The 72,089-nt window shown below is 43.8% G+C and overlaps 3 protein-coding genes and 1 long non-coding RNA gene across 4 annotated transcripts; 3 read left to right on the top strand and 1 right to left on the bottom strand.

The window, feature by feature from the left end:
- Nucleotides 1-8,927: 8,927 nt before the first annotated feature.
- LOC138675193 (E3 ubiquitin/ISG15 ligase TRIM25-like) lies at nt 8,928-12,037 on the top strand. The gene has a single exon (XM_069763224.1). It carries the CDS (start codon nt 8,995-8,997, stop codon nt 10,591-10,593), a length of 1,599 nt encoding a protein of 532 aa, XP_069619325.1. The 5' UTR covers nt 8,928-8,994; the 3' UTR covers nt 10,594-12,037.
- A 7,620-nt stretch (nt 12,038-19,657) lies between these two features.
- LOC138675195 (uncharacterized) lies at nt 19,658-23,382 on the bottom strand. Its single transcript, XR_011320645.1, has 5 exons — nt 23,131-23,382; nt 22,894-23,036; nt 22,447-22,725; nt 21,035-22,354; nt 19,658-20,830 (listed from the first exon to the last, which is right to left on the bottom strand). It is a non-coding gene; the product is annotated as an uncharacterized lncRNA (long non-coding RNA).
- Nucleotides 23,383-33,970: 10,588 nt separating this feature from the next.
- On the top strand, nt 33,971-45,314 carry LOC138675194 (E3 ubiquitin/ISG15 ligase TRIM25-like). The gene is made up of 2 exons (XM_069763225.1): nt 33,971-36,584; nt 44,138-45,314. Exon 1 carries the CDS (start codon nt 33,995-33,997, stop codon nt 35,579-35,581), a length of 1,587 nt encoding a protein of 528 aa, XP_069619326.1. The 5' UTR covers nt 33,971-33,994; the 3' UTR covers nt 35,582-36,584; nt 44,138-45,314.
- Nucleotides 45,315-61,055: 15,741 nt separating this feature from the next.
- LOC138675192 (E3 ubiquitin/ISG15 ligase TRIM25-like) lies at nt 61,056-62,846 on the top strand. The gene has a single exon (XM_069763223.1). The coding sequence runs from the start codon at nt 61,059-61,061 to the stop codon at nt 62,643-62,645; it is 1,587 nt and encodes a 528-aa protein (XP_069619324.1). The 5' UTR covers nt 61,056-61,058; the 3' UTR covers nt 62,646-62,846.
- Nucleotides 62,847-72,089: the final 9,243 nt, after the last annotated feature.

The following is a 72,089-nucleotide window of genomic DNA, read 5'->3' as shown; positions in this document are numbered from 1 at the left end:
CCTCACCTTCCTCACCGAGTACAAACTGGTCAAAGTGGGACGTTAGGGCGACTGAAATATTCCACCTAGAGTTCTGCAAGCATCTTCTCTAAGTCCATCGGAGCACATCAAACAGCGCCTGCCGAGCAGAGCAGATTCCCACTACACCTCGTAATCTAGAAGAAGGCGCTGTCATTCAAGGCTCATCTACAAAGTAGTAGTCCCAGCTCCTACCATCACAAAGCCTTCCTACACCAGGAAGCACCAGAAAGCCTCCCAACACAAAGTACCCAAAGCCAGTCTGACCAAGCCATCAACCTGCATGGCCTGACAAAAGGCGAAATCCAGAAGATGGTTCACAAAATCAAAGAGGAATACCTCAGCATCTGGAGGAACGACATAAACAAATCCCAGAAACTGATGATATACCAGAACCTACAAAGGGAGCACAAACTGGCCCCCTATCTAGAGAAACTAGAAAACCCCAAAGAGTGACAGATCTTGAGCCGGTACAGACTGAGTGCCCACAGCCTACTCATCGAATCCGACAGAACTACAAGCCCCGAGAGAACAGACTTTGCCAGCAGTGACCCCAGGAGGTCATGGAGGATGAGGCCCACTTCCTGCTGAGGTGCCCGAAATACTCCACAGTGAGGGACACTCACTTCAAGAGACTATCTGATCTCCTCCCAGACTTCACCTCCAGGGCTGGACTGGCTGTTATGAAAGGCAATTCAGTATCACAATGGACATGGAGGTCAGAGCACATACAGTGATCTGACAATAACCCAAAATAATAGAACGAGCTCTGAGACGTGGGAACTCTGCAGACCGCAATCCCTGATCCTCTCCAAACACAACTAGAGGCAGCCGTGGATTGCGCCTAACGCTACCTATGCAACTCGGCACAGCCTGAGAAACTAACTAGCCTGAAGATAGAAAAAATAAGCCTACCTTGCCTCAGAGAAATACCCCAAAGGAAAAGGCAGCCCCCCACATATAATGACTGTGAGTAAGATGAAAAGACAAACGTAGGGATGAAATAGATTCAGCAAAGTGAGGCCCGATATTCTAGACAGAACGAGGATAGGAAAGATAACTTTGCGGTCTACACAAAACCCTAAAGAAAACCACGCAAAGAGGCAAAAAGACCCTACGTACCGAACTAACGGCACGGAGGTACACCCTTTGCGTCCCAGAGCTTCCAGCAAAACAAATAGACAAGCTGGACAGAAAAAATAGCAACAAATAGCAAAGAAGCACTTAGCTATGCAGAGCAGCAGGCCACAGGAATGATCCAGAGAAACACAAGTCCAACACTGGAACATTGACAGGAAGCATGAATCAAAGCATTAGGTGGGGTTAAGTAGAGAAGCACCTAACGACCTCACCAGATCACCTGAGGGAGGAAACTCAGAAGCAGCAGTACCAGTTTCCTCCACAAACGGAAGCTCCCAGAGAGAATCAGCCGAAGTACCACTTGTGACCACAGGAGAGAGCTCTGCCACAGAATTCACAACAGTACCCCCCCCCCTTGAGGAGGGGTCACCGAACCCTCACCAGAGCCCCCAGGTCGACCAGGATGAGCCACATGAAAGGCACGAACAAGATCGGGAGCATGGACATCAGAGGCAAAAACCCAGGAATTATCCTCCTGAGCATAACCCTTCCATTTAACCAGATACTGGAGTTTCCGTCTTGAAACACGAGAATCCAAAATCTTCTCCACAATATACTCCAATTCCCCCTCCACCAAAACCGGGGCAGGAGGGTCAACAGATGGAACCATAGGTGCCACGTATCTCCGCAACAATGACCTATGGAAGACGTTATGTATGAAAAAAGAATCTGGGAGGGTCAGACGAAAAGACACAGGATTAATAACCTCAGAAATCCTATAAGGACCAATGAAACAAGGTTTAAACTTCGGAGAGGAAACCTTCATAGGAATATGACGAGAAGATAACCAAACCAGATCCCCAACACGAAGTCGGGGACCCACACGGCGTCTGCGATTAGCGAAACGTTGAGCCTTCTCCTGGGACAAGGTCAAATTGTCCACTACATGAGTCCAAATCTGCTGCAACCTGTCCACCACAGTATCCACACCAGGACAGTCCGAAGACTCAACCTGTCCTGGAGAGAAACGAGGATGGAACCCAGAATTGCAGAAAAATGGCGAAACCAAGGTAGCCGAGCTGGCCCGATTATTAAGGGCGAACTCAGCCAAAGGCAAAAAGGACACCCAGTCATCCTGATCGGCAGAAACAAAGCATCTCAGATAGGTTTCCAAGGTCTGATTGGTTCGTTCGGTCTGGCCATTAGTCTGAGGATGAAAAGCCGAGGAAAAAGACAAGTCAATGCCCATCCTACCACAAAAGGCTCGCCAAAACCTCGAAACAAACTGGGAATCTCTGTCAGAAACGATATTCTCTGGAATGCCATGCAAACGAACCACATGCTGGAAGAACAATGGCACCAAATCAGAGGAGGAAGGCAACTTGGACAAGGGTACCAGATGGACCATCTTAGAAAAGCGATCACAGACAACCCAAATGACTGACATCTTTTGAGAGACGGGAAGATCTGAAATAAAATCCATAGAGATATGTGTCCAAGGTCTCTTCGGGACCGGCAAGGGCAAAAGCAACCCACTGGCACGAGAACAGCAGGGCTTAGCCCGAGCACAAATCCCACAGGACTGCACAAAAGAACGCACATCCCGCGACAGAGACGGCCACCAAAAGGATCTAGCCACTAACTCTCTGGTACCAAAGATTCCAGGATGACCAGCCAACACCGAACAATGAACCTCAGAGATCACTTTATTTGTCCACCTATCCGGGACAAACAGTTTCTCCGCTGGACAACGATCAGGTTTATTAGCCTGAAATTTTTGCAGCACCCGCCGCAAATCAGGGGAGATGGCAGACACAATTACTCCTTCCTTGAGGATACCCGCCGGCTCAGATAAACCCGGAGAGTCGGGCACAAAACTCCTAGACAGAGCATCCGCCTTCACATTTTTAGAGCCCGGAAGGTACGAAATCACAAAGTCAAAACGGGCGAAAAACAGCGACCAACGAGCCTGTCTAGGATTCAAACGCTTAGCAGACTCGAGATAAGTCAGGTTCTTATGATCAGTCAATACCGCCACGCGATGCTTAGCTCCTTCAAGCCAATGACGCCACTCCTCGAATGCCCACTTCATGGCCAGCAACTCTCGGTTGCCCACATCATAATTCCGCTCAGCAGGCGAAAACTTCCTGGAAAAAAAAGCGCATGGTTTCATCACTGAACAATCAGAACCTCTCTGCGACAAAACAGCCCCTGCTCCAATCTCAGAAGCATCAACCTCGACCTGGAACGGAAGAGAAACATCAGGTTGACACAACACAGGGGCAGAAGAAAAACGACGCTTCAACTCTTGAAAAGCTTCCACAGCAGCAGAAGACCAATTGACCAAATCAGCACCCTTCTTGGTCAAATCGGTCAATGGTTTGGCAATACTAGAAAAATTGCAGATGAAGCGACGATAAAAATTAGCAAAGCCCAGGAACTTTTGCAGACTTTTCAGAGATGTCGGCTGAGTCCAATCATGGATGGCTTGGACCTTAACAGGATCCATCTCGATAGTAGAAGGGGAAAAGATGAACCCCAAAAATGAAACCTTCTGCACACCAAAGAGACACTTTGATCCCTTCACAAACAAAGAGTTAGCACGCAGGACCTGAAAAACCGTTCTGACCTGTTTCACATGAGACTCCCAATCATCCGAGAAGATCAAAATGTCATCCAAGTACACAATCAGGAATTTATCCAGGTACTCTCGGAAGATGTCATGCATAAAGGACTGAAACACTGATGGAGCATTGGCAAGTCTGAATGGCATCACTAGATACTCAAAATGACCCTCGGGCGTATTAAATGCAGTTTTCCATTCATCGCCTCGCCTGATTCGCACCAGATTATACGCACCACGAAGATCAATCTTGGTGAACCAACTAGCCCCCTTAATCCGTGCTAACAAATCAGATAACAAAGGCAAGGGGTACTGAAATTTAACAGTGATCTTATTAAGAAGGCGATAATCTATACAAGGTCTCAGCGAACCATCCTTTTTGGCTACAAAAAAGAACCCTGCTCCTAATGGCGACGATGACGGGCAAATATGCCCCTTTTCCAGGGATTCCTTCACATAACTGCGCATAGCGGTGTGCTCAGGCACGGATAAATTAAACAGTCGACCGTTTGGGAATTTACCACCAGGAATCAAATTGATAGCACAATCACAATCCCTATGCGGAGGTAGGGCATCGGACTTGGGCTCATCAAATACATCCCGGTAATCAGACAAGAACTCTGGAACCTCAGAAGGGGTGGATGACGAAATTGACAAAAATGGAACATCACCATGTACCCCCTGACAACCCCAGCTGGACACCGACATGGATTTCCAATCCAATACTGGATTATGGGCTTGTAGCCATGGCAACCCCAACACGACCACATCATGCAGATTATGCAACACCAGAAAGCGAATATCCTCCTGATGTGCAGGAGCCATGCACATGGTCAGCTGGGTCCAGTATTGAGGCTTATTCTTGGCCAAAGGCGTAGCATCAATACCTCTCAATGGAATAGGACACTGCAAGGGCTCCAAGAAAAACCCACAACGCTTAGCATATTCCAAGTCCATCAAATTCAGAGCAGCGCCTGAATCCACAAACGCCATGACAGAATATGATGACAAAGAGCAGATCAAGGTAACGGACAGAAGAAATTTTGACTGTACCGTACCAATGGTGGCAGACCTAGCGAACCGCTTAGTGCGCTTAGGACAATCAGAGATGGCATGAGTGGAATCACCACAGTAGAAACACAGACCCTTCAGACGTCTGTGTTCTTGCCGTTCAACTCTGGTCAAAGTCCTATCGCACTGCATAGGCTCAGGTTTAAGCTCAGGTAATACCGCCAAATGGTGCACAGATTTACGCTCACGCAAGCGTCGACCGATCTGAATAGCCAAAGACATAGACTCATTCAAACCAGCAGGCATAGGAAATCCCACCATGACATCCTTAAGGACTTCAGAGAGACCCTTTCTGAACATAGCTGCCAGCGCAGATTCATTCCATTGAGTGAGCACTGACCATTTTCTAAATTTCTGGCAATATACCTCTATCTCATCCTGACCCTGACAAAGAGCCAGCAAATTCTTTTCTGCCTGATCCACTGAATTAGGCTCATCGTACAGCAATCCGAGTGCCAGGAAAAACGCATTGATATTACTCAATGCAGGATCTCCTGGCGCAAGAGAAAATGCCCAGTCCTGAGGGTCGCCGCGCAAAAAAGAAATAATAATCAAAACCTGTTGAACTGGATCACCAGAGGAACGAGGTTTCAAGGCCAGAAATAACTTACAATTATTTTTGAAACTCAGAAACTTAGTTCTATCTCCAAAAAACAAATCAGGAATAGGAATTCTTGGTTCTGACATAGATTTCTGATCAATAGTGTCTTGAATCTTTTGTACTCTTGCCGAGAGCTGATCCACAAATGAAGACAGACTTCTAATGTCCATCGCTACACCTGTGTACTGAACCACCCAAATGTCTAGGGGAAAAAAAAGACAAAACACAAAGCCAAGAAAAAAAAATGGTCTCAGAACTTCTTTTTTCCCTCTATTGAGAATCATTAGTACTTTTGGCTTCCTGTACTGTTATGAAAGGCAATTCAGTATCACAATGGACATGGAGGTCAGAGCACATACAGTGATCTGACAATAACCCAAAATAATAGAACGAGCTCTGAGATGTGGGAACTCTGCAGACCGCAATCCCTGATCCTCTCCAAACACAACTAGAGGCAGCCGTGGATTGCGCCTAACGCTACCTATGCAACTCGGCACAGCCTGAGAAACTAACTAGCCTGAAGATAGAAAAAATAAGCCTACCTTGCCTCAGAGAAATACCCCAAAGGAAAAGGCAGCCCCCCACATATAATGACTGTGAGTAAGATGAAAAGACAAACGTAGGGATGAAACAGATTCAGCAAAGTGAGGCCCGATATTCTAGACAGAACGAGGATAGGAAAGATAACTTTGCGGTCTACACAAAACCCTAAAGAAAACCACGCAAAGGGGCAAAAAGACCCTTCGTACCGAACTAACGGCACGGAGGTACACCCTTTGCGTCCCAGAGCTTCCAGCAAAACAAATAGACAAGCTGGACAGAAAAAATAGCAACAAATAGCAAAGAAGCACTTAGCTATGCAGAGCAGCAGGCCACAGGAATGATCTAGAGAAACACAAGTCCAACACTGGAACATTGACAGGAAGTATGAATCAAAGCATTAGGTGGGGTTAAGTAGAGAAGCACCTAACGACCTCACCAGATCACCTGAGGGAGGAAACTCAGAAGCAGCAGTACCAGTTTCCTCCACAAACGGAAGCTCCCAGAGAGAATCAGCCGAAGTACCACTTGTGACCACAGGAGGGAGCTCTGCCACAGAATTCACAACAACTGGCAATCTGGCAAATACCAGAAAGGCCTGTCTGGTCGTGGGCCACCTTGTCTGCTACGTTGTTAACAGAATCGGTGTTTTCAAGAAACCAATACTGTTAAAGAGTTGTGACGGAGCACAAAGTCGCTGACTCCGTCACTTACCCCCGCAGGCCACGGGTCTCATTAGAAATATTGGTCTTGTAGTAAATCTTCCTTTCCTCCATCCAGGGTAATCTATATATATAATTGTCTAAGGGTTTTTCCGTCTGTCTGTCTGTCTTTCTGTCTGTCTGTCTGTCTTTCTGTCTGTCTGTCTGTCCTGGAAATCCCGGCTCTCTGATTGGTCGAGGCCGCCAGGCCTCGACCAATCAGCAACGGGCACAGCGACGATGATGTCATAAAGGACGTAGAAATCCCACGTTTCTGATTCAGCGATGGGTACAGTATCGACGTAGATGTCATAATGGTTGCCATGGCGACGATGATGTCATAAAGGTTGCCTCGACCAATCAGCGACGGGCACAGCGACGATGATGTCATAAAGGACGTAGATATCCCGCGTCTCTGATTGGTCGAGGCCGCCAGGCTTCGACCAATCTGCAACGGGCACAGCGACGATGATGTCATAAAGGACGTAGAAATCCCACGTTTCTGATTCAGCGATGGGTACAGTATCGACGTAGATGTCATAATGGTTGCCATGGCGACGATGATGTCATAAAGGTTGCCTCGACCAATCAGCGACGGGCACAGCGACGATGATGTCATAAAGGACGTAGACATCCCGCGTCTCTGATTGGTCGAGGCTGCCAGGCCTCGACCAATCAGCAACGGGCACAGCGACGATGATGTCATAATGGTTGCCATGGCGACGATGATGTCATAAAGGTTGCCTCGACCAATCAGCGACGGGCACAGTCTGCCGCGAATTCTGGAATCATCATTGTCCATATATTACAGGGACATGCATATTCTAGAATACCCGATGCGTTAGAATCGGGCCGCAATCTAGTATTAGTAATATATCCCTTCTTGTACTTGGGACGAGGACAGCATGGGCCTGTGTGATTTCAAATGCCAGGGCTGAATTTCAACCCCAGTCCGTACCTGTTCACCTCCATGGAGGAGGAAGAGAAACTACCAATAATACTGGGGGAAGTGGAAAGTTCAGCTGCCAAAGCAGCAGAATATGTCAGTGCCTGCCACAGGCTAAAGGTACCGTCACACTGAACGATATCGCTAGCGATCCGTGACGTTGCAGCGTCCTGGCTAGCGATATCGTTCAGTTTGACACACAGCAGCGATCAGAATCCTGCTGTGATGTCGTTGGTCGCTGCAGAAAGTCCAGCACTTTATTTCGTCGTTGGACTTCCTGCAGACCTCGCTGAATCGGCATGTGTGACGCCGATTCAGCGATGTCTTCGCTGGTAACCAGGGTAAACATCGGGTTACTAAGCACAGGGCCACGCTTAGTAACCCGATGTTTACCCTGGTTACCATCGTAAAAGTAAAAAAAAAAAACACTACATACTTACCTTCCGCTGTCTGTCCCTCGGCGCTCTGCTTCTCTGCCCTGTGTAAGCACAGCGGCCGGAAAACACAGCGGTGATGTGCTTAGTAACCCGATGTTTACCCTGGTGACCGGCATAGTTGGTCGCTGGAGAGCGGTCTGTGTGACAGCTCTCCAGCGACCAAACAGCGACGCTGCAGCGATCCGGATCGTTGTCGGTATCGCTGCAGCGTCGCTTAGTGTGACGGTACCTTAAGGCTATGTGCACACATTCAGGATCTCTTGCAGAAATTTCCTGAGCAAAACCAGACATTTTCTGCCAGAAATCCGCATGCGTTTTTTTTCGTGTTTTTGATGCGGTTTTTGTGCGTTTTTGACGCATTTTTTTCCTGAGCTTCCCAATGCATTAAATAGCGGGAAAAATGCTAAAAATTAATGAACATGCTGCGTTTTTTTCGCGGAAAAAAGCGCATCATGTGCACAAAAATTGCGGAATGCATTCTAAATGATGGGATGCATAATGTATGCATTTTTATGTGTTTTTACAGCAAAAAAACTTGAGAAAGCTGCAAAATGTGCACACAGCCTAAGTCCTGCCAATAAAGCTTATTTGAATTGAATAAAAGGCACCAACACCACAGGACACACAATGGCTCCTGCCTAACAGGTTTTATGACCCCCACACCACATGTTCTATCTCTTTGAAAATCTTTAGCTCTATCCAGTGTTTGTGGATCAAACTGTGAGTTCAGTCATTCATATTACACGTATTATCGATATTGTCCATGTCGGCTTTCAATACATTCACTCCTTATATGTGACCTCAATGTAGACATGAAATTTACAGCAGATATAAGATGTGATTTTCACAAGTGTCCATTAACAGGTTAATAGTAAGTGACCTCCTGCTCCTCAGCCCTCCCCTGTGTGCACAATATAAAGCCCACCCTATTGAGCTGGAGAGCATTGTAGTATCATTTCTCTGTTCCTCTGTCAGCCATGGCGTCTGCTGATCTGAGAGAAGAGCTGGACTGCTCCATCTGTCTGAGCCCTTATACAGATCCTGTAATGCTGAGATGTGGACACAACTTCTGCCGGGTCTGTATTGGTCGTGTGCTGGATACACAGGACGAGTCTGGAGTTTATTCCTGTCCTGAATGCAGAGAAGAGTTTCAGGAGCGGCCGGCACTGATGAGGGACTTATATCTTCATAATGTCGCTGAACGTTTCCTGATTTCTCAGCAAGAACAAAAGGAGATCACCGGGATCTGCTGCACTTACTGTGTGGACTCTCCGGTACCTGCTGTTAGATCCTGTCTACACTGTGAGGCTTCTCTGTGTGATAAACACCTGAGAGTTCACAGCAAATCACCAGAACACGTCTTATCTAATCCCAGCACTTCTCTGGAGAAAAGGAAATGTTCTGTCCATAAGAAGATCCTGGAATATTACTGTACTGAGGACTCGGCTTGTATCTGTGTGTCCTGCACTTTAGCAGGAGAACATCGGGGACATCGTGTGGAGACGCTGGATGAGTTCTCTGAGAAGAAAAAGAAAAAACTAAAGAATGTTCTCCAGAAATTTACCACAAAGAAAATGGAGACTGAGGAAAGAGTCCGGAGTCTGGAGGAGCGCAGGAGAAAAGCTCAAGAAAAAGCAGCTGGAGAAGCCGAGAGAGTCACTGCCCTGTGTACAGACATCAGGAGACGGGTGGACGACCTGGAGAAGAAGGTCCTGAGTGAGATCTCCAGGCAGGAGAAGGAAGAGTCACTGTCACTGTCTGCTCTGATCCATCAGCTGGAAATAAAGAAGGACGAGCTGTCCAGGAAGATGAGACACATTGAGGAGCTGTGTAACATGACGGATCCACTGACTGTCTTACAGGAACCAGACACCGGTGACTTGTGTGATCCTGAGGAGGAGGGAGGTGATGAGGACACAGGAGGACATGATAAACAGCCCCATGATGGAGATGACCTGGATGTGGCTGAGATCTCACACACATTACACACATTATGTGAGGTAATATCAGGTATAAGGAGCGGGATCTATGTGGAGGGTCCTGCAGACATATTACTGGATGTAACCACAGCTGATAATAATCTCCTTATATCAGACGACCTGAAAACTGCGACCTGGATAGGAGAGAATCAGAAATGTCCAGAAACAGCAGAGAGATTCCAGTATAACAATCAGGTGATGAGCAGGAGAGGATTTACCTCAGGACGACATTACTGGGACGTGGAGGGCAGTAGATCAGAATTGTGGATGGTGGGGATGTGTTATCCCAGTATCGTCAGGAGGGGGCGTCAGTCAATGATTGGAAATAATAACAAGTCCTGGAGTTTGTGGAAGAGATATCATAATAATCAGTATTCAGTGAGACATGATGGGGAAGAGATCCGGTTACCTTATAATATCTCCAGTGATAGAGTCAGGATATGTCTGGATTATGAGGCCGGGCAGTTGTCCTTTTATGAGCTGTGTGACCCCATCAGACACTTACACACCTTCACTGCCACCTTCTCCGAGCCCCTCCATGCTGTGTTATGTGTATATAATGGTTGTTTGTCAGTGACAGGTGATGATAATTACTGAGACTTTTGGCCACAAGTTTTTTTCAACCCTTTCCTGACATGGCCAATTTCCATTTTTTTCTCCCCCTTCTTCCAATAACCATAAAGTTTTCATTTTTTCTGTGCAGATAGATGTATGGGTGCTTGTTGTTTTTTTTGTGGTACGAGTTGCACTTTTGAATTCCACCATTCACTTTACCATATAGTGTAATGAAAAATAGAAAAAATTCCAAGTATGGTGAAATTGTGAAAAGAAACTGCAATTCTGGCATTGTTTTTTGGGAATTGTTTTTACGCTGTACATTTTATGGTAACAAATGACCTGCAGTACGATTCTCCTAATCAGTAGGATTACAGTGATACCAAACTTGTGCAGTTTTTTTATTTTAATACTGAAAAAATAATCATAAATATGTAAAAAAAAATCTGATTGTGTCGCCATTTTCTGAGACCCATTATGTTGTAGTTTTTAGGTTGATGGAGCTGTGTGAGGGCTAATTATTTTTTGCAGGGCAACACAGTGTTTATAGTGATACCTTTTTGGGATAGATATGACATTTTGATTGCTCCTTATTATTAGTGTTATTATTTTTTATTATTATAGCGCCATTTATTCCATGGCGCTTTACATGTGAGGAGGGGTGTACATAATAAAAACAAGTACCTCAATCTTGAACAATACACGTCACGACTGTTGCAGTAGGAGATGGGACCCTGCCCGCGAGGACTCACAATCTACAAGGACCTTACAGTATTATTTTGCAGTGTTGCAGCAACCAAACATTTGCAATTGTGGAATTTTTTATTTTTTTCTGTTTACTGCATTTTTCAATTGGTTTAATTATTTTATATTCTGATAGATTGGACTTTTATAAATGCAGCAATATAACATTTGTGTATTTTACCTTTTTGTAATCTTTGTTTTTAAATGGGAAAAGTGGGGTGATTGAATTTTTAAGATTTTCTTGTTTTATTTTTTCATATTTTGAAAACTTCTTTTTTTTACTTTTTTACTATTTTTTCTAGTTCTCATATGGGACTTGACCTTGTGATCGTCTGATCGCTTATGCTGTATACAGAAATACCACAGTATTGCTGCATATTGTAAAAATCATAGTGTCCTTTACAGCCCGGCCACAAGAAGGGTTTCACAGGACCTCTGTGATGACAGACAGGAGGTCTTCAGTCGACCCTTGGATCTCATAGTCAGCCATTGGCGCCCTGCGATGCGTCACAGGGGCTCCGATGGGTGAATACAATGACGAGCCCCCATGCCAACGCTGTGAAGAAGGTTCCATCCCTTTACCCCACAGATTGCTTCACTGTCAAGTTCTTTTCATATAGAACATTTTTGTTCTTGGTGTCACATTGATTGTACTTTTCCTCCTACATGTTGGAGGTCCGTTCCTTCTATTAACCCATTGTCTGTTGATTATAAATAAATCTCTATTAATAAATTGACTATAGATTTCTCAGCTGTCATTCTGATCCCTTAATTCATTTTACCATGAGCCCTTTACATTGTGTATGTGATGTATCATATACAGGGCCGGCATCAGCCCCCGGAGCACCAGAGCAAGTACCGGCCCTGGACAAATGGGGGCCTACTTGTGGCTGGGACACCAGGGGGCCCGGGACGCTCCCCCAGCAGCTGTGCAGGGTCACCTATTTCTTCGGCACTGCTTGAGCCGTCACTTAAACAAACATGGCCGCCCCCAGTGCACTGTGCGGCTGTGTCTGCTAGTAATCACGGGCCGGGCCGACACACAAGCAAAATTAAAGTCACAGTGCCGGCCTGGCCCCATCATTAGTAGCAGACACAGCCGCAGAGTGCACTGTGCGCGGCCATGTTTGTTTAAGTGATGGCCATCAAGCAGCGTGCCCTCCATAGCCACATGCCAGAGGAGCCTGATGGGCCACAAGCCTGGGGGAGGTGAGTGAGGCTTGTGTCTGTCTGTATGTCTGTGTATGCCTGTATGATGTGCAGATCTGTGTATATCTGTGTGTATGACTGTATATATTTATGTATTGTTGTGAATTTGTTTTCAAATATGTATATGTACATGTCTGTGTATTGTGTGTGAGAATAGATATTATAGCTCCTGTCTGCCTCACATATATTCTGCTTTTTGGACATGTGTCTCGCACGTTTCACCGGTATACCGGCTTTGTCTAAGGGCCCTTCCAGCGTGTGCTCAATCTTGCTGACAGCCTTATAATGTGCGCGGTCATGCACGGAGAGTCTTGCAGCGCTGGAGTCCTGGGTTCAAATCCCACCAAGGACAACTGTTGTGAATTCTGTGGCTGAATTCACTCCTGTGGTCACAAGTGGTACTGCAGCTTCTGAGCTTCCTCCCTCAGGTGTTCTGGTGAGCTCGTTAACTGCTTCATTACTTAACTCCGCCTGATGCTGCTATCCTTGCTCCTTGTCAATGTTTCAGTGTTGGATCTGAGCTTCTCCTGATTGTTCCTGTGACCTGCTGCTCTGTATAGCTAAGTGCTTTTTGCTTTTTTGTTGCTTTTTTTCTGTCCAGCTTGTCTTTTGTTTTGCTGGAAGCTCTGAGACGCAAAGGGTGTACCGCCGTGCCGTTAGTTCGGCACGGTGGGTTTTTTTTGCCCCCTTTGCGTGGTTTTGCTTTAGGGTTTTTTGTAGACTGCAAAGTTCGCTTTACTGTCCTCGCTCTGTCCTAGAATATCGGGCCCCACTTTGCTGAATCTATTTCATCCCTATGTTTTGTCTTTTCATCTTACTCACAGTCATTATATGTGGGGGGCTGCCTTTTCCTTTGGGGAATTTCTCTGGGGCAAGTCAGGCCTATTTTTCTATCTTCAGGCTAGCTACTTTCTTAGGCTGTGCCGAGTTGCCTAGGTAGTTGTTAGGCGCAATCCACAGCCGCTTTTAGTTGTGTTTAGGATAGGATCAGATGTGCAGTCTACAGAGTTTCCACGTCTCAGAGCTCGTTCTTGTATTTTTGGGTATTTGTCAGATCACTGTGTGCGCTCTGATCGCTAAGCACACTGTGTTTCTGGATTGCTTTCATAACACCTGTCATTAGCAAACATAACAGACAACATCTGCAAGGAGTTTGCATGTTCTCCCCGTGTTTGCGTGGGTTTCCTCTGGATTCTCCGGTTTCTTCCCACACTCCAAAGGCATACTGATAGGGAATTTAGATTGTGAGACTCATCGGGGACAGTGATGATAATGTGTGCAAACTGTAAAGCGATGCGGAATATGTTGGTGCTATATAAGTAAAGAGATTACTATTATTATTTATTGGGACAACACTAAAAATCCCTTTCATTACTGACATACTGCCCACATATATTTGCCTATTGGAACTAGTGGGTCACCTCACAAACTATTTGTGACCCAATATACATCCGCACTGGATCTATGTACATTAATTTTTTATATATACATTTTAAAAAAATATTGCAATAAAGGTTAAATTTTAGTTACATATATTTTTCTCTATACTGTTTTTATACTTCTATTTCTCTGCTGTATCTGTGCATCATGAATCGTGGACCTGGAGCCGGCCCTGATCATGTATAAGAACACTCCAGTGAGCAGTGACCGGTGGGGACACGTTACACCCAGGTGGCCCCAAGGCTACACAGAGATTATTAGGAGCCTCATTGTGGTTTAGAGTTTTACTGACTGGGATCCGATGTATTAGGATAAAGCCCCGAGTATACGGCCATATTATGTACATGAGCCCTATAGGGGGCGCTGTGAAAGAAAGTCATTTTAGAAAGAACCTTTCTTGATCTAATATGACGACATCCAACCCATCCATGGTTTTAGATATACAGCAATTTATATGGGATCCGGGTAACAGGGAATTCCCAAGTTTGGAAGTTATCCCTATACATTATTAGGAATTACATTTGCTGGGGGTCTAACCTCACCCCAACCCAAAGAACCAGAGCTCAGAAGGGCCCCTTGTAAATGGAGCAATGGTCAATCATGCGCGTATCCATTCATTCTAATGGGAGAATGGAAGATTGTCAGATTCATCGCTCGGCCATCTCTGGAGGTCCTATGATCCAATATTCCTTTATTTACATTTTTCCATTTATTCCATCTGACATTTTAATCAGCACACAAATAACATAAAACATAAACCTATATATGTAAAATTACACCCTTTTCCCATCCTCAGTTGGTAAACAAGGAGTATAGGACGACGGTTTTACATATTCTACTTCAAGTGTTCTCCTTGTGGAGCCATCATTAGCATAAAAAGATTCAATTTCCATCCATCTCTGGTCACCATTCTCCAGCCACCAATCCTGTGTTGAATCTACAATAGCCGCCTATGACAAACCAGAACATCACGGACTCCCATACCTCCCGATCCAAAGGGATAGGATATAATTTTTTTTTTAACTCTCATTTTTCCCTGCCCATATAAATTTCCCAATCATCTTATGTGGGATTCTTCAGGGAATACATCTAAATAAATCCAATAACTTGAAGAGGAAAGACATTTTAAAGGAATTTATCCTAGCAGCCACCATGATAAAGTCACCTGGGAATATCTCCCAAGCTCCAGATTAAGAGAACTATAGATACTATCCACATTTTTACCTATTTGGTGTGAAGTTGTTATGGTAATATCCAGATATGAAATACTATTTTCTGCCCACTCAAACGGAAAAAGGGGCTCAAGCCTACATTTAGTTTCATCTGAAATGTGAATAGTAAAAATGGAAGACATATCCCCACTGAGTTTATAATATGAAAAATTAGAAAAGACTGATAAATGTGTACTAATGTGCTGAAGGGATTTTTCCACATTTGTACATGTTAGAATAACGTCATCAGCATAAAGTACAATTACGTGATCAACATCTCCTACTTTTATACCGGAAATATCTATATTTGATCGGATGGACTCCACCAGGGGATCCATGGCTAACACAAATATAATAGGAAACAGTGGGCCCCCCTGACGGCCTCCATTAGTAACATCAAATCCCGATAACAAAAATCCAGAAACAGAAACTCCTGTCCTGGGGTTAGAATACAAGTTAGTTGCAGATCTAATAAACCCTACCACACCAAATTTTGTAAGAACCCCGTTCAGGTATCCCCAGTGTATCTTGTCAAAGGCCTTCTCGGCATCCAGAGACAAGAGCACAATGGAGGATCCTGGATAACTCAGCTATCCTAATCAGATTTATCATGTCTTGTTCCATCCTTCGCCGGCTGACCTGTCACAAACCCTACTTGGTTCGGGGACACCAAATGAGATACCAATTTGTGCAACCTAGAAGCTATCAACTTTAATCTAGATCTCTATCACCCATGGTGTACAATCTAGATTTAGCCTTACGGGGAGGAGCTATTATGAGGCGGTAAGATTTGAGTCAGTCTGAAAAGGATGGTGATGGCAGCAAGGACTGGTATGTGAGACTCTGACAGGTATCTATAGGGATCTGAGACCTGCCACAGGGAGATAGAAGGGAAGGCAGTGGACAGCCACCATTGTGAGAGGATTTTCACTGCATTTCTGGGAGGGCAAGTCGCCTCAGAGGGAAGAAAACAGCTCAGCCACTGAGGTGTAACTGAGTGAGGGTCTCCACAGAGAGAGAACATGAAAGCAGCCAATATCACACTGAGAAACTGCCTGTCTCCAAATGTTCATCTGCTAGGAACAGGCTGACCCGTTTACCTCACAACTGTATATAGTTATCTACCAGATTACCTCCAGTAAAATCAGTTCTAAATACAAGCTGCCTCCGTCATCTCTGGGGAAATATCTACATATTTCCCCACTATTGATGCGTATGCTGCATCAATAGTAAAAAGATAAAATGTTAAAAAAAATTAAAATGATATTCTCACCTTCCGGCGTCCACGCCAGACTTTCCCGCTCCTCGCTTGGATATGTGGCTTAAAAGAGAGGGCAGAGTTGAGGATCACCCCGAGGTACCGGGCGTGTGGGACTGGGGAAAGTGAGCAGCCATTGACATTGATGGATAGGTCTGGTGGAGGGGAAGAGAGAGCTGGGGGAAAGATGATGAATTCTGTTTTGTCCATGATCAGTTATAATTTTTTATAATCCAATACAGGCTCCTTAGCGCTCAGCACTTTTTACAGTAATTCTTATAGCACATTGCACTTTAATCAGAGCATATCCAATCACGCCAATATACAATTATAGTGACAGACAAGACTGGGATTTTATACCGTATTCTCTTCTTCCAGTACGGCATCTCTTTACACACTGCTGGAGCCAACATGGAAGGTTTATGTATTATAAGAGCAATGTACAGTCCTTGAACTCTACAAAACAGTTAAAACCTCCATCAAAAGAATTGATCATTAGCTGTAAATTGTGGGGGCACAAGTTCCTGAGGTTGTGAAGTCCTCTGTTTTGTTTTGTTTTGTTTTGTTTTTTAATAAAGAGATTAAACATTGTAGATGGACATTGTGTCTCCAACCTCTTGGAGGATACAGAACCCCTGTGGTGTTGGGAGAACAAGCTATTGCTCCTAAATTGAACATCTTATCTTTGACACACATTCCATGTAGAGGTGAATTACAAGCCATTGTTCTTCAGATGGACATCTAGTCTCAGGCCTTAAGGTACCGTCACATTTAGCGACGCTCCAGCGATATAGACAACGATCCGACCTAAATTAGATCGCTGGAGCGTCACTGTTAGGTCGCTGTAAGGCTACGTTCACATTTGCATTGCGTCGGGCGCAACCGCGGCGACGCATGCGTCATGCGCCCCTATATTTAACATGGGAGGGCGCATGGACATGCGTTGTGCTGCGTTTTGCGATGCATGCGTTTTTTTTTGCTGCAAGCGTAGGGCGCAGAGGACGCAGCAAGTTGCATTTTTTTTTCCTCCAAAATTCGGCAAAAAAGGACGCATGCGTCGCAAAACGCTGCGTTTTAGCGTGCATTTTGTTGCGTTTTCGTTGTGCGTTGCGTCTCCGACGCAACGTCGCACAACGCAAATGTGAATGTAGCCTAAAGATGTCAAACACAGCAACTCCAGAACGATGCAGGAGCGATCCAGAGAAGTACTTATCGTTCTCGCTGGTTGTTATCGATATCGTTATGTGTGACGGTACCTTAACGATATCGTTGCTTTTTGTGACGTAGCAACAATATCGTTAAGGAAATCGTTATGTGTGACAGCGACCAACGATCAGGCCCCTGCTGGGAGATCGTTGGTCGCTGAAGAAAGTCCAGAACTTTATTTCGTCGCTGGATATCCCGTGGACATCGCTGGATCGGCGTGTGTGACACCGATCCAGCGATGTCTTCACTGGTAACCAGGGTAAACATCGGGTTACTAAGCGCAGGGCCGCGCTTAGTAACCCGATGTTTACCCTGGTTACCAGCGTAAACGTAAAAAAAACAAACAGTGCATACTTACCTACCGCTGTCTGTCCCCGGAGCTCTGCTTCTCTGCACTCCTCCTGCACTGGCTGTGAGCACAGCGGCCGGAAAGCAGAGCGGTGACGTCACCGCTCTGCTTTCCGGCCGCTGTGCTCACAGTCCGTGCAGAGGAGTGCAGAGAAGCACAGCGCCGGGGACAGACAGCGGTAGGTAAGTATGTACTGTTTGTTTTTTTACGTTTACGCTGGTAACCAGGGTAAACATCGAGTTACTAAGCCGGCCCTGCGCTTAGTAACCCGATGTTTACCCTGGTTACCCGGGGACCTCGGGATCGTTGGTCGCTGGAGAGCTCTCTGTGTGACAGCTCTCCAGCGACGCTGCAGCGATCGGCATCGTTGTCGGTATCGCTGCAGCGTCGCTAAGTGTGACGGTACTCTTAGCTCCGTGAAAAAACATTGCAGGCATCGTTGCTTTTGCTGTCAAACATGACGAATCACGCCGACCTGACGACCAAATAAAGTTCTGGACTTTCAGCTACAACCAGCGATGTCACAGCAGGATCTTGATCGCTGCTGCGTGTCAAACACAACAAGATCGCTATCCAGGACGCTGCAACGTCACGGATCGTTGTCGTTCTCGTTGTAAAGTTGCTCAGTGTGAAGGTACCTTAAAGGTACCATCACACTCAGCGACGCTGCAGCGATATAAACAACGAGCCGACCTAAACTAGATCGCTGCAGCATCGCTGTTTAGGTCGCTGTAGAGACACAATAAAAAAGACAAATGTAAATAAATATGATATCTCTAAAAAAACGTCTTCTTGTCCCAAAAAAAAACAAGCCGCCATACAGCTCCATCAGTGAAAAAATAAAAAAAAGTTATAGCGCTCAGAATAAACCCATGCAAAAATAATTATTTTTTCTATAACATAGTGCGCCAAAACATAAAAAAATATAAATGTGATATCGCTGTAATCGTACTGACCTGAAGAATAAAGCTGCGTGATCAATTTTACTACACGCGGAAAGGTATAAGCGCCCTCTCCCTAAAAACAATTCCTGAATTGCTGTTTTTTGTTCATTCTGCCTCCCAAAAATCAGAATAAAAAGCGATCAAAAAATGTCATGTGCCCGAAAATGGTACCAATAAAAACGTCAACTCGCCCGCAAAAAACAAGCCCTCACATGACTGTCAGCCAAAAAAATGGAAGAATTATAGCTATCAAAATATGGAGATGCGTTTTTGCAATAAAAGCGCCATTTAGTGTGTGACAGCAGCCAAGCATAAAAACCGGATATAAACCTGGTATCGCTGTAATCACACCGACCTGAAGAATAAAGTCGTCTAAACCTGAAGGGATTGTAAAATGTCCTGACAGCAGTTTTGAAGCATTTGAGGGGTTCACTTTATAAAATACTCTCACTCTGGGGAGTTTCCAATATATAGGCCGCCGAGATGTCCATTTAAGTCTGAATAGGTCCCTAAGGAAACAGGATTTATTTTTTATTTTTTTTAAACTAAAGAGAAATTGAAGCTAAACTTTCAACCCTTCCAACATCCAAACAAAAATAAAATGATGATTGAAAAATGATGCAGATGTAATGTAGACTATGGGAAATGTTATTGATTAATCTTTTTATATTGCATGATTAGCTGGTGTAATGATATAAAGATTGAAAGTTTGAAAAATGCAAATTTTTCAAAATGTTGACCAAAATTCCAATAATCGCCATATGGCTGTAGCCTCCAATAATGGGATCACATGACTTGTACCTCAGTCAGGCATAAATGAGGACACCGTGGCACCCAGGACCTGAGAAGACCCAGCTATGGGTGTAGATTGCTGCCACCATGCTTCACTCCCAGGTCTCAGGGCCTGCCGCGCACAGGAGCGAAAGAGATTCTCAGGAAGAAAAGGTGAAAAGTCACTTCTACAAATAAAGATGTCAAGATTTGGTCTGCGACTCCCAGGGATGGAGAAAATGGGACATGATAAATAATAGATAGTGGGTGGTGTAAGAGTGCCAGGTGCTGATATTACCTCCTCCAGTCCTCCTAGCCATACGAGGTGACAGGAGCCGGTGGGTTGTGGGCTTCATGTCCCATCCTTAGGCCAGTTTTAGTACCAAAAAACACCTCAAGACCTCAAAGAAGACATCTCTGTCTGTATGAGGACCAATCACTGTGAAATGCTTAAAAACTGAAGGCGCTTTGCCGTTGCGAGGTTTTACAGCACCCTCTGTCTGTCCACATAAAAAATACTATCCTGAAATATAAAAGAAAATTAAGACGAAAAAAAATTACATTGAATTGTAATTTGAGAAATACGGAAGGTTTCATTCCACTTCCGTTTTTAGTAATACTGTTTTTGATTAAAAATAGCATCCCACTGTTGACAAGGTGACCCTGATCAGGACAGTCAGGTTTTTGCTCATTTTCTTTCTTGTAGGTTTTTTATGTTTTATGGCCAGGGAGCCACCAGGGTCAGGAGCTGGATGCAATGCAGAATACTCTAGCACAGACTGAAGGCTGGGGTGGAGTTTTATAGCAGGAAGACACAGTGCACATGAGACCAAAGACGCCATCTTGGAAAAGGGCAGTAATGCATAAAAGGCAATAAAAAAATGTTCAGAGTCCTGACATTACTCCCTCCTTAGAAGCGGCCTCAGGACGATCCTGGACCTGGTTTCTCAGGGAATCTCTGATGAAAATGAGAAATCTTCTGTTGGGCATTGATGTTTTCCACAGGTTCCCAAGAGTCTTCCTCAGGGGGATATCCCTGCCATCTTATCAGATATTGGAGCAGATTCCTGGAATCAACAATTTCCTCCACCACAAATTGTTCTTGCCCATCAATCACCACAGGCTGCAGAGGTGGCACAACACGTCCCTGGAAGGTATTAGGAGATATGGGCTTTAGTAAAGATACATGAAAAACTGGGTGTACCTTCATAGTCCTAGGCAACTTCTGCCGGCAGGCCACTGAGCTCACAATACCGTTGATCTTGAAAGGGCCAATGAATTTCTGTCCACGTTTTTGTGAAGGAACGTTTAACTTCAGATTCTTAGTTGCCAACCACACGGAATCTCCTACCTTGAACATGGGTGCAGGTTTACGGAATCTATCAGCCGATCTCTTATGTTCTTGAGCTGTGGTCAGGGATTCCTTCATAGCCTCCAGATTTTGCCTCATCGCAGTCAGCCTTTCCTCCACTGCCGGAACCGGAGAATTAATTGGAGACCTAGGTAAGATACACGCATGATAACCCAGATTGGCAAAGAAAGGTGTAAATTTAGTGGAGGCGCTCTGAGAATTGTTTTATATGAAAATTCGGCTAACGGCAGCAACTCCGACCAATCATCCTGGAGATGGCTGACATAGCATCTTAGATATTGTTTCAGCGCCTGGTTGGTACGCTCAGTCTGACCATTTGTCTGGGGATGGTAAGCGGAAGAGAGACAGACATTAATATTGAGTGCAGAGCAAAACACCTTCCAGAATCTTGAAGTGAACTGCACTCCACGGTCAGAGATGATCTCATCCGGAACCCCATGCAACTGAAAGAAATTCTATATAAAGGAGTTCACTGTATCTTTAGCTGAGGGGAGGCCGGTGCATGAAACAAAATGAGCAGCTTTAGTCAGGCGATCAACTACCACCATGATTGTATTCATGCCCCCCGATGTAGGCAGCTCCACAATAAAGTCCATTGATATAGACCCACAAGGGCGGGATGGAACAGGTAATGGTTGTAGAAGACCCGTAGGTGCCACATGAGGAGTCTTGTAACAAGCACATACCTCGCAAGAGAGAACATAGTCCTTGGTATCCTTCAGGCAAGTTGGCCACCAGAAGAATCGGCTCAGGAACTCTTGTGTCTTCTGTACCCCCCTGTGACCAGCCAACTTGGAGTCATGTACCAACTTAAGGATCTGCAGACGGACGACCTCAAGGACGTAGATACGTCGATCTCTGAACCACATGCCACCCTTAAAGACAAGATTAATATCCACAGGTGGGTTGGCCAGAAATACATCGCTGTCATAGGCCTCCCTGCACTCCTTCCACAAGTCCTGATCATGGACAACTCCGATGAAATTGGCATCAGATAGAATGGTCTTGGACGGGGCTCCAGGTACAGAATCCACAGCATGGATTTGGGATAAAGCATCAGCCTTCCCATTACGAGAACCTGGACGGTACGAGATAACAAAGTTAAATTGATTTAAAAATAAGTTCTGACGAGGAGAAAGACATCTAGCGGATCTAAGGAACTCTAAATTGCGATGGTCAGTTTGCACTATGATCTGTTATGCAGCTCCTTGCAGATGATGCCTCCATTCTTTGAAAGCCGCAATAATAGCCAGCAATTCCTTGTCTCCCACGTCATAATTCTTCTCTGCTGAGGTTAGTCTACGGGAAAAGAAAGCACAAGGATGTAGCAGACCCTTCTCTCCAGTTCTTTTGGAGAGAATAGCCCCCAAAGCATTATCAGAAGCGTCTACCTCCACAATGAAAGAAAGTGTTGGATCTGGGTGTATCAACAGCGGTGCTGATGTGAAACAGATCTTCAGCCGATCAAAAGCTTCTTGAGCCTGTGATGACCACTTAAAGGGCTTTTCCTTCTTTGTCAAGGAAGTAATGGGTCGGACAATATCAGAAAAATTTCGAATGAAGCGTCTGTAGAAATTTGCAAAACCAATAAAACGTTGGACCTCCTTAACGTTCTTGGGTACCGGCCAGTCAAGGATAGCCTGAATCTTACCAGATTCCATGTTCAGCCCCTGGAGAGAGATGATATAACCTAAAGGTACCGTCACACTCAGCGACGCTGCAGCGATATAGACAACGATCCGGCCTAAACAAGATCGCTGGAGCGTCGCTGTAGAGACGTCAAACACAGCAACTCCAGAACAATGCAGGAGCGATCTAGTGACGTAACGGCGACTCACTTATCGTTCTCGCTCCATGTAAAACGTTGCTGGCGTCGTTGCTTTTGATGTCAAACATGACGATACACGCCGATCTAGCGACGAAATAAAGTTCTGGACTTCTAGCTCCGACCAGCGATATAACAGCGGGATCCAGATTGCTGCTGCGGGTCAAACACAACGAGATCGCTATCCAGGACGCTGCAATGTCACAGATTGTTGTCGTTCTCATTGCAAAGTTGCTGAGTGTGACGGTACCTTAAGAACTGTATCTCAGAACGATGGAACTCGCATTTCTCCGGCTTAATATACAGATAGTTCTCTTTCAGACGTCTTAAAACAGTTTTGACATGTTCTTCATGTTCCTGTAGAGAGTCAGAAAAGATTAGTATATCGTCCAAAGAGATCACTACAAACTGGTCCAACAAATCTCTGAAAATGTCATTAGCAAGGTGTTGAAACATTGCAGGGGCGTTACAAAGCCCGAAGGGCATCACAAGAGATTCAATGTGTCCATACCGGCATCTGAATGCTGTCTTCCACTCATCCCCTGGACGAATACGCACCAAATTATAAGCCCCACGAAGATCCAGTTTAGAGAATACCTTAGCATGGCGGACTCTTTCCAGTAATTCGGGAATCGGAGGCAAAGGGTAACGGTTTCGTACAGTTACCTTATTGAGTTCCCGATAGTCAACACAGGGTCTCAGGGTCCCATCCTTCTTCTTTACAAAAAAAGATAGGTGCCCCTGCTGGTGAGGAAGAAGGACGTATGAAGCCTTTGGCCAGATTTTCATCAATATACTCCTTTAAAGGGACTCTGTCACTTGAATTTGGAGGGAACAATTTTCAGCCATGGAGGCGGGGTTTTCGGGTGTTTGATTCACCCTTTCCTTACCCGCTGGCTGCATGCTGACTGCAATATTGGATTGAAGTTCATTCTCTGTCCTCCATAGTACACGCCTGCGCAAGGCAAGATTGCCTTGTGCAGGCATGTACTACGGAGGACAGAGAATGAACTTCAATCCAATATTACAGCCAGCGGGTAAGGAAAGGGTGAATCAAACACCCAAAAACCTCGCCTCCATGGCTGAAAATTGTTCCCTCCGAATTCAGGTGACAGAGTCCCTTTAAGGCTTGAAGCTCAGGTGCCGCCAAAGGGTGTACGTTACCAAAAGGAATAGCTGCCCCAGGAAGCAGCTCAATGGGACAGTCATAATGCCTGTGTGGAGGAAGCTGATCTGCATTCTTCTTGTCACAGATGTCAGAGAACTCTTTATATGCTGAAGGCAGTGGCGTAACTACCGCGGTCGCAGCGGTCGCCAGTGCGACCGGGCCCGGCAGGTCAGGGGCCCGGCAGGCAGGCTCGGACTGGCAGTGCCTCCCCCCGCTCCAGGGCCTCCCCCCCCTTCCCCGCCGCCGCTGCCTTGAATACTCACCCTGCTCCAGCGATGGTCTCGGCGTCTGCACTGCAGCTCGTTCCTGCTTGAGCGGTCACGTGACACCGCTCATTAAGATCATGAATATGCGCATATTCATGATCTTAATGAACGGTGTCACATGACCGCTCAAGCAGGAAGAAGGTGCTGCGCCGGCGCCGCCGCCTGGAGTCGGGACAGAGCGCGAGGGATGTCGGCACGGCCGTGCAGTGGGAAGACAGGTGAGTATGAGGGCCGGGGGACGGGGGATGAAGGAGGACATAAGCCGGCACGCCGAGCAGGAGCGGAGAGATAAGCCTGCATACAGGGGGGAATATAAGCCATGCAGGGGGGAATATAAGCCATGCAGGGTGGGATATGAGCCATGCAGGGGGGAATATGAACCATGCAGGGGGGAATATGAACCATGCAGGGGGGGATATGAGCCATGCAGGGGGGGATATGAGCCATGCAGGGGGGGATATGAGCCATGCAGGGGGGGATATGAGCCATGCAGGGGGGGATATGAGCCATGCAGGGGGGAATATGAGCCATGCAGGGGGGAATATGAGCCATGCACGGGGGAATATAAGCCATGCAGGGGGGAATATAAGCCATGCAGGGGGGAATATAAGCCATGCATACAGGGGGGGGGAATATGAGCCATGCAGGGGGGAATATAAGCCATGCAGGGGGGAATATAAGCCATGCAGGGGGGAATATAAGCCATGCAGGGGGGAATATAAGCCATGCATACAGGGGGGGGGGGAATATGAGCCATGCATACAGGGGGGGGGGAATATGAGCCATGCAGGGGGGAATATAAGCCATGCAGGGGGGAATATAAGCCATGCAGGGGGGAATATAAGCCATGCAGGGGGGAATATAAGCCATGCAGGGGAGAATATAAGCCATGCAGGGGAGAATATAAGCCATGCATACAGGGGGGGGAATATGAGCCATGCATACAGGGGGGAATATAAGCCATGCATACAGGGGGGGGAATATGAGCCATGCATACAGGGGGGAATATAAGCCATGCATACAGGGGCGGAATATGAGCCATGCATACAGGGGGGGAATATGAGCCAAGCATACAGGGGGGGGAATATGAGCCATGCATACATGGGGAGATATGAGTCATGCATGCAGGAGGGGTAATATGAGCTATGTATATGGGATAGGAGGGAGATGAGCCATGCATACAGGAGGGGGGTCATTATACAGTATTGAGCATCATGTGTGGCCGTTATACAGTATGGAGCATCATTTGTGGTCATTATACAGTATTGAGCATTATGTGGGATCATTATACAGTATGGAGAACTGTGTGGCCGTTATACACTATGGAGCACTATGTGTGGGTGGTCATTATACAGTATGGAGCACTGTCTGGCCATTATACAGTATGGAGCAATGTGTGGCCATTATACACTATGGAGCATCATGTGTGGCCATTATACAGTATGGAGCATCATGTGTGGCCATTATACACTATGGAGCATCATGTGTGGCCATTATACAGTATGCAGCATCATGTGTGGTGGCCGTTATACAGTATTGAGCATCATGTGTGGCCATTATTCTATGGGGGTTACATTGAGTTGTATGGCAGGGCTGCAGGGGGGGGGCCCCATTTGGAAGTTCGCACCGGGGCCCCTAACTTTGTAGTTACGCCACTGGCTGAAGGTAAAGTAAATACCTGTACATGTGGTTCCGTAGCCGTGGACTCAGGGACAGCTTCTGTTAATGCTGAGTTGCTCCTTGTTGGAAAGATAATCTCCTTGGTCTCCCAGTTGATAATTGGGTTCTGAGAACGCAACCAAGCAATGCCTAAAATCACAGGAAAATGAGGAGAAGAAATTAGCAAGAAAGAAAGGAGCCTAATCATCAGGAGCAACAACAAAATTTTAAGGGGTACGGTCTCCTGATCCACAGGCCCAGAGATTAAAGGTGACCCATCCACTGTTTCCATGGTAATTGGAGAGGCTCTTTGCTGAATTTCAATACCATGTTCCTTGGCAAATGCGATATCCATGAAATTGCCACCTGCACCAGAGTCAATCATAGCTGAACTGGAAATCCACTGTCCTGAACACAGGATCTTAATAGGGAGAGAACAGTGAGAGTTCTTTTCCTTAAGCTCCTTGGGGGGGTGAAGTCATAGAAAGTGAATAGAATACAGCGTTTAAAGGCAGGCTACATTCAGAGATGTCAGATTCATCATCACAGTTGTCATACTCCCCTACCGCTGCTAGCACCTTGTTAGGCCATCTAGGACACTTAGGACAATTGATCAAGAAGTGGTCAGACTGGCCGCAGTAGAAACATAGGCTTTCACGAAGGCGATGCTCCCTGCGCTCATTGATCTCACGCCTCTGAACGGAATCAATTTGCATGGGCACCTCCTCCACCTCCCGAGATGTTTTACCTGCAGGCTCTTTGGAAGGAAGGGAAAAGTTAGAAACACGGTTAAAGGCAACAAACTTCTACCTACGCTCAGTAAGGCAAATGTTAATGTGCACACAATGCTGTATAATGTCTCTAGCTTTTGTGGTAACTCAGAGCGAGCTAGTTCATCTTTTACAATACTAGACAGACCCCTTTTAAAAATAGGCAATTGGGCACAACTGTCCCAATTGGTATCTAACGCCAATCTCCTGAATTCAGTGACTCAATAACAGAACGTTTAGCCTGGCGTAAAGACAACAAAGTAGATTCAGCGGTTGCACGGCGATTAGGATCATCAAACATTAATGCCATAGCGGCCAAGAAATCAAGTTATTTAACCGTGGGTCACGAGACTCAGTCATCGGATTCGCCCAGGCGAGTGCTCGTGCGGTCAGCAGCATTATTACACACAATACTTTGGATCTATCATTAGGAAAACGGTCAGCATGCACATCAAAATATAGCATACATTGATTCACAAAGTCATGAAATTTGTCGCGATCACCATTAAATCTGAATGGGGGCAACTTAGGTAGGCTAGTTGGTGGCGGTTGCCCAGAGGGTAAAGTCGCTTGTGCAGCTATTTGCGTGCTTATGTCCTGAAAAGCCCGTCCATACTGGGACTCTATACCAGCAAGTTTGTTTTCCTGGGCTGCCATGCGGGTGCTTAAGTCCTGCAAATTCTGTCCAAACACTTGTTGATTGTGTTCAATGCTTCCAAACTTCTTTTGCAGACCTTCCACATCTTTCTGCAGTGATCTAATTATGGAAAACACCTGTTCTAGTCTGCTTTCTACAGTCATTGTTCCAGCAGTCTCCTTTTTTTTAGGCTAGAGTATCCTGTAATAATTATAGGGGATAACTCAGGAGACTCTTTGCGTGGAACAAGACAACTACAGGACACAGTTTTATAAGTGGTAAAGTCTATATTATCACACGGTGATTAAAACAGGTGCAGAGAGAAACTCAAGTCCACAACACTTGGAATAAATATTAAACGCAGCTTAGCAGTCTATAGGGAACTTCAGAGGAAAATGCAATCACGCAGAAAGTCTATGAAGCACAATTATTCTTGAGGATACTTGACACGAATAAGTCCTTGCTTAGTCTAAAACACAGATAGCTATGCTTATAAGGCAGTTCAAATAATATCTTAGCTCAACCAGGGAGGCCTGGGTAATAGTCTCAGGTTCTTGCAGAGCAGCAGCAGCTTACATGTCCAGCAAATGCAGATGGAAAAAAACACAAGCAGCAGATAAAGGAGGATTACTGGAAACTGGTGTATGCAGCAGGAACTCAGAGCCGAGTAGCAGGATAACCCCACAGGTTCACAGGAGCAGGTATATAGCAAGGAAGCCACCAGGGTCAGGAGCTGGATGCAAGGCAGAATACTCTAGCACAGACTGAAGGCTGGGGTGGAGTTTTATAGCAGGAAGACACAGTGCACATGATACCAAAGACGCCATCTTGGAAAAGGGCAGTGATGCACAAAAGGTAATAAAAAATGATCAGAGTCCTGACACCTGATCAGAGTCACCTTTTTGACAGTGGGATGGCTTTTATGCTATTTTTTTAAATCAAAAACAGTATTACTATGAACTCTGTGTTATTTAAATGCACTTTTGCTTTTTACTTATTTAGTTGCAGCAGGGTTTTTGCTCATTTTGTTTCTTGTAGGTTTTATATCTCCATGGGAAGGTAGGATCCTGCTGTGATTAAAAACTCCTGAGGCTGTAAAGCAATTCAATTTTCATATTTCATGTTTGCATGCTATAGCCCTAGAGTGCTACTTTATTTGTTTAGTCCTCTAAGTAGTCACTATACTGTATGTTTGACCCCTTTGCAGCTCGCACTCTGTTTTATGAATCTTACACATTATTAATTTAAAGAAATATCATACAGTATACTCACCTAATCTTTGAGAGTCCAGGGGCAAGGCAGGAGCAGATGAATGCTGAGATGTCTTCACACCAGGACACACATAGGACATCAGACTCCTGACACCAAGGCTGCAAAGTTGGAGTCAGAGTCATGGAGTCGATGTCCATTTAAGTTGGATTAAAATAGACCGACTCCGACTCCTAAAATATATAATAAATTTGGTGAAGTAGTACAATGGATGATATGCTGTAAATGTTTTCATAACAACTTGGGAAGTTCTGAAATGTCTTATAAATATCTGTTCTGTTTCTGATCTAAGGATTTCGAATTTTAGTTGAGATAAATCTGTGCTGCACTTTATGTACATGCTCAGTAGTGACCCAGTGCTGTGGAGTCAGGAGTCAGGGAAATTGAGGAGTCGGAGGTTTGGTTTACTGACTCCACAGCCCTGGCTGACACGATGACATCATCACCTCACTTCTCCTGGGACCTGCTCTTCTGCAGTTCACAGTAAAGCGACCTATGGTGTACAGAACGGAGGCCGGTGGTGCAGGGAGACTATGCTGCGCTCACCGATACAGTATAGGGTGGCAGTCGATCCGGGTGGGCACCTCTGAGTCTGGGCTCAGAACATCCTCCCCTTCTGCCCCTTCCTCCCGGAAGGTTCGCTACTGAAGTATAGAATTTTGTAATATTTTGAGCTCTTTTTCCTGATGAGCCTACTAGGAAACAAGAGGTAACTAACTTATAGCGGATCCTCGTAGAATACTCTCCAGACTAAGCACTGTCAAATCAAAGCGCTGCAAAAGGAAAAAAAACAGTTATGGCAAATGATAGAGGAATAAAGGTGTATTTTATAAACTGGTTTCCGCTGAGCTTTCCTAGGCGAATCTGCTTGAGAAAGAAGCCGGTATTTCTCCTGTATCGGCTTTGCTGTATTCTTGCCGTTATTTTTACAGTGGAGTCGGTGACTATTTTCTATGATATAATCTATAACTAGCGAGCGGCTTCCTAGCTGGCTGCCAGTTTGCTGAATTGTGGAAGGCCAGGACTGTTTCCACCACCACCGCAGCCCACCGTCCGGCCTCTTCTTTCTGCCTCCTCCTCCACCATGGGACAACTTTAAATATAAAATGAAGTAGTGGACAACCACTTTGAAAAAATATTTAATTTTGCCGGGAAACAGATATTTCACATGTAAAACCGCGCGGTTATTAGGCTGTGTGCACACATTGCATTTTTTTCACGGTTTTTCCTGATAAAAACGCTATAAAACCGCAAAAAAAACGCATACAGTAAGCATCCCATCATTTAGAATGAATTCCGCATGATTTGTGCACATGATGCGTTTTTTTTCGTGAAAAAAACGCATTGCTAAAAAAAACGCAGCATGTTCATTAATTTTGCATTTTTTTTTGCAGATTTCCCACTACAAAATGCATTGGGAAGTGTCCGGAAAAAACCGCGGCAAAACCGCAGCAAAACCGCATGCAGATTTCTTGCAGAAAATGTCCGTTTTTTCTCACGAATTTTCTGCGAGAAATCCTGAACGTGTGCACATAGCCTTACAGTCAGCACTATGGTTTTGCTGCTTAATTTCTCCTTACTTCTAGAGTTGTGTCTAAGTTTGGACAACTCCATCAGAGAAGAACCCAGTTTGTCTTCCGGCCACCAGGGTCCCTGCACTTCAAACCATCCTACCCTTTCTTGCTCTGTGTGTTGTTTTTTTTACTTCCAGATGCATGTTTTTAAAGGTTTATTTGCAGGTTATTATTGGCCAGTGTGAAATGTAGAAATGTTGGCGAGGGTACAGCGTTTTTTTCCTCACCTGGAATCCATATGCTATTCAATTTCATCATCATATTTTACATACGGTATTTCTCTGTCATTTCAGATAGTGTTTAAACTAATCAAGCAATCTTATATACAGATATAGACAGAAAGATAGATAGATGATAGATAGATAGAAATAGATAAGTCAGTAAGATTTATAATTAGTGCAGTAATAAATAAAAAAAGTCATCCTTCATATTTTTAATAACCAGCTGAGGGAAAGCAGACAGCTGTGAGCAGGTATTATTATTCTGGGAAGGGGCCAATATCTATGAAGCTTCCCAGTCTATTAATAACAGCTCACAGCTGTCTGCTTAGCCTTTACTGGTTATTAAAAATACGACTACTGTGACAAGCGCTGATGTCAGTGAGGTTATCGCAGTTCACAGCCGATGAATGGCGGTAACATTACTGTCGTCACCGCTCGCAGTGTGAGACATTACTGCTAGTTCTCACACTGCGAGTGGTAACGTCGGTAAGGTTATTGCAGTTCATTGGCTTTCCAAGCAGCCGGATTCACACACTACTCTCAGTGTGTTCCAGCAAGCGTGGTGAGCGGTCACATGTTGATGTCAACGTTCACCGCGACCTTCAGATGTAGCAGAGTCGGGGATCGTTGTGTGGACGTCCTAATTATGGATTTACGGTGGACCCCTTTGGATTATTTTTTTTCTTACGGTAACAAATGGGTAAAGGAAGGTTGGGGAGTGCTATTTATAATTAAAGAACTTTTCTTTGTTTATTTTTTTTAGCTATGTGGTTAGTCATGGGGGTGGCTGATAGATGCCACTCCATTACTAACACCTGAGCTTGATGTCATCAGATATTACACAGCTGACATCAACCCCAAAAACATTAACCCGATTGCCATCACATCAGGGCAATCGGGAAAAGACAAGACTAAGAGCTAGAATTGATGCAGCAAATGGCTCACCCTTTTTAATAATTAGCAAAGACTAAGCAGACAGCTGTGAGCTGTTATTCATATCCTGGGAAGCATCACTGATATTGGCCCCTCCCCAAACTAATAACACTAGCCCCAAGTTATCTGATTTCCCTCAGCTGATTATTAAAAATAAGGGGGACCCCACGCTATTTGTTTCTTTTATTTATTCATTAGCTAAATACACATACAGTAAACAGTAAAGCACTGATTATATATCTCACTTACATATTTATTTCTATAATCCATTATCTATCTATTATCTATCTAATATCTATATCTGTATATAAGATTACTTTATTAGTTAGAAAAGTAGCTTGAAATGAGAGAATTACTGTATGTAAAAGATGATATTAAAATCACATGGCATACGACACGAGACTCGCCTGACACTCTCCAACATTTTTGACTGAGAATATCAGAGACTTTATATACACAGATGTGAGCGAACCCTAAAGATGTTTCTTCCACCCTGATTCCACTGCAAAAGTGAACACATCATAACATAAGATCATATCCGGGATTTTAAACCTCTTCAAGCTTCATATGTTCTGAAGTTGTCAACTTCTTCCATCACATAAACTGTTAAAACAAAAATTTGGTTTCTGGATGTGTGAGGGTAGATGCACACGGTCAGTAAACGCTGTGGGTTGGGCACTGCGTGCTTCTGCAGCGTCCAACCCACAGCGTCCAGATGTTATACCATAGTCGATGGGATTTCAAAAAATCCAATGCCCACTATGCGTGCACCAACGCCCGTAGATCACCTGTGGAGACGGGACATGCGTGGCGTCTTTCCAGACCACAGTATGTCCATTTATAAATAAATATCACCCATACAATATACTGGACATGGTGATTCCATATGGTTTAATGAACACATGCGGAATCACCTGCGTTCAGTAGCCGGCAGCACTTTGGACAGAGCGGACATGTGCTGCGTCCAAAGCGCTGTCGATTCTTGAACCTGTGCACCTACCCTGACTCTGAGAATCGTAGTTTTGTTTCTCTCTTCCTCTGTCAGCCATGGCGTCTGCTGATCTGAGAGATAGATTGGACTGCTCCATCTGTCACTCTACAAAGTGCTGAGTTTAGGGGTAAATAGTTATTCATACTAAAGTTTTCAGTTATTTTGTCCTATTTCTTGTTTGCTTCACAATGGAAAGAAAGTCAAATGTTCGCAGTTGTAGGCATGTTCTTTACATGAACTAATGCAAACCCTTAAAAAAAACCAGTCAAATTCCATGTTGTGCAGGCTCAAAACATGAAAAATGCCAAGGGGGTGAATACTTTGTCAAGCCACTGTATATAGCCAAAAGGTCTTTGTGTGAAAAAGGCCGGAGGAAAGGTTCAAATTCCAATCAGGCTGGAGATAAGAACAAAAGGCACCAACACCACAGGACACACAATGTCCTTCCTGTCTAACTGGTTTTATGGCCCCCTCAGCACATGTTGTATCTCTTTGAAAACCTTTAGGCTGTGTGCACATGTAGCAGATTTTTCGCAAAAAAAGCTATAAAACCGCGCAAAAAATGCTCACATTAAGCATCCTATTTAATAGAATGCAATCCGCATTTTTTGTGCGCATGCTGCGTTGTTTTCTTGAGCGGAATCGCATTCCAGAAAAAAAGCAGCATGTTCATTAAATTTGCGGAATCTCGGGGATCATGTGCGGTTGGTACCCAGGGTGGAGGAGAGGAGACTCTCCTCCACGGACTGGGCACCATATAATTGTTAAAAAAAGAATTAAAATAAAAAACAGTGATATACTCACCTTCTGATGGCCCTGGAGTCTTCCCGCCTCTCAGCGGTGCACGCGGCCGCTTCCGTTCCTATAGATGCTTTGTGTGAAGGACCTGCAATGACGTCGCGGTCACGTGACCGCGATGATGTCGCGGTCACGTGACGGTGACGTCATCGAAGGTCCTGCACACAAAGCATCTATAGGAACGGAAGCCGCTGAGGAGATCCAGAGCCATCAGAAGGTGAGTATAACCTTTTTTTATTTTTTTTAACTATTTTTAACATTCTATCTTTTACTATTGATGCTGCATAGGCAGCATCAAGAGTAAAAAGTTGGTCACACTTGTCAAACATTATGTTTGACAAGTGTGACCAACCTGTCAATCAGTTTTCCAAGGGATGCTACAGATTGCTTGGAAAACGCTAGCATTCTGCAAGCTAATTATGCTTGCAAAACGCTAGTTTTTAGCAGGAATATGCATGCCAATTCCGCATGCGATATAACCGCGGCAGGAGTTGCAGAATTGCCGCAGACATTTCCGCGGCAATTCTGCAACGTGTGCAGTTATCCTTAGAGCTATCCAGTGTTTGTGGATCACACTGTGAATGCAGTCATTCATATTACACGTATTATCGATGTTGTTCATGTTGGTTTTCAATAAATTCACTCATAATATATGTGACCACAATGTAGACATGAAATTTACAGCAGAGATGTGATTTTCACAAGTGTCCATTAACAGGTTAATAGTAAGTGACCTTCTGCTCCTCAGCCCTCCCCTGTGTACACAATATAAAGACCACCCTTTTGAGCGGGAGAATTGTAGTTTCTTTCTCTGTTCCTCTGTCAGCCATGGCGTCTGCTGATCTGAGAGAAGAGCTGGACTGCTCCATCTGTCTGAGCACTTATACAGATCCTGTAATGCTGAGATGTGGACACAACTTCTGCCGAGTCTGTATTGGTCGTGTGCTGGATACACAGGACGAGTCTGGAGTTTATTCCTGTCCTGAATGCAGAGAAGAGTTTCAGCAGCGGCCGGCACTGATGAGAAACTTTGCTCTTTGTAAGATTGTGAAGAATTTCCGGCAAACTGACCAACACCAGGAGAAGATCCCCGGGATCTGCTGCACTTACTGTGTGGACTCTCCGGTACCTGCTGTTAGATCCTGTCTACTCTGTGAGGCTTCTCTGTGTGATAAACACCTGAGGGTTCACAGCAAATCACCAGAACACGTCTTATCTGATCCCAGCACTTCTCTGGAGAAAAGGAAATGTTCTGTCCATAAGAAGATCCTGGAATATTACTGCACCGAGGACGCTGCTTGTATCTGTGTGTCCTGCAGTTTGATTGGGAAACATAAAGGACATAAAATGGAGTCACTGGATGAGGTCTCAGGGAAGAAAAAGAAAAAATTGAGAAATGTTCTCCGGAAACTGATCACAAAGAGAGAGAAGACTGAGGAAAGAGTCCGGAGTCTGGAGGAGCGGAGGAGAAAAGCTCAAGAAAAAGCAGCTGGAGAAGCCGAGAGAGTCACTGCCCTGTGTACAGACATCAGGAGACGGGTGGACGACCTGGAGAAGAAGGTCCTGAGTGAGATCTCCAGGCAGGAAAAGGAAGAATCACTGCCACTGTCTGCTCTGATCCATCAGCTGGAAATAAAGAAGGACGAGCTGTCCAGGAAGATGAGACACATTGAGGAGCTGTGTAACATGACAGATCCACTGACTGTCCTACAGGAACCAGACACCGGTGACTTGTGTGATCCTGAGGAGGAGGGAGGTGATGAGGACACAGGAGGACATGATAAACAGCCCCATGATGGAGATGACCTGGATGTGGCTGAGATCTCACACACATTACACACATTATGTGAGGTAATATCAGGTATAAGGAGCGGGATCTATGTGGAGGGTCCGGCAGACATATTACTGGATGTAACCACAGCTGGTAATAATCTTCTTATATCAGACGACCTGAAAACTGCAACCTGGTTACGAAAGAAGAAGAAACGTCCAGAAACAGCAGAGAGGTTCCAGGATTCTCCTCAGGTGATGAGCAGGAGAGGTTTTACCTCAGGACAACATTACTGGGATGTGGAGAGCAGAAGATCAGAGTGGTGGAGTGTGGGGATCTGTTATCCCAGTATAGACAGGAGGGGGTGGCTGTCACTGATTGGAGATAATAACAAGTCCTGGGGTTTGAGGAGATATGATAATAATCAGTATTCAGTGAGTCATGACAGTAAAGAGATCTGGTTACCTGACAAGATCTCCAGTGATGGAGTCAGGATATATCTGGATTATGAGGCCGGGCAGTTGTCCTTTTATGAGCTGTGTGACCCCATCAGACACTTACACACCTTCACTGCCACCTTCTCCGAGCCTCTTCATGCTTTATTAAATGTATGTAACAATTCTTTGACAATAAAGAAAACATAACTTTCAGTGACAGGTGATGATATATGAAGATGGGTATGTAATTACTGAGACCTTTGGCCACAAGTTTTTTTTACCCCCTTCCTGACCTGGCTAATTTCCGTTTTTTTGTTTTTTTTCCCTCTTCTTCCTCCAATAATCATAACATTTTCATTTTTTCTGTCCACATAGATGTATGGAGGCTTGTTTTTTTGCAGGACGAGTTGTACTTTTGAATTACACCATTCATTTTACCATATAGTGTAATGAAAAATGGAAAAAAAATTCCAAGTGTGGTGAAATTGTGAAAAAAAAAACTGCAATTCTGGTGTGGTTTTTTGGGAATTGTTTTTACGCTGTACATTTTATGGTAACAAATGATCTGACAATGTGATTCTCCTCATCAGTAGGATTACGGTGATACCAAACTTGTGCAGTTTTTTATTAATTTAATAGTGACAAAAATCATAAATATGTTAAAAAAAATTCTGATTGTGTCGCCATTTTCAGAGACCCATTAGGTTTTAAATTTTAGGTTTCTAGAGCTGTGAAGGATTATTTTTTTGCAGGGCAACACAGTGTTTATATTGATACCATTTTGATTGCTCCTTACAGCATTATTTTGTGATGTTGCAGCTACCAAAAAAGGCGCAAATTGGGCATTTTTAATTTTTTCTGTTTACTGCGTTTACCAATTGTTTAATTATTTTATATTTTGATAGATTGGACTTTTATAAATGCGGCAACATCACATATGCACCATATTCCAAATTATTATGCAAATTATATTTTTCTCGGATTTTCCTAAATGGTCAGTGCAAATGACAGTCTAATAAAAGTCATCACCCGTTAGAGTATACATCAAATTTTATTGAAGAAACCTCCCAATGATAACAGTATAATCTCCAAAATGAATAAATACTCAGAATGCGCTGTTCCAAATAATTAGGCACAGTAGAATTTCTATACATTTGATAAGTTTTAAAGAACTGAAAATGCTCATTTGTGGAATTTGCAGCATTAGGAGGTGTGGAGACCAGACTGAATCAAAGGATCCATTTTGTCTCCCAGATGAAATCTGCTTCTGCACAGCAAACTTGACATTTCCTTTTATAGAAGTAATCACGCGCGCATTTCTCCTTGATATTGTAGCCTTTCACCCACATACCAGATATTGTAACTTTTCACTAGTATAGATTTGCTTTGTAAGTGATTATGAAATATGAGCGCTTGTGCGCATGTCTGTAAATGCCTAACTTCTTACTATATAAAGAAGGGGCAGCGCCCAGTGAGGCAGGCGTGCTTCGGGGCTACCCCTGTTTATGAACACACAACCTTTGTGCTGCGTGTCATTTACTTGGATTCCTCAATCCAGGAAGCCAGGGACGGAAGAGGACTCAACATTTCTTGGCGCCCGAAACAGGGACCCGAGGCGAGAGTGTCTACTCGAGATTCACCTGCGGATACGGACAACGGAGATCTGGGATAATGGACGGCAAATGAATTGAAAAACCTGGCCAGGTAAGAGACATTATTAGTTCTCTTTTATCTGCCCTGTATTATCCGAAAGATCTCTACGAGCCGTGTCACGCTGGGTTAGTCTAGTAGTGAGTAGATACCTATAAAACTCGGGTTACCATATTGTATAGATTTATGAGTCCTGTCCCTGGCAGTGTGTGAACAAGTGTGAAGGTTGTGGCATGTTATGAAAGAAGGATAAAAGTACGTAGAACAATAAGCCGAAATTGTTAGGACAAGTCTTATTAGTGAAGTCAGCCTAACTGGGTCATGTGGTTGCGTCCTTTCGGGGAGACCTCCGCCCATGCTTGACTCTCTTTGAGAAACTTGTTCCTTCATTTTTGGATAAGAGTTTGATAGAATGAGCCCAGGACACGAGTCCATGAGCCTGGGACAAGTATGATAACAGAGACGGAGAGTTTAGTGATCTGTTTGGTGTTGCTGATCCTGTTTGCGTGCATTGTAGGAATCAAGTTTATTCTGCACATTAGAAAGAACGGAGCAGATCAGCCCTTCAATATCTTAGCTCCCTAGGAAAGAAGACAACGAGACATCACTCTAGTGAGGTGATTGTCCAAACGTCACCTAGGATAAGTGTAGCTATTATTGAAAAGAAAAATGGGAAATAAACAGACAAAATCCGTCTTAGGACAAGTAGAAGCAAAAGATATCATACAGGAAAGATGTGGAAAGACAGTCAGAAGGCAGATCAGAAGGGTAAGAGAAAAATTGGGAATTTCAGAAGCACTTATGTTTAGCACTGAATGGGAAAGACTGAGTAAAGAACGAGGTGGAATTATCAAAGACAATGGGTGGGAAGAAATCATACACTGTATGATAAAGGTCTCAAAAACAGCTAAAGAGGAGAATTGGAAGTATGATCCAGACACTTCCAAATGGAGTATGGGTACGGGAAAATGTTGTGCCACGACTCATTCAGTTCCTCCTCCTTACCTAGATCCGAATGTTCAACCATTTGTACCTTCTGAAGGAGGACAAACCAAACCAAATTTATATCCTGGGTTAAATGGGGTGGAAGGATGGGTGTGCAAAAATTGTGGCCAGCAGAATCCAGACTGGAGAACTGAATGTTCTGCCTGTGGGGCCCCCAGAGGTCATCAATTGTTAGCTCCTGTTAGGATAGTACCGAAACCCTTCAGAGAAACTGGTGTAGATGGAGCAATGGCAACTAGATATCACCAAACCCGACAATACTTCCCTTGGTCCCCCGCTGAAGGAATGTCTCTTCTACATAATGCACCAGATCCTACCCAGTACCCAGTTAGATTCGCACAGTATATACAGCAAATTATGCAGACTCATGCAGGAGTCTGGGCAGATGGAGAGGAATTATGTAGAATGAAAATGACTCCTGGTCTCTTCCAGGAACTGCTAACACATCTACAGGGACACAGGCCACAGGTGGGACAGGAGCTACAAGAGGGACAAGCGGGACAAGGTGCCTTACAAACGATAGAATCAGGAACACAATTTGTAGACCATTTAATAGTTTTCATGAGGCAGAAACAGAGGCAGAGAGGAACAACGGGAGTGGTGGCTCAGAGACCTGGACAATCGGTAGATGAATATTATCTAGGGGTAGAGAATAATTTTAGAGATGAAGGAATAGATCTAACCGCTCCAGGAATGATGAGGTTAATTACAAAAACCTTTATAGATGGATTGTCTCCAAAAGTAAAGGAAAAACTTAAGGCTGCAACTCCTGATTGGAGAACCTTGGAAGACCCACACTTGGCCAGGCAAAAAGCCGTAGGGATAGAGTTGAATTTAAGAGAAAATCATAAGCCTGTCAGAATAGCGCAAGCAAACACAACAGGTGGAAGGGCAAGACATAATTTTCCCTGTCATTACTGCAAGAAACCAGGACATTTCCAGAAAGAATGTAGAAAGAAGCAGGCAGACATAAAATCAGGAAAATTTGTACCAAAGAATAAGCCCTCAGACATCCAACAGACATCCATAGTGGATGGTCCCATACCAGACTCAGATTGACTCAATGTGTTACAAACTTCCCTACCAGCTAGAAGACCTATAATACAGGTGAATGTGGGGGGGAAGAGAGATTCCATTTTTAATAGATACAGGTGCAACTTCCTCAATTTTGAATCAAGATTTTCTTCCAAACCCGGAAGATATTTCACAACAAACAACTTTTGCTGAGGGTTATGATGGGGTAATTCAAACACTACCATACACTGTGCCCCTAGAGGTCTCCTTAGGACCTAAATGTTTTGCATCCAGATTTTTGTATGCCAGAGGTGCCCCAACATGTTTGTTGGGAACTGATGTCTTGAAGAAATTAGAAGCTAACATCAATTTTAGGGAAGATGGCACAGTCATGCTGACTATCCCTGATGATGCAGAAATATTAGAACAATATGTCAGAATTCAGGCTTTTGAGGATTATACTGAAGAAAAAGAGTACACCACAGATCTAGACCTCTCAATGGTCCCAGAAACACTGTGGGCACAGGGTGACACTGATGTGGGATTATTGCATATCTCTCCTGTAAAACTATCTGTGCAACCAGGAACTGTTCTCCCACAGCTCAGACAATACCCTGTGAGTGCCCAGCAGGAACTAGCGATTACAAAACAGATAGAGGGATATAGAGAGAAAGGGGTTTTGGTAGAGATACAATCACCTGCTAACACTCCTCTGTATCCAGTCAAGAAGAGAACTCTTGATAAGGGTTCTATGCCCAAATATCGTATGGTACATGATCTAAGAGAAATAAACAAAGTTCTAGATCCAATCACCCCAGTAGTACCCAATCCTCATACGTTACTATCACAGATACCAGCCAGTTCTCAAGTGTTTACTGTAATAGATCTTTCAAATGCATTTTTTCTCGGTTCCTTTACACCAAGACAGTTGGCATTTGTTTGCATTTACATTTAAGGGCAAACAGTTGGCGTGGACACGCCTTGCTGCAGAAGTTGATTCCCATGCTACAGGAGTTCTTACCCAGAAGCATGCAGGGAAACAAAGACCAATTGCATATCTTTCAGCAAGGTTAGATCCCGTAGCTAGAGCAGCGCCAACCTGTGTACGTGTAGTTGTTGCTGTCTCACTATTGTTGGACAAAGCATCAGAAATTGTCCTAGAGCATCCACTCACAGTTCAAACTACACATGATGTTTATGGGATATTAAACCAGGTCCAACCAAAACACATTTCCATGGCCAGACATTTGCGGCTGCAGTGCTCTTTGCTGCTCCCCTCTACTATCACATTTGCAAGGCTTCAGACTCTCAATTTAGCTACACTGCTACCTCTCGAGTCTGAAGGGGGGAATAAGGACACTGATACACACACAAATTTTTTCCCTACAGACACACATGATTGTACAGAGCTCATTTTACAAGAAACGGTAGGCTTACCCAATGTATCCGAAACACCACTTCAAAATCCAGATTTAGAGCTGTTTATAGATGGTAGTAGGTTTGCAGATGACACAGGTAACTTCCATACAGGGTATGCAGTTGTGTCAGGATCTGAAACTCTCAAAGCAGAACCACTTCCACCGAAACAGTCTGTACAAGAAGCAGAACTTACAGCATTGATTGAAGCTCTAAAAATAGCTGAGAATCAGACAGCTAATATATACACTGATTCTAGGTATGCACATGGTATTGTGTTTGATTTTGGAGTAATCTGGAGAGCTAGAGGTTACATGACAGCGTCAGGACAACCTGTAAAACATGCTTCTCTGATCAAACAGATCTTAGAGGCTGCACAAGAAACAAAAGAAGTAGCAGTAATCAAGGTAGCTGCACATGTGAGACTCGACACTAGGGAATCTAGGGGAAATGATAGGGCTGATAAAGCAGCCAAAGCAGCAGCAGTCAAACCCTTACAACAGGTCCATACTGTAAACCTCACAGAAAATACTGAAGATAGACTGAGACAAGCACAGGAAGATGCAGGAGAAGAGGAGAGGGACAGGTGGAAAAAGGAAGGGGCAGAAGAACAAGAGGGAATTTGGAAGAAAAATGGACTAATATGTCTACCTAGAGCCTGGTACCCGATAGTAGTTGGTGGATTACATCACCCTACGCATGTGTCTGCAAATGCAATGACACTACTGGCAAAGCAAGTCTGGTTGGCTCCAGGTTTTGGCAACTACGCAAGAGACTATTGTGCTGCATGCGCTATATGCCTGACACATAATCCCGGACAGACAGCAAAGACCCCTATGAAGCACCACGTCCGACCTCTCTACCCGTTTCAACGGTTGCAGATAGACTTTATCCAGCTGCCAAAGAGTAATGGGTATGAGTATGTGTTGGTGTGTGTGGACATGTTCTCGGGGTGGACAGAGGCCTATCCAGTTCGGAAGGCTTCAGCTAAAAACACTGCTGTAAAGCTAGTTACCGAACTGGTGCCCCGTTATGGTCTCCCTGAAGTGATCGAGTCAGATAGGGGTACTCATTTCACTGGAGAAATATTTCAAAATGTACTAAAAATGTTGGGTGTTGAAAGTCAGTTACACACTCCGTATCATCCTCAAAGTTCTGGTAAGGTGGAACGCATGAATGGAACTTTAAAATTAAAAATACAGAAAGCCATGGCTGAAACAGGAAAGCCTTGGACAGAATGCCTTCCACTGGCCCTTTACTCAATACGCAATACCCCAAGGGGTAAGACTAAACTGTCTCCATATGAAATTTTGTTTGGCAGGACTGCCAATTTAGGATGTTATTTTCCACAGCAACTTGTGTTAAATATTGAATCACTGACTTCCTATGTGCAAAATCTTCAGAAACAATTAACTAAGGTGCATGCACAAGTTTTTGCTTCCCTTCCAGATCCTGACAACACTGAAGGAAGTCACAAGTTGGAACCAGGTGATCAAGTCTATATAAAAAGACACACCAGAAAGGCTCTTGAACCAAGATTTGACGGACCCTTCCAAGTCCTGTTGACAACACCTACATCAGTCAAGCTTGAAGGAAAGGCATCATGGATACATGCAAGCCATTGCAAAAAAGCAGTATAAAACTCATGATATTGATGTTAATAATGTTAACCACAACGAAGGCATGGGAAAGACTAAATTCTTTAGCCCCTTTGAACAATAGATTCGTACAACATCATAGAAAATTAGTGCACGACTTGTTAAACAATACACAAACCCTGACAGATTGTTGGATCTGTACCCATTCGCCGGTATCAGCCACAAGTATACCTTTTCTAGCAGTTCCCGTATCAGCAGAAGAAATATTCGCTTGGCCTAATTGTTCAGACAACCTGGCCAACAACCAAACTGGTAATACTAGGCTATGGAATACTACAATCGCCATACCAATTGTGGGATGGGTAGAATTTCCTTGGTGGCAGGGTAATCTCTCAGGGAGTAGTACACATCTACAATATTTGGCCTATAAGGGTGGAGCCTGGGTCCCTAGGAATAAGACTGGATTAACTAATTTAGGACAGGTCCCCACAGAAAATCTACAGCTCAGTTTCAGTACAACCGCCCCTTCCTCTGATGCTTTCAAACCTGTAGTATTGGAAAGATACATACATAATAGAAAATGGGAACATTCTGAGTTGTTCCCCCAAGGTGATGATAACAGTTGTACAAGTAAGCCGGGGAACCTGGTTTGTAATGAATCCGATGAGTATATCAAAGGAATGCCTGTATGTGGGAATCCCGCAGCCGGGTACTGTAGCCCCTTGGGACAAAAACCCTCTTGGTGTATACTTCAAAATGTATCTAGTTTTGTGGATTTGGCTCACAGATTGGTATTGCAGCACTCAGCTCTATGGGATCTGCCTGAAGGTACATTTTGGATATGCGGAGAAGGAGCATATAAATGGCGTCCCGTAGGTATAAAGGGTACTTGTACATTAGGACGCCTAACCCCAGCTACTTTCATAATTTCAAATAAACAAGTAAATATGCAAGCCGTGCCCAAGCACACACTGTATAAAAGAGCTGCAGATAACTCACCACGTCCCTCGGGGAGGCCGCATATAGTACAAATGGGAATTCCCAACAAAATTGCTAGTACCATTTTTATTTATCCTATGTTAACACAAATGTGGGATAAATTAGTTAGAGCCACGGATTATCTAGATGATCAGATCTGGGATATATTGGATATACTAAACACTAGTGTAGCTGTACAGAATCAGCTTATAATAGTCACTAACCAACATACCCTGGTATTGGATTACCTAACTGCCTCACAAGGGGGTATGTGTCAAATCATTGGACCCACCTGCTGTCATTATATAGACCCGAATAGTACTATGAGTATGACATTCAAATTAAAGGACGTACAACGACTCAGAGATCAGTATGACAAAGACAATGACCAGAATAAGGATAGCTGGTGGTCAGATACCTTTTCTTTTCTTAACCCAGCCAACTGGTTCAGAGGGATCGGTGGGTGGGTTGCCGGGATTATGCAGAGCATAATACATATAGTTATGATTATTGTAATCATATATGTGTTATTCAAGATTGTACTCAAGGGTATCTCAGTATGCACAAATAAATTTTGTGTAATAGATGCAAGAGTATAAAGTTTATTATTGCCGTACTAATTTTCTTTTATATTTTAGTATACTGCCACATAAAGAAGAAAATGCACAAGCTTCATGCAAAAATTTATGACAAATTATAAAAGAATATGTCAAAGGGGGGAATTGTGGAGACCAGACTGAATCAAAGGATCCATTTTGTCTCCCAGATGAAATCTGCTTCTGCACAGCAAACTTGACATTTCCTTTTATAGAAGTAATCACGTGCGCATTTCTCCTTGATATTGTAGCCTTTCACCCACATACCAGATATTGTAACTTTTCACTAGTATAGATTTGCTTTGTAAGTGATTATGAAATATGAGCGCTTGTGCGCATGTCTGTAAATGCCTAACTTCTTACTATATAAAGAAGGGGGCAGCGCCCAGTGAGGCAGGCGTGCTTCGGGGCTACCCCTGTTTATGAACACACAACCTTTGTGCTGCGTGTCATTTACTTGGATTCCTCAATCCAGGAAGCCAGGGACGGAAGAGGACTCAACAGAGGTCACATTCACTGAACAAAAAAGCTATTTAACTCCAAAACCTCCTAACAGGCCAAGTTACATGTTAACATAGGACCCCTTCTTTGATATCACCTTCACAATTCTTGCATCCGTTGAACTTGTGAGTTTTTGGAGAGTTTCTGCTTGTATTTCTTTGGATGAACTCAGGATAGCCTCCCAGAGCTGCTGTTTTGATGTGAACTGCCTCCCACCCTCATAGATCTTTTGCTTGATGATACTCCAAAGGTTCTCTGTACGGTTGAGGTCAGGTGAAGATGGTGGCCACACCATGATTTTATCTCCTTTTATGCCCATAGCAGCCAATGACTCAGAGGTTTCTTTGCAGCATGAGATGGGGCATTGTCAGCATGAAGATGATTTTGCTCCTGAAGGCACGTTTCTGCTTCTGATACCATGGAAGAAAGTTGTCAGTCAGAAACTCTATATACTTTGCAGAGGTCATTTTCACACCTTCAGGAACATTAAAGGGCCCTACTAGCTGTTTCCCCATGATTCCGGACCAAAATATGACTCCTCCACCTTCTTGCTCACGTCACAGCCTTGTTGGGACATGGTGGCCATCCACAACCATCCACTACTCCGTCCATCTGGACCATCCAGGGTTGCTCGACACTCATTAGTAAACAAGACTGTTTTAAGATTAGTCTCCGGTTTTTCATCAGGTGATTATGGCAGTTCCACATACTGCTATTTGTGCATTTGTCGTTCCACCATTTCCCCCGACGAAGCCCTTTCCACTAGGGCGATACGCGTGGGGGCCATGGTCTTCACTCTGCTCCTGCATTTGAGGGGTCTTGCCCTCTTTCACACGTGGAGCATTTGATAATTTAACCCTTTACCTTTCAGGCTTTTACTAAGTTCTCTTGGTTTCATTATGCAGATGACCCTTTATATATTGTCTTTGGTCATCTTCTGTGGTCTTACCTATAGGGTCCTTCCCTACCTTGGGAGGCCCTTTTCCTTGATGGGCATGTAATTGTCCACGTTAGGTTTGCAGAGTTGCACCACATAGCCCCATGAGCCAGTAGGTCTGAGATTGGGTTATATGCATGTATGTGTATATTGGGCACTATAACATGTACTTATTTTTCTGAATGGATTGATTCTTGTCTGGTTTTAATTATGTTTTAATATTTTGTGTGGTGTACCAATAAAATATACTGTTAAATAATTTTCTATACAATCTTGTGGTGTGTATTTATTGCAGTAGTGCTTTCTCTTTTTTGGCCATTATTGTTTACCACTGAGCTTGCACCCCTAGTTTTCCTTTTCCTCTGGTATCTTTGTATATAGTGGTGTGCTTGGTTTCTCTATAATCATATAATGCTCCATAGCCACATGCCACAGGAGCCTAATGGGCGACAAACCTGGAGGAGGAGTGAGGCCTGTGTCTGTCTGTATGTCTGTGTATGCCTGTATGATGTGCAGATCTGTGTATATTACTGTGTATATTTATGTATTTTTGTGAATTTGTTTTCAAATATGTACATGTCTGCGTACTGTATGTGTGTGTGTGTGTGTGTCTGTGTATTGTGTGTGAGCATAGATATTATATCTCCTGTCTGCCTCACATATATTCTGCTTATTGGACATGTGACCCGCCATGCGTTTCGCCGGTATACCGGCTTTTTCTCAGGGCCCTTCCAGCGTGTGCTCAGTCTTGCTGACAGCCTTCTAATGTGTGCGGTCATGCACGGAGAGTCTTGCAGCGCTGGGGTCCTGGGTTCAAATCCCACCAAGGACAACATCTGCCAGGAGTTTGTATGTTCTCCCCGTGTTTGCGTAGGTTTCCTCCGGGTTCCCCGGTTTCCTCCCACATTCCAAAGACATACTGATAGGGAATCTAGATTGTGAGACCCATCGGGGACAGTGATGATAATGTGTGCAAAGTGTAAAGCGCTGCGCAATTGGTTGGCGCTATATAAATAAAGATTATTATTTATTGGGACAACAGTCAAAATCCCTTTCATTACTGACATACTGCCCACATATTTGCCTATTGGAACTAGTGGGTCACCTCACAAACTATTTGTGACCCAATAAACATCCGCACTGGATATATGTATATTAATTTTTTACATCTATACATTTTAAAAATGATATTGAAATAAAGATTAAATTTTAGTTACACATATTCTCCTTCTCTATACTGTTTTTATACATGTATTTCTCTGCTGTATCTGTGCTTCACGAATCGTGGACCTGGAGCCGGCCCTGATCATGTATAAGAACACTCCAGTGAGCAGTGACCGGTGGGGACATGTTACACCCAGGTGGGCCCCAAGGCTACACAGGGAATATTATATAAATCACAAAAGTGTCCCACACTATAGAAATATTGGTACTTCTCAACATGTATAACACCAGAGCGACCATAAAAAAAATGGTCAACTCAATGAAGCTCACCAATCGAAGACTCATTTAAAATATAACATTTATTTAAGAATATATAAAAAAGATCCAAGTAACCACATACAAAGAATATTAGAACACAAACAATAACCCCATAACAGAGGGGAACATCCACCCACAGGCCAGTGCCTATATATAAATAAGACCCTCTATAGATATACTAGAAAGGAAGGTTATCCTATGTAATAAACCCTGGCTAAAGCACCTTATCCGCATAAGCATACCCTCACTGTGCCCATAGGAGCTCTAGTAGCAATGAGTGCAGAGACCGCATCCCAATAACACTGAGCCAGCGGGAAACATTACGAGTGCCAGAGAATAGGTATACTAAAAGCCCAGGGTAATATACCAAACCTCCCGTATCTTACCAGGTAAGTGACCGTATAGTGGATGTCCTCCTCCGGCGCCCCGACGCGCGTTTCGCCCACAGCTTCCGGGGGCGTGACTAAGGAGGTTAGGAGGGTATATTTAACCAGGATTGTGGCCAATGAGGAGTGCCGAAGACGTGCGGAGGAAAAGAAAGGCGGAAGTCCAGAGAGGTTCAATGGCGCATGCGTCAGCCACTCACCACCGTAGATGACGTCACCGCTCTTCTTTCCGGCTGACCGACGCTCACAGCCAGTGCAGGAGGAGTGCAGAGAAGCTGAGCGCCGGGGACAGACAGCGGTAGGTAAGTATGTAGTGTTTGTTTTTTTTACTTTTACGCTGGTAACCAGGGTAAACATCGGGTTACTAAGCGCGGCCCTGCGCTTAGTAACCCGATGTTTACCCTGGTTACCAGTGAAGACATCGCTGGATCGGTGTCACACACGCCGATCCAGCAATGTCTGCAGGGAGTCCAGCGACGAAATAAAGTTCTGGACTTTCCTCAGCGACCAACGATCTCCCAGCAGGGGCCTGATCGTTGGTTGCTGTCACACAGAACGATTTCCTTAACGATATCGTTGCTACGTCACAAAAAGCAACGATATCGTTAACGATATTGTTATGTGTGAAGGTACCTTTAGTTGTAAATTGTGGGGGCACAAGTTCCTGGGGTTGTGGAGTCCTTTGTTCTCTTAATAGAATAGAAGGAGTCTACATTGTAGATGGACATTGTGTCTCCAACCTCTTGGAGGATACAGAACCCCTGTGGTGTTGGGAGAACAAGCTATGGCTCCTAAATTGAACATCTTATCTTTGACACACATTCCATGTGGAGGTGACTTAGGGTACCGTCACACAGTGCCATTTCGATCGCTACGACGGTACGATTCGTGACGTTCCAGCGATATCGTTACGATATCGCTGTGTCTGACATGAAGCAGCGATCAGGGATCCTGCTGAGAATCGTACGTCGTAGCAGATCGTATGGAACTTTCTTTCGTCGCTGGATCTCCCGCTGTCATTGCTAGATCGGTGTGTGACACCGATCTAGCGATGCGATCTAGCGATGCATTCGCTTGTAACCAGGGTAAACATCGGGTTCCTAAGCGCCGGACCGCGCTTAGTAACCCGATGTTTACCCTGGTTACCAGCGTAAATGTAAAAAAAAACAAACAGCACATACTTACATTCCGGTGTCCGTCAGGTCCCTTGCCGTCTGCTTCCCGCACTCACTGACTGCCGGCCGTAAAGTGAAAGCAGAGCACAGCGGTGACGTCACCGCTGTGCTGTGCTTTCACTTTACGGCCGGCAGTCACTGAGTGCGGGAAGCAGACGGCAAGGGACAGATACCGGAATGTAATTATGTGCTGTTTGTTTTTTTTTACGCTGGTAACCAGGGTAAACATCGGGTTACTAAGCGCGGTCCTGCGCTTAGTAACCCGATGTTTACCCTGGTTACCCGGGGACCTCGGCATCGTTGGTCGCTGGAGAGCTGTCTGTGTGACAGCTCCCCAGCGACCACACTACGATTTACCTACGATCACGGCCAGGTCGTATCGCTGGTCGTGATCGTAGGTAAATCGTATAGTGTGACGGTACCCTTACAAGCCATCATTCTTCAGATGGACATCTAGTCTCAGGCCTAAATGGAATGCCCTCAGGACTTTTGACACCAGGACTTTATCCTAAATCCAAGGACACTATCTAGAGGAAAATGATGACCACTGCAATCATAATTTCTCATATTACCAGAAGATGACTGGACACTCTACTACAAAGGATACCGAAGCAAGGATGGAGTCATGGCTTGTATGAGGGTGTGTAATGTATATGTAAGGATCAGTTATATATCTCCCCCCACATCCCGGATTCTACTACCTTCTCCTATTACCTCTTCCCTTAAATTGTATCCTTGTCCCTTACTTAGACTTCCCTCATGTATGTCATTGTAAATACCTTGTTGGTAATAAACCCCCTTTTAAAGATCCAGTAGTTCTTGTTAATTATTATTAACTGGCTCCCCAAAACTCAGCAGGTTCTTCACACACAACGATCACGCGTGCACGGTGTGTCGGCCTCCCTTTTGGCTGATCACTCTCGCGGTCCTGTTTGTGGCTACATGATTTGTTACCTGGCTCCCACTGCCTCTCTTGACCATGACGTGGGCACCCGATGGGATGAGAGGAGACTGGAGCCCGGCACATCACTTTGCACACGTGCAAAAACAGAACACGTTACTGGCTGTTTCCTGGGTATTTGTTGTTTTTTTTAACCCATAAATAAATATTTTTATGAAGAAAATAAAATGAAAAAAGTACACATATTTGGTATCTCCATGTCCGGAGCGATCCAACCTATAAAACTGTCCTACTAGTTACCCCTTTAGTGAATATGTGAAAGAAATAAAAAAAATTATCCCCAAAAAATGCTTTATCATCATTCTGCCCAACAAAAAATGGAATAAAACGCAATAAAAAAGACAAATGTAAATAAATATGATATCTCTCAAAAAACGTCTTCTTGTCCCACAAAAAAACAAGCCGCCATACAGCTCCATCAGTGAAAAAATAAAAAAAGTTATAGCTTTCAGAATAAAGCCATGCAAAAATAATTATTTTTTCTAAAACATAGTGCGCCAAAACATAAAAAAATATAAATGTGATATCGCTGTAATCGTACTGACCTGAAGAATAAAGCTGCCTGATCAATTTTACTACACGTGGAACGGTATAAGCGCCCTCTCCCTAAAAACAATTCCTGAATTGCTGTTTTTTGTTCATTCTGCCTCCCAAAAATCAGAATAAAAAGCGATCAAAAAATGTCATGTGCCCGAAAATGGTACCAATAAAAACGTCAACTCGAACGCAAAAAACAAGCCCTCACATGACTGTCAGCCAAAAAATGGAAGAATTATAGCTATCAAAATATGGAGATGCGTTTTTGCAATAAAAGCGCCATTTAGTGTGTGACAGCAGCCAAACATAAAAACCGAATATAAATCTGGTATCGCTGTAATCGCACCGACCTGAAGAATAAAGTCGTCTAAACCTGAAGGGATTGTAAAATGTCCTGACAGCAGTTTTGAAGCATTTGAGGGGTTCAGTTTATAAAATGCTCTCACTCTGGGGAGTTTCCAATATATAGGCCGCCGAGATGTCCATTTAAGTCTGAATAGGTCCCTAAGGAAACAGGATTTATTTTTTATTTTTTTTTTAAACTAAAGAGAAATTGAAGCTAAACTTTCAACCCTTCCAACATCCAAACAAAAATAAAATGATGATTGAAAAATGATGCAGATGTAATGTAGACTATGGGAAATGTTATTGATTAATCTTTTTATACTGCAGAAAAGATTCCTTCAAATACATCACCCAAGACGTCAACAGAGAACTAGAGCCAAGATCACCACAACGCTAGACATCACCCTGGCGCAACATCCTGTCATAAACCTCCACCACCTGTATGTTGACAGACATCTCAACAACCAAGGAGTCAGCTTTCTTGCCAAAGAACTGAAAGATATAGTACTCAACAGAGTCCCCAGACCAAGAACCCATACAAACCGAAAACCTATAGAAAGAGCACCAAGTAACAGAGCTAAAACGGAATATGCAACACAAACTGGAATCTGCAACCTGCATGCAAAACTAGCCCACGAGAGACATAAACCATGGAAGACACCACCCGCCCCACACAGAGTGAAGCAGAGCAGTGAGCTGGCAGAAATAAAGACTATGCTCAGCTCTATGTGCAAGAAACTCATGCGACTGGACCAATTGCCTACAACAAGGCCACCAGTCACCAATCCAAGATGTCCTATGCAGGGCAGCCCATTACAAGGTATACAGCTGCACAGTGTCAACCCTAATCATCAGTAGCTGGCACATCCAGGGCCTGAACACTTCAGCCTTCGGATGCTAGACAAACGACCCAGACTTTATCCAAAGACTGAAAGACATTGATATACAGATCCTCCTTGAAACATGAACTAAAGGTACCTTCACACATAACAATTTCGTTAACGATATCGTTGCAACGTCACGCTTTTTGTGACGTAGCAATGATCCTGCTAATTATCTCGTTATGTGTGACAGCGACCAACGATCAGGCCCCTGCTGGGAGATCGTTGGTCGCTAGGGAATGATCAGGACCTTTTTTTGGTTGCTGATCACCCGCTGTCGTCGCTGGATCGGCGAGTGTGACGCCAACGCTGTGCTCTGCATTACGGGAAGTTGACGGCGGGGGACGTGACAGACATCGGAATGTGAGTATGTACTGTTTTTTTTTTTTTTACTTTTACAATGGTAACCAGGGTAAATATCGGGTTACTAAGCGCGGCCCTGCACTTAGTAACCCGATGTTTACCCTGGTTACCCGGGGACTTCGGCATCGTTGAAGACAGTTTCAACAATGCCAAAGTCGTTCCCCGGATCGTTGGTCGCTGGAGAGAGCTGTCTGTGTGACAGCTCCCCAGCGACCACACAACGACTTACCAACGATCAAGGCCAGGTCGTATCGCTGGTCGTGATCGTTGGTAAGTCGTTTAGTGTAACGGTACCTTAAGTCAAATAATTAATCCTATGTCCCCACCGGATACAGGGAACTCTGTCTCCGCCCTGACAAACAAAAGCATCAAACAGGGATGGCGCTCAGGAGGAATATAAGTCTGGTACAAAGAGGAGCTCCATGAACATATCAGAGCAGTGAAGAGAGGAGACAGGTACATCTTGATAAGAATAAGCCGCTCCATCCTCACATCCCGAGCCGACGTCTACCTCTGCCAGCGTACGTAGCTCCTCCAGAGTCTCCATACTTCAACCAGACAGCTTTGAGACCCTAAAGACTGAAGCTGCCCACTTCCAGACTTTGAGCAACGTTCTCATCTATTGAGACCTCAATGCAAGAACTGGAAGGGAAAGAGACTAACTGACCAATGATGGAAATATCTATATATTTTATATATATATGCATACTTGTATGTAACCCATTCTCATGTACAGCACCATGGAATCAAAGGTGCTATATAAATAAATAATAATAATAAATAATAATAATATTTGGAGCAGATACCGACTGTGACAACCCAGTACACCCCGACAGGAACAGCTACAACTGCACGTTAATAAAAGCAGCAGAACACTGATGAACCTATGCGGAAGCCTTGGACTTCATTTCCTCAATGGCCGCACCAAGGGAGACTCATTGGGAAGACATACCCTAAACTCCCATGTGGGCAGCAGTGTGATAGACTATGCCATCACAGATGGCGCCCTTATAGTCACCCCACAAACACATTTGTCAGACCACAACCAACTGCTCCTATACATCAAATCCACAAAGAAATCACCCTCACAAACCCTGCAAAAAACCAGCCTCTTTAGCTTGCCGCCATCCTTCAAATAGTCCAAGATGTTGGCCCCAAAATGTAAAGATGCCATCAACAGACCAGAGACCAAGGAGAAGCTCCAACGCTTCCATAATAATGTGTATGAACTTAACCCAGAAGGAGTACACCTAGCGGTAAGAGACCTTAACGACATTCTCTATGCCGTGGCAGAAATGTCCGCCCTGAAAAGAAGCATCAACAAGAGGCCGAGTAAACAAAATCCCAACAACTGGTTTGACAAAGAATGCAATATCATATGGAAGGCCCTAAGAATGGCCTCAAATAAAATCACACAGACCCAAACAACCCCACTCTGAGAGAAGCCTCCCACACCGTAAAATGAAATACCAAACTCCTCTAAGTCCAAAATGCCATTGAAGACAACAAATTTTGGGAACTGTGGAATCACCTTGGATCCAACCAGAAAAGCAAAGCCTCCACATCCAGAATGTCAACATGTGGCTCCAGTACTTTAAGGACTTTTGCAAAGACATCCCAAGTGAAGACCTGAACCCGGCACAAAAAGAGCTTGTGAAAAAAACTGAAAGATATGGAAGAAAAGATTTCCAAAATCCTCTGGATACACCAATCACACTGACAGAAATAACAGACAGGATCACATGGATAACAGCTAAAAAAGCCAGCGGTCCAGATGGGATCCTCCCAGAAATGCTAAAATACAGCCCTCCAGACACCCAGGTTGCGATAACAAAACTAATATTGTACTGTAGGCTGGCTGCTTCACCAAAAACTGGAACCAAAGCCTCATAACCGCTATACACAAAAACGTGGACAAGTAAAACCCAGCAAACTACCAGGGGATATGTGTCAGCAGCAACCTGGGTAAACTCTTCAACTGTATCCTGAACAAGAGGATCCTCACCTTCCTCACCGAGCACAAACTTGTCAAAGTGGGGCGTTAGGGCGACTGAAATATTCCACCTAGAGTTCTGCAAGCATCTTCTCCAAGTCCATCGGAGCACATCAAACAGCGCCTGCCGAGCAGAGCAGATTCCCACTACACCTCATAAACTAGAAGAAGGCGCTGTCGTTCAAGGCCCATCTACAAAGTAGTAGTCCAAGCTCCTACCATCAAAAAGCCTTCCTACACCAGGAAGCTCCAGAAAGCCTCCCAACACAAAGTACCGAAAGCCATTCTGACCAAGCCATCAACCTGCATGGCCTGACAAAAGGCGAAATCCAGAAGATGGTTCACAAAGTTGTGAGGATAATGTATAATATAAGTTTTAGTCTCTCATTGCCAGCACCTATAGGGTGGGCGTTGACCCCCCTTCACTTCAGGGTTTAGCTTTTCTTTTCAATGGGTGTAGAAGAGCTTTTATTGCTTCTTGCTGCAAATTCCTGACTTTCAGCTCCCAAACCCCTCATGCCCCTCCCAAAGGAATTTGTACGATCAGAATAGATGCATAGACAGTTGTACCAGCTGAAACTGGTCTGATTTCCTTCTTTAAAGGCAAGAAGTCCTTTGTTCCATTATAGTGAGATATTGGGCCAATGGTTTAGGCTAGGAAAATAATACATCCAGTTTGTGAATCTCCATCGACGCATCTGTCAGCCACGGTAAGAGCGGGCTTCTAGTTCCAACAGGGACAAAGTATGGATTTCTCTGAAATTATGCATCCCATCAAGCCCAAATTTGGTCTCATTAGAACACCAATGTTAATACAAGATGAATGCTGGGTGTGTTATGATTCTGACATGTTCTGTAGCGGAGATACAGGCATTAGACAAACTTGTGTTAAATTTAGTAAGCTGAACTGAAGCGATAGCAGGGTCTGAGGAAACCAGCCCTGTTAGTGATGTCATGAGGCTGTGGTTATTTAAGTGACTCCACTTTACCCAGCCTGGAGAGTCTAGAGCAGGGGTCCCCAACTCCAGTCCTCAAGGCCCACCAACATGTCATGTTTTCAGGATTTCCTTAGTCTTGCCCAGGTAATAATTGCATCACCTGTGCAATGCAAAGGAAATCCTGAAAACATGACCTGTTGGTGGGCCTTGAGGACTGGAGTTGGGGACCCCTGGTCTAGAGAGTCTGTCTGAGTCTGACTTGAGGAGCCCTCACTACCAGTCCTGATGCTTTGGGACATTTGGGAGCTCCGCCCACTAGCCTGGTTTTGCCTGAAATGACCTGAACACATGTAAGTGTTAATTTCTCATTTAACCCTTGTTATTTTTATGGTTACTTTGTACATATTTTCAATTGTCTCATATTGTAACATCTTTATATAACTTTTTATAAACACTGCCTTAAATCTTTTATGGAGTATAATATTTAAAATACTAGATTCGTTCTTCTGCTCTAAAACGTACCCTAAGTCTTCTGAAGGGAATTACGCTACTGTTTTGGGTTAGCTTCGGACCCGTTTAAACGAAGCTGGTGGCAGCATACCGTGTTCTGGGTATTTAAGAGTCGTTCCTGCCTGAGTGGGAGTTGTTATCACCTCGCTGCAGCATGCCCAATAGCCAGTACATAGCAGGCAGCCTTTCTGGTGACTACCCTAGGTGCAGTACCTAATCTGACCTGAGGGTAAGGGGGGGCGCCAGAGAGCTGCAAGTTCAAGCAGAACTGTAAAGCGGGATATACATAAATCCCTGCAGTTCGTGGTATATTGAAGAGCAGTGGGATAACTAGAATAAGCCCCTGCTGTAAACTAAGAGGTCCATAGACTTGTGTGTGTTTTTCATCACATTGTAGCAGTGGAGGGATAACTAAGAAAAGCCCCCCTGCACATGTGATAGCCGTCTGTTGGTCTAAAGTCACCCCGATCCGTGACGTAGGGGCGACGGTCACGGTGTGAATCATGGCAAAAGTCAAAGAGGAATAACTCAGAATCTGGAGGAACAACATAAACAAATCCCAGAAACTGATAATATACCAGAACCTACAAAGGGAGTACAAACTGGCCCCATATCTAGAGAAACTAGAAAACTCCAGAGAGTGACAGATCCTGAGCCGGTACAGACTGAGCGCCCACAGCCTACTCATCGAATCCGGGCGGCACCGACAGAACTACAAGCCCCGAGAGAACAGACTTTGCCAGCAGTGACCCCAGGAGGTCATTGAGGATGAGGCCCACTTCCTGCTGAGGTGCCCCAAATACTCCACAGTGAGGGACACTCACTTCAAGAGACTGTCTGATCTCCTCCCAGACTTCACCTCCAGGGCCAGACTGGCCATCTGGGAAATGCCAGAAGGGCCTGTCTGGTCGTGGGCCACCTTATCTGCTACGTTGTTAACAGAATCGGTGTTCTCAAGAAACCCATACTGTTAAGAGTTGTGATGGAGCACAAAGTGGCTGACTCCGTCACTTACTCCAGCATGCAGCTCTGGGGTATAATACAGGATGTAACTCAGGATCAGTAATGTAAGTCTTCATTAAAAATACTGGTCTTGTAGTAAATCTTCCTTTCCTCCATCCACGGTAATATTAGTAATATATCCCTTCTTGTGCTTGGGACGGGGACAGTTTGGGCCTGTGTGATTTCAAATGCCAGGGCTGAATTTCAACTCCAGTCTGTACCTGTTCACCTCCATGGAGGAGGAAGAGAAACTACCAATAATACTTGGGGAAGTGGAAAGTTCAGCTGCCAAAGCAGCAGAATATGTCAGTGCCTGCCACAGACTAGGAGGATATGTCATGGACCTCAATACCCCACCCTGGACATGTCCCTATCCCCAGATTAAGAGGAGCCTGATATATCATGGAGCTCTATACCCCACCCTGGACATGCCCCTATCCTTTAACCCCTTAACGACCACCGATACGCCTTTTAACAGTGGCAGTTAAGGGTACTTAAACCACAGCGCCGTTAATTAACGGCGCTGTGGAAAAAGTGAATAGCGCCCTCTAGAGTCGAATTTTCTCTGGGGTCTCGGTTGCCGGGGGTAGCCAAGACCTCAGAGAACATGATTCGGGGTTTTTTTTTACCGACCCCGAGTTGCGATCGCCGGTAATTAACCGTTTACCGGCGATTGCAAAAAAAAACAAAACGCAATTTCCCTTTTAATTTCTCTGTCCTCCGATGTGATCGCACATCAGAGGACAGAGAAATGGGGTCCCAGATAGCCCCCCGATACTCACCTGTCTCCCCCGGTGCTCCTCGTGGCTCCTGATGGGCGCCGCCATCTTTTTCAGGCAAAAAAATGGCTGGCGCATGCGCAGTGCACCCGCCGGCCGGCACCGGGAGGATCTTTGGGGTTTCAGCTCCCGCGGGTAGCCGAGACCCCAAAGAACATGATCGGGGTCGGTTTTACCGACCCCTGTTTTGCGATCGCCGGTAATTAACTGTTTACCGGCGGTCGCAAAAAAACAAAAAAAAAGCGATGTGTAATTCTCTGTCCTCTGATGTGATCGCACATCAGAGGACAGAGAAATAGGGGGATTCGGGGACCCCATTATACTTACCGGTGTCCCTGGGTCCTCCTGCGATCTCTCCTGCCCGCCGGCGTCTTCATCTGGAAAGAAAATGGCGGGCGCATGCACAGTGCACCCGCCATCTGTCGCCATCTGCCGGCCGGCAGGAGAAGAGCAGTTGGGGCTTAAATTAGGGTTAGGGTTGGGGCTAAATTTAGGGTTAGGGTTGGGGCTAAATTTAGGGTTAGGGTTGGGGCTAAATTTAGGGTTAGGGTTGGGGATAAATTTAGGGTTAGGGATGGGGCTAAATTTAGGGTTAGGGTTCGGGCTAAATTTAGGGTTAGGGTTAGGGTTCGGGCTAAATTTAGGGTTAGGGTTAGGGTTGGGGCTAAATTTAGGGTTAGGATTAGGGTTGGGGCTAAATTTAGGGTTAGGCTTCTTTCACACTTGCGTCGGCCCGACATACCGACGCACGTTGTGAAAATTGTGCACAACGTGGGCAGTGGATGCAGTTTTTCAATGCATCCGCTGCCCAGTCTATGTCCTGGGGAGGAGGGGGCGGAGTTACGGCCACACATGCGCTGTCGGAAATGGCGGATGCGACGTACAAAAAAAGTTACATTGAACTTTTTTGTGCCGACGGTCCGCCAAAACACAACTGATCCAGTGCACAACGGACGCGACTTGTGACCATCCGTCGCGATCCATCGGCAACACAAGTCTATGGGCAAAAAACGCATCCTGCGGGCACATTTGCATGATCCGTTTTTTGTCCAAAATGACAGATTGCGACGGATGCCAAACGATGCAAGTGTGAAAGTAGCCTTAGGGATAGGGTTGGGGCTAAAGTTAGGGCTAGGGTTAGGGTTGGAGATAAAGTTAGGGCTAGGGTTAGGTTTGGAGCTAAAGTTAGGGTTAGGGCTAGGGTTGGGGCTAAAGTTAGGGCTAGGTTTGCGGCTAAAGTTAGGGTTAGAGTTGGGATTAGGGTTAGGGTTTGGATTAGGGTTGGTATTAGGGTTAGGGTTGGCATTAGGGTTACGCTTGGGATTAGGGTTAGGTTTGGGATTATTGTTAAGGTTAGGGTTGGGATTAGGGGTGAATTGGGATTAGGGTTAGGTTTGAGGTTAGGGTTGAGATTAGGATTAGGGGTGTGTTGGATTTAGGGTTTTGATTAGGGTTATGGTTAGGGTTGACTTAGGGTTGTTTTGGGGTTAGGGTTGTGATTGTTAGGGTTGTGATTAGGATTATGGATCGGGTTGGGATTAGGCTTAGGGGTGTGTTGGGGTTAGGATTGGAGTTAGAATTGGGGGTTTCCACTGTTTAGGTACATCAGGGGTTCTCCAAACACGACAGCCAATTTTGCGCTCAAAAAGTCAAATGTGCTCCCTCCCTTCTGAGCTCTGTTGTGCGCCCAAACAGTGGGTTACCCCCACATATGGGGCATCAGCGTACTCGGGATAAATTGGACAACTTTTGGGATCCAATTTCTCCTGTTACCCTTGTGAAAATAAAAACTTGGGGGCTACAAAATCTTTTTTGTGGAAAAAAAAATATTTTTTATTTTCACGACTCTGCATTATAAACTTCTGTGAAGCACTTGGGCATTCAAAATTATCACCACACATCTATATAAGTTCCTTGGGGGGGTCTAGTTTCCAAAATGGGGTCACTTGTGGGGGGTTTCTACTGTTTAGGTACATCAGGGGCTCTGCAAACCCAACGTAACGCCCACAGACCATTCTATCAAAGTCTGCATTCCAAAATGGCGCTCCATCCCTTCCGAGCTCTGCCGTGCTCCCTAACAGTGGTTTACCCCCACATATGGGGCATCAGCGTACTCGGGATAAATTGGAAAACAACTTTAGTGGTCCAATTTCTCCTGTTACCCTTGTGAAAATAAAAACTTGGGGACTAAAAAATCTTTTTTTGTGGAAAAAAAAAATGTTTTATTTTCACGACTCTGCATTATAAACTTCTGTGAAGCACTTAGGCATTCAAAGTTCTCACCACACATCTAGATAAGTTCCTTGGGGGCTCTAGTTTCCAAAATGGGGTCACTTGTGGTGGGTTTCTACTGTTTAGGTACATCAGGGGCTCTGCAAACGCAACATAACGCCCGCAGACCATTCTATCAAAGTCTGCATTCCAAAACGGCGCTCCTTCCCTTCCGAGCTCTGCCGTGCGCCCAACCAGTGGTTTACCCCCACATATGGGGTACCAGCATACTCAGGACAAATTGGACAACAACTTTTGGGGTCCAATTTCTCTTGTCACCCTTGTGAAAATAAAAACTTGGGGGCTAAAAAATCTTTATTGTGGAAAAATTTTTTTTTTTATTTTCACGGCTCTGCATTATAAACTTCTGTGAAGCACCTGGGGGTTTAAAGTGCTCACCACACATCTAGATAAGTTCCTTAAGAGGTGAAAAAGTAAAACGGCACTCCTTCTCTTCCAAGCTCTGCGGTGCGCCCAAACAGTGGTTTACCCCCACAAACTGTGAAGCACCTGGGGGTTTAAAGTGCTCACCACACATCTAGATAAGTTCCTTAAGGGGTCTAGTTTCCAAAATGGTGTCACTTGTGGGGGGTTTCCACTGTTTAGGCACATCAGGGGCTCTCCAAACGCGACATGGCGTCTGATCTCAATTCCAGCTAATTCTACATTGAAAAAGTAAAACGACACTCCTCTTCCAAGCTCTGCGGTGCGCCCAAACAGTGGTTTACCCCCACATATGGGGTATTGCCGTACTCAGGAGAAATTGCAAAACAACTTTTGTGGTCTAATTTCTCCTGATACCCTTGTAAAAATAAAAATTTGGGGGCAAAAAGATAATTTTTATAGAAAAAATGCTATTTTTTATTTTCACGGCTCTACGTTATAAACTTCTGTGAAGCACCTGGGGGTTTAAAGTGCTCACCACACATCTAGATAAGTTCCTTAAGGGGTCTAGTTTCCAAAATGGTGTCACTTGTGGAGGGGTTTCCACTGTTTAGGCACATCAGGGGCTCTCTAAACGTGACATGGCATCCAATCTCAATTCCAGCCAATTCTGCATTGAAAAAGTTAAACGGCGCTCCTTCACTTCCAAGCTCTGCGGTGAGCCGAAACAGTGGTTTACCCCCACATATGTGGTATCGGCGTATTTAGGAGAAATTGCACAACAAAATTTATGGTTTAATTTCTGTTTTTACACTTGTGAAAATAAAAAAATGGTTCTGAAGTAAAATGTTTGCAAAAAAAAGTTAAATGTTCATTTTTTCCTTCCACATTGTTTCAGTTCCTGTGAAGCACGTAAAGGGTTAATAAACTTCTTGAATGTGGTTTTGAGAACCTTGAGGGGTGTAGTTTTTAGAATGGTGTCACACTTGGTTATTTTCTATCATATAGACCCCTCAAAATGACTTCAAATGTGACGTGGTCCCTAAAAAAAATGGTTATAAAAATGAGAAATTGCTGGTCAAATTTTAACCCTTATAACTCCCTAACAAAAAAAATTTTGTTTCCAAAATTGTGCTGATGTAAAGGAGACATGTGGGAAATGTTACTTATTAACTATTTTTCATGACATATCTCTCTGATTTAAGGGCCTAAAAATACAAAATTTGAAAATAGCAAAATTTTTAAATTTTTCGCCATATTTCCGTTTTTTTTCATAAATAATCGCAAGAAATATCATAGAAATGTTACCACTAACATGAAGTACAATATGTCACGAAAAAACAATCTCTGAATCAGCGGGATCCGTTAAAGCGTTCCAGAGTTATAACCTCATAAAGTGACAGTGGTGAGAATTGTAAAAATTGGCTCGGTCATTAAGTACCAAATTGGCTCTGTCACTAAGGGGTTAAAAGGAGCCTGATATATCCTGGACCTCTATATGCCTCCCTATCCCACCCTTTTTCCCCCTATTTTTACCACTTGCTTTGTCAATGCTAAAATGTACTTAGTCCTGCCAATAAAACTCATTTGAATTGAATTGAATAAAAGGCACCATCATCACAGGACACACAATGGCTCCTGCCTAACAGGTTTTGTTATCCCCCACACCACATGTTCTATCTCTTTGAAAACCTTTAGAGCTATCCAGTGTTTGTAGATCAAATTGTGAGTTCGGTCATTTATATTACACATATTATCGATATTGTCCATGTCGGCTTTCAATACATTCACTCCTTATATGTGACCACAATGTAGACACGAAATTTACAGCAGATATAAGATGTGATTTTCACAAGTGTCCATTAACAGGTTAATAGTAAGTGACCTCCTGCTCCTCAGCCCTCCCCTGTGTGCACAATATAAAGCCCACCCTATTGAGCTGGAGAGCATTGTAGTATCATTTCTCTGTTCCTCTGCCAGCCATGGTGTCTGCTGATCTGAGAGAAGAGCTGGACTGCTCCATCTGTCTGAGCACTTATACAGATCCTGCAATGCTGAGATGTGGACACAACTTCTGCCGGGTCTGTATTGGTCGTGTGCTGGATACACAGGACGAGTCTGGAGTTTATTCCTGTCCTGACTGCAGAGAAGAGTTTCAGGAGCGGCCGGCACTGATGAGGAACATAAATCTCCATAATGTCGCTGAACGTTTCCTGATTTCTCAGCAAGAACAAGAGGAGATCACCGGGATCTGCTGCACTTACTGTGTGGACTCTCCGGTACCTGCTGTTAGATCCTGTCTACACTGTGAGGCTTCTCTGTGTGATAAACACCTGAGGGTTCACAGCAAATCAGCAGAACACGTCTTATCTGATCCCAGCACTTCACTGGAGAAAAGGAAATGTTCTGTCCATAAGAAGATCCTGGAATATTACTGTACTGAGGACTCGGCTTGTATCTGTGTGTCCTGCACCTTAGCAGGAGAACATCGGGGACATCGTGTGGAGACGCTGGATGAGTTCTCTGAGAAGAAAAAGAAAAAACTAAGGAATGTTCTTCAAAAATTTACCACAAAGAAAATGGAGACTGAGGAAAGAGTCCGGTGTCTGGAGGAGCGCAGGAGAAAAGCTCAAGAAAAAGCAGCTGGAGAAGCCGAGAGAGTCACTGCCCTGTGTACAGACATCAGGACACGGGTGGACGACCTGGAGAAGAAGGTCCTGAGTGAGATCTCCAGGCAGGAAAAGGAAGAGTCACTGTCACTGTCTGCTCGGATCCATCAGCTGGAAATAAAGAAGGACGAGCTGTCCAGGAAGATGAGACACATTGAGGAGCTGTGTAACATGACGGATCCACTGACTGTCTTACAGGAACCAGACACCGGTGACTTGTGTGATCCTGAGGAGGAGGGAGGTGATGAGGACACAGGGGGACATGATAAACAGCTCCATGATGGAGATGACCTGGATGTGGCTGTGATCTCACACACATTACACACATTATCTGAGGTAATATCAGGTATAAGGAGCGGGATCTATGTGGAGGGTCCGGCAGACATATTACTGGATATAAACACGGCTGATAATAATCTCCTTATATCAGACGACCTGAAAACTGCGACCTGGACAGGAGAGAATCAGAAATGTCCAGAAACAGCAGAGAGATTCCAGGGTAATCAGGTGATGAGCAGGAGAGGATTTACCTCAGGACGACATTACTGGGATGTGGAGGGCAGTAGATCAGAATTGTGGATGGTGGGGATGTGTTATCCCAGTATCGTCAGGAGGGGGCGTCAGTCAATGATTGGAAATAATAACAAGTCCTGGAGTTTGTGGAAGAGATATCATAATAATCAGTATTCAGTGAGACATGATGGGGAAGAGATCCGGTTACCTGATAATATCTCCAGTGATAGATTCAGGATATGTCTGGATTATGAGGTCGGGCAGTTGTCCTTTTATCAGCTGTGTGACCCCATCAGACACTTACACACCTTCACTGCCATCTTCTCCGAGCCCCTCCATGCTGTGTTATGTGTATATAATGGTTGTTTGACAATAAAGAAAACATAAGTGTCAGTGACAGGTGATGATAATTACTGAGACTTTTGGCCACAAGTTTTTTTCAACCCTTTCCTGACTTGGTCAATTTCCATTTTTTTTCTCCCCCTTCTTCCAATAACCATAAAGTTTTCATTTTTTCTGTCATTTTTTCTGTGCACATAGATGTATGGGTGCTTGTTGTTTTTTTGTGGTACGAGTTGTACTTTTGAATTCCACCATTCACTTTACCATATAGTGTAATGAAAAATAGAAAATATTCCAAGTATGGTGAAATTGTGAAAAAAAACTGCAATTCTGGCATTGTTTTTTGGGAATTGTTTTTACGGGGACGGACTAAACTGCATATTGGGATGATGGGATGATGGGCTGCAATACTAGACTCCACCACTAGATGGCAGCACATTTTACAAATGCAGCCCAGGAAATGACTTCTTGTAATTTAGGAAGAAGGTAATTCAATGGAAATACTTAAATGAATCAGAACATCCACAGGGCTGGATTAAAGTTTAATAATAGAACCAGGGAAAAAAGATTGTAACTATATGGGATTATGTGTAGAATATCGGGTTACACACGCCTGGTGATATATCTCATCAACATCTCATAGGAATATGGGTATAATTATTGTTCTGTATGGGGATTATGGGTGAAATATCACAAATACCCATGCCCAGGAACATACTTCATCTACTTCTGATAGGAATATGGGTATATCTATTGATCTGTATGGGGATTATGGGTGAAATATCACAAATACACATGCTCAGGAACATATTTCATCTACTTCTGATAGGAATATGGGTATAATCATTGTTCTGTATGGGGATTATGGGTGAAATATCACAAATACACATGCTCAGGAACATATTTCATCTACTTCTGATAGGAATATGGGTATAATTATTGTTCTGTATGGGGATTATGGGTGAAATATCAGAAATACACATGCTCAGGAACATATTTCATCTACTTCTGATAGGAATATGGGTATAATTATTGTTCTGTATGGGGATTATGGGTGAAATATCAGAAATACACATGCCCAGGAACATATTTCATCTACTTCTGATAGGAATATGGGTATATCTATTGATCTGTATGGGGATTATGGGTGAAATATCACAAATACACATGCTCAGGAACATATTTCATCTACTTCTGATAGGAATATGGGTATAATGGTTCTTTGTGGGGATTATGGGTGAAATATCACAAATACACATGCCCAGGAACATATTTCATCTACTTCTGATAGGAATATGGGTATATCTATTGTTCTGTATGAGGATTATGGGTGAAATATCACAAATACACATGCCCAGGAACATACTTCATCTACTTCTGATAGGAATATGGGTATATCTATTGATCTGTATGGGGATTAGGGGTGAAATATCACAAATACACATGCCCAGGAACATACTTCATCTACTTCTGATAGGAATATGGGTATATCTATTGATCTGTATGGGGATTATGGGTGAAATATCACAAATACACATGCCCAGGAACATACTTCATCTACTTCTGATAGGTATATGGGTATATCTATTGATCTGTATGGGGATTATGGGTGAAATATCACAAATACACATGCCCAGGAACATATTTCATCTACTTCTGATAGGAATATGAGTATATCTATTGTTCTGTATGGGGATTATGGGTGAAATATCAGAAATACACATGCTCAGGAACATACTTCATCTACTTCTGATAGGAATATGAGTATATCTATTGTTCTGTATGGGGATTATGGGTGAAATATCACAAATACACATGCCCAGGAACATACTTCATCTACTTCTGATAGGAATATGGGTATAATTATTGTTCTGTATGGGGATTATGGGTGAAATATCACAAATACACATGCTCAGGAACATATCTCATCTACTTCTGATAGGAATATGGGTATAATGGTTCTTTGTGGGTATTATAGGTGATAGAGGATGATAGTGGCAGCACAGAAACAGCCACACAAAAAAAAAAAAAAAATCTGCCCTGTATAGCGGGGATCAATATGAAAGTTTCCATTCCCATTCAAGTGAACCTGGATGGAAAACAGGCACATAAGACTCAATTATGCCTTGCCTACTGACGAAGAAGCAATACCGAGTCCTATATCAAACATGTGAACGTAAGCAGGATCATTTATTGTTCCATGAAAGCTATTTTGTTTGATTTGTTATGATGGCCTTCGTATTAACCTAGAGACCAGTATACACTAAAATATATGTTCCATTTCCAAATATTTTTGTTAAGATAAAACCTATTATTTTATTAAAAGTTATTTTTAAAAAATTCTATATATCTCCATTAAAAGTTATTGATGTCAACAAACCTAAGTAACCAATAAAATCCTGCAAAAGATCCAACATCCTATAAAGAACAATGTATTGAGAATAATATAGGTATATAAGCAAGAAGTATGGTGCAAGACTGCTCATCTCTATGACATGGCCGGCCTAATAAGGAGGTGGGAACACTGGGTCAAAGACCTATGATGCCAGGGGTGGGAGAAGTCAATGGACATGTAGTCCTGTCAGATGCAAATAGGTTACAGGATCTGTATATCCATAGCATTCTGACCATAACCCCATATAGAATAATAAATATACCCATATTCTTACCGAAAGTTAATGAAATGTTTCATCATATTTTACCAATAATCAACATATAAAACAATAATTGTACACATACGTGTTTTTACCAGGAATTGATCGAATATGACACTGGGCATGTGTATTCATGATATATCACCTATAATACCCACAAAGAACCATTATACCCATATTCCTATCAGAAGTAGATGAAGTATGTTCCTGGGCATGTGTATTTGTGATATTTCACCTATAATCCCCATACAGAACAATAGATATACCCATATTCCTATCAGAAGTAGATGAAGTATGTTCCTGGGCATGTGTATTTGTGATATTTCACCCATAATCCCCATACAGAACAATAATTATACCCATATTCCTATCAGAAGTAGATGAAGTATGTTCCTGGACATGTGTATTTGTGATATTTCACCCATAATCCCCATACAGAACAATAGATATACCCATATTCCTATCAGAAGTAGATGAAGTATGTTCCTGGGCATGTGTATTTGTGATATTTCACCCATAATCCCCATACAGAACAATAGTTATACCCATATTCCTATCAGAAGTAGATGAAGTATGTTCCTGAGCATGTGTATTTGTGATATTTCACCCATAATCCCCATACAGAACAATAATTATACCCATATTCCTATCAGAAGTAGATGAAGTATGTTCCTGAGCATGTGTATTTGTGATATTTCACCCATAATCCCCATACAGAACAATAGATATACCCATATTCCTATCAGAAGTAGATGAAATATGTTCCTGAGCATGTGTATTTGTGATATTTCACCCATAATCCCCATACAGAACAATAATTATACCCATATTCCTATCAGAAGTAGATGAAGTATGTTCCTGGACATGTGTATTTTTGATATTTCACCCATAATCCTCATACAGAACAATAATTATACCCATATTCCTATCCGAAGTAGATGAAGTATGTTCCTGAGCATGTGTATTTGTGATATTTCACCCATAATCCCCATACAGAACAATAGATATACCCATATTCCTATCAGAAGTAGATGAAGTATGTTCCTCAGCATGTGTATTTGTGATATTTCACCCATAATCCCCATACAGAACAATAGATATACCCATATTCCTATCAGAAGTAGATGAAGTATGTTCCTGGGCATGTGTATTTCTGATATTTCACCCATAATCCCCATACAGAACAATAATTATACCCATATTCCTATCAGAAGTAGATGAAATATGTTCCTGGGCATGTGTATTTGTGATATTTCACCCATAATCCCCATACAGAACAATAGATATACCCATATTCCTATCAGAAGTAGATGAAGTATGTTCCTGGGCATGTGTATTTGTGATATTTCACCCATAATCCCCATACAGAACAATAATTATACCCATATTCCTATCAGAAGTAGATGAAGTATGTTCCTGGGCATGTGTATTTGTGATATTTCACCCATAATCCCCATACAGAACAATAATTATACCCATATTCCTATCAGAAGTAGATGAAGTATGTTCCTGAGCATGTGTATTTGTGATATTTCACCCATAATCCCCATACAGAACATTATTCCCTTCCTGCTATATTACAAGAAGTCATTTCCTGGGCTGCATTTGTAAAATGTGCTGCCATCAAGTGGTGGAGTCTAGTATTGCAGCCCATCATCCCATCATCCCATAATCCCAATATGCAGTTTAGTCCGTCCCTTTTTGAGGGACGAGTTGCACTTTTGAATTCCACCATTCACTTTACCATAAAGTGTAATGAAAAATGGAAAAAAAATCCATGTATGGTGAAATTGTGAAAAAAACTGTAATTCTGGCATTGTTTTTTGGGAATTGTTTTTACGCTGTACATTTTATGGTAACAAATGACCTGCAGTACAATTCTCCTCTTCAGTAGGATTACAGTGATACCAAACTTGTGCAGTTTTTCTATTATTTTAATAGCGAAAAAAAATCATAAATATGTAAAAAAAATTCTGATTGTGTCGCCATTTTCTGAGACCCATTATGTTTTCATTTTTAGGTTGATGGAGCTGTGTGAGGGCTAATTATTTTTTCCAGGGCAACACAGTGTTTATATTGATACCATTTTGGGATAGATATGACATTTATAACAACAAGTCCTGGAGTTTGTGGAGATATGATAATAATCATTATTTAGTGATACATGACGGTAAAGAGATCTGGTTACCTGACAAGATCTCCAGTGATAGAGTCAGGATATGTCTGGATTATGAGGCCGGGCAGTTGTCCTTTTATGAGCTGTGTGACCCCATCAGACACTTATACACCTTCACTGCCACCTTCTCCGAGCCCCTTCATGCTATATTACAGGTCCTTCTCAAAAAATTAGCATATAGTGTTAAATTTCATTATTTACCATAATGTAATGATTACAATTAAACTTTCATATATTATAGATTCATTATCCACCAACTGAAATTTGTCAGGTCTTTTATTGTTTTAATACTGATGATTTTGGCATACAACTCCTGATAACCCAAAAAACCTGTCTCAATAAATTAGGATATCAAGAAAAGGTTCTCTAAACGACCTATTACCCTAATCTTCTGAATCAACTAATTAACTCTAAACACATGCAAAAGATACCTGAGGCTTTTATAAACTCCCTGCCGGGTTCATTACTCAAAACCCCCATCATGGGTAAGACTAGCGACCTGACAGATGTCAAGAAGGCCATCATTGACACCCTCAAGCAAGAGGGTAAAGGCCCCTTCACATTTAGCGACGCTGCAGCGATACCGACAACGATCCGGATCGCTGCAGCGTCGCTGTTTGGTCGCTGGAGAGCTGTCACACAGACCGCTCTCCAGCGACCAACGATGCCGGTAACCAGGGTAAACATCGGGTAACTAAGCGCAGGGCCGCGCTTAGTAACCCGATGTTTACCCTGGTTACCATGCTAAAAGTAAAAAAAAACAAACACTAGATACTTACCTACCGCTGTCTGTCCTCCAGCGCTGCGCTCTGCTTCTCTGCTCTCCTCCTGTACTGTCTGGGAGCCGGAAAGCAGAGCGGTGACGTCACCGCTCTGCTTTCCGGCTCCCAGCCAGTACAGGAGGAGTGCAGAGCGCAGCGCTGGAGGACAGACAGCGGTAGGTAAGTATGTAGTGTTTGTTTTTTTTTACTTTTAGCATGGTAACCAGGGTAAACATCGGGTTACTAAGCGCGGCCCTGCGCTTAGTTACCCGATGTTTACCCTGGTTACCAGTGAAGACATCGCTGGATCGGTGTCACACACGCCGATCCAGCGATGTCCACGGGAGATCCAGCGACGAAATAAAGTTCTGGACTTTGTTCAGCGACCAACGATCTCCCAGCAGGGGCCTGATCGTTGGTCGCTGTCACACATAACGATTTTATTAACGATATCGTTGCTACGTCACAAAAAGCAACGATATCGTTAACAATATCGTTATGTGTGAAGGTACCTTAAGACCCAGAAAGAAATTTCTCAACAAATAGGCTGTTCCCAGAGTGCTGTATCAAGGCACCTCAATGGTAAGTCTGTTGGAAGGAAACAATGTGGCAGAAAACGCTGTACAACGAGAAGAGGAGACCGGACCCTGAGGAAGATTGTGGAGAAGGACCGATTCCAGACCTTGGGGAACCTGAGGAAGCAGTGGACTGAGTCTGGTGTGGAAACATCCAGAGCCACCGTGCACAGGCGTGTGCAGGAAATGGGCTACAGGTGCCGCATTCCCCAGGTAAAGCCACTTTTGAACCATAAACAGCGGCAGAGGCGCCTGACCTGGGCTACAGAGAAGCAGCACTGGACTGTTGCTAAGTGGTCCCAAGTACTTTTTTCTGATGAAAGCAAATTTTGCATGTCATTCGGAAATCAAGGTGCCAGAGTCTGGAGGAAGACTGGGGAGAAGGAAATGCCAAAATGCCTGAAGTCCAGTGTCAAGTACCCACAGTCAGTGATGGTGTGGGGTGCCATGTCAGCTGCTGGTGTTGGTCCACTGTGTTTCATCAAGGGCAGGGTCAATGCAGCTAGCTATCAGGAGATTTTGGAGCACTTCATGCTTCCATCGGCTGAAATGCTTTATGGAGATGAAGATTTCATTTTTCAGCACGACCTGGCACCTGCTCACAGTGCCAAAACCACTGGTAAATGGTTTACTGACCATGGTATTACTGTGCTCAATGGGCCTGCCAACTCTCCTGACCTGAACCCCATAGAGAATCTGTGGGATATTGTGAAGAGAAAGTTGAGAGACGCAAGACCCAACACTCTGGATGAGCTTAAGGCCGCTATTGAAGCATCCTGGGCCTCCATAACATCTCAGCAGTGTCACAGGCTGATTGCCTCCATGCCACGCCGCATTGAAGCAGTCATTTCTGCCAAAGGATTCCCGACCAAGTATTGAGTGCATAACTGAACATTATTATTTGTTGTTTTTTTTGTTTGTTATTAAAAAACACTTTTATTTGATTGGATGGGTGAAATATGCTAATTTATTGAGACAGGTTTTTTGGGTTATCAGGAGTTGTATGCCAAAATCATCAGTATTAAAACAATAAAAGACCTGACAAATTTCAGTTGGTGGATAATGAATCTATAATATATGAAAGTTTAATTGTAATCATTACATTATGGTAAATAATGAAATTTAACACTATATGCTAATTTTTTGAGAAGGACCTGTATATGTAGATGATGGTTGTTTGACAATAAAGAAAACATGAGTGTCAGTGACAGGTGATGACATCTATAGTCGGGGTGTGTAATTGCTGAGCTCTTTTTCCACAAGTTTTTTAACCCCTTCCTGACATGGCCAATTTCCATTTTTGCATTTTTTGTTTCCATCCCTTCTTCCAGTAGCCATAACGACGTTTTAATTTTTCTTCTTCCACATAGATATATGGGGGCTTGTTTTTTGCCGGATGAGTTGTACTTTTGAATTACACCATTCACTTTACCACTTTGTGTAATGAAAAACGGGAATTTTTTTTTCCAAGGGTGGTAAAATTGTGAAAAAAACTGCAATTCAGGCATTGTTTTTTTATGAACTGTTTTTACGCTGCAGTACGATTCTCCTCATCAGTAGGATTACGTCGATACCAAATTTGTGCAGTTTTTTATTATTTTAATAGTGAAAAAATGGAGCTGTGTGAGGGCTTATTTTTTGCAGGGCAACACAGCGTTTTGGGATAGATATGACATTTTGATCTCTCCTTACAGCATTATTTTCCAGTGTTGCAGCAACCAAAAAAGGCGCAATTTGGGCATTTTTAATTTTTTCTGTTTACTGCGTTTACTAATTGGTTAAATTACTTTTATATTTTGATAGATCTGACTTTTATGCATGCGGCAATATCACATATTTGTGTTTTCATTTTTTTATTATTTTTAGTTTTAATGGGGGAAAAGAGGGGTGATTGAATTTTTTAGATTTTCTTGTTTTATTTTTTCATATTTTTGAAAACTGTTCTTTTTTTACTATTTTTATTAGTTCTCATATGGGACTTGACCTTGTGATCGTCTCATCGCTTATTCTGAATAAAGAAATACCACAGTATTGCTGCATATTGTAAAAATTATAGTCTCCTATATGGCCCAGCCACAAGAAGGGTTTCACAGGACCTCTGTGATGACAGACAGGAGGTCTTCACTCCACCCTTGGATCTCATAGTCAGCCATCGGCGTCCTGCGATGGCGTCACGGGGGCTCCAATGGGTGAATACAATGACGAGCCCCCCCATGCCGACGCTGTGAAGAAGGTTCCATCCCTTTACCCCACAGATTGCTTCAATGTCAAGTTTATTTCTTATAGAATATTTTTGTTGTTGGTGTCACATTGATTGTACTTTACCTCCTACATGTTCAGGGTCCGTTCCTTCTATTAACCCATTGTCTGTTGATTATAAATAAATCTGTATTAATAAATTGACTATTGATTTCTCAGCTCTGTCATTCTGGTCCCTTAATTCATTTTACCATGAGCCCTTTACATTCTATATGTGATGTATCATATACAGGGCCGGCGTCGGGCAAGTGCTGGGGCCCTAGACAAATGGGGGGCCCACACGCGGCTGGGACACCGGGGGCCCGGGCCGATCCCCCAGCAGCTGTCCAGGGCTACCTATTTCTTCAGCACTGCTTGAGCCATCACTTAAACAAACATGGCCGCCCACAGTGCACTGTGCGGCTGTGTCTGCTAGTAATGTCGCGGCCGGGCCGACACCAGCAAAATTACAGGCACAGTGTCGGCCCGGCCCCATCATTAGTAGCAGACACAGCCGCACAGTGCACTGTGGGCGGCCATGTTTGTTTAAGTGACGGCTATCAAGCAGCGCGCCCTCCATAGCCACATGCCAGAGGAGCCTGATGGGCGACAAGCCTGAGGGAGGTGAGTGTATATCTGTGTGATTTGCATATCTGTGTATATCACTGTGTATGAATGTATATATGTATGTATTTTTCTGAATTTGTCTTCAAATATGTACATGTCTGCATGTTGTGTGTGTGCATGTCTGTGTATATAGGTAGAATGACGACATCCGGGTCACCAGAGCTACCAAACTTGTTACCCCATGCTCAGAGCCTCACAATCACAAAATATCACAAAAAAAATACATATATTGTACCCATAAATATTTTTATGAAAATAAATTTAAAAAGTACACATATTTGGTATCGCCGTGTCCAGAACGACCCAACCTATAAAACTGTCATACTAGTTAACCCCTTTAGTGAATACCGTAAGAAAAATAAATAAAAAAATAGCAATAAAAAAGATGCTTTATCATCATACCGCCGGAAAAAAAGTGGAATAACATGCGATCAAAAAGATGAATGTAAATTAATGTT

This window comes from Ranitomeya imitator, chromosome 4, assembly GCF_032444005.1.
Source record: "Ranitomeya imitator isolate aRanImi1 chromosome 4, aRanImi1.pri, whole genome shotgun sequence".
Lineage (NCBI taxonomy): Eukaryota > Metazoa > Chordata > Amphibia > Anura > Dendrobatidae > Ranitomeya > Ranitomeya imitator.
Note: the sequence above shows the minus strand (reverse complement) of the source record. Positions and strands in the feature narration are given on the sequence as shown.

What these genes read in the sequence shown, in the direction of transcription:
- LOC138675193 (XM_069763224.1), top strand. Translation starts at nt 8,995, where the DNA reads ATGGCGTCTGCTGATCTGAGAGAAGAGCTGGACTGCTCCATCTGTCTG.
- LOC138675194 (XM_069763225.1), top strand. Translation starts at nt 33,995, where the DNA reads ATGGCGTCTGCTGATCTGAGAGAAGAGCTGGACTGCTCCATCTGTCTG.
- LOC138675192 (XM_069763223.1), top strand. Translation starts at nt 61,059, where the DNA reads ATGGTGTCTGCTGATCTGAGAGAAGAGCTGGACTGCTCCATCTGTCTG.